At 38.0% G+C, this 71,888-nt stretch overlaps 5 protein-coding genes, 1 non-coding gene and 1 pseudogene across 7 annotated transcripts in view; 3 read left to right on the forward strand and 4 right to left on the reverse strand.

Annotated features, from left to right (window-relative positions):
* The first annotated feature begins 9,104 nt into the window (after positions 1-9,104).
* On the forward strand, positions 9,105-11,195 carry LOC143531710 (alpha-L-fucosidase 3-like). Its single transcript, XM_077026953.1, has 5 exons — positions 9,105-9,613; positions 9,725-9,937; positions 10,023-10,195; positions 10,279-10,549; positions 10,899-11,195. The coding sequence occupies exons 1-5, from the start codon at positions 9,382-9,384 to the stop codon at positions 11,159-11,161; spliced, it is 1,152 nt and encodes a 383-aa protein (XP_076883068.1). The 5' UTR covers positions 9,105-9,381; the 3' UTR covers positions 11,162-11,195.
* Positions 11,196-13,924: 2,729 nt separating this feature from the next.
* Positions 13,925-20,673, forward strand: LOC143531739 (GDSL esterase/lipase At3g26430-like; annotated as a pseudogene). Its single transcript, XR_013135070.1, has 5 exons — positions 13,925-14,188; positions 17,888-18,097; positions 18,189-18,358; positions 19,006-19,275; positions 19,994-20,673. The product of XR_013135070.1 is annotated as a GDSL esterase/lipase At3g26430-like (transcript).
* A 1,025-nt stretch (positions 20,674-21,698) lies between these two features.
* On the forward strand, positions 21,699-26,244 carry LOC143531737 (uncharacterized). Its single transcript, XM_077026981.1, has 15 exons — positions 21,699-21,922; positions 22,816-22,898; positions 22,998-23,097; positions 23,276-23,413; positions 23,491-23,595; positions 23,690-23,773; positions 23,847-23,962; positions 24,446-24,547; positions 24,628-24,744; positions 24,835-24,891; positions 25,366-25,432; positions 25,524-25,577; positions 25,667-25,741; positions 25,836-25,865; positions 25,954-26,244. The coding sequence occupies exons 2-15, from the start codon at positions 22,855-22,857 to the stop codon at positions 26,092-26,094; spliced, it is 1,230 nt and encodes a 409-aa protein (XP_076883096.1). The 5' UTR covers positions 21,699-21,922; positions 22,816-22,854; the 3' UTR covers positions 26,095-26,244.
* A 499-nt stretch (positions 26,245-26,743) lies between these two features.
* Positions 26,744-26,849, reverse strand: LOC143531776 (U6 spliceosomal RNA). The gene has a single exon (XR_013135081.1). It is a non-coding gene; the product is annotated as a U6 spliceosomal RNA (small nuclear RNA).
* Positions 26,850-27,231: 382 nt separating this feature from the next.
* On the reverse strand, positions 27,232-29,681 carry LOC143531738 (uncharacterized). Its single transcript, XM_077026982.1, has 2 exons — positions 29,322-29,681; positions 27,232-28,767 (listed from the first exon to the last, which is right to left on the reverse strand). Exons 1-2 carry the CDS (start codon positions 29,412-29,414, stop codon positions 27,667-27,669), a joined length of 1,194 nt encoding a protein of 397 aa, XP_076883097.1. The 5' UTR covers positions 29,415-29,681; the 3' UTR covers positions 27,232-27,666.
* Positions 29,682-64,695: 35,014 nt separating this feature from the next.
* LOC143531712 (putative glucose-6-phosphate 1-epimerase) lies at positions 64,696-67,796 on the reverse strand. The gene is made up of 10 exons (XM_077026954.1): positions 67,671-67,796; positions 67,363-67,518; positions 66,865-66,939; positions 66,105-66,152; positions 65,886-66,043; positions 65,663-65,794; positions 65,490-65,592; positions 65,317-65,416; positions 64,867-65,103; positions 64,696-64,779 (listed from the first exon to the last, which is right to left on the reverse strand). Exons 2-9 carry the CDS (start codon positions 67,444-67,446, stop codon positions 64,874-64,876), a joined length of 930 nt encoding a protein of 309 aa, XP_076883069.1. The 5' UTR covers positions 67,447-67,518; positions 67,671-67,796; the 3' UTR covers positions 64,696-64,779; positions 64,867-64,873.
* Positions 67,797-69,930: 2,134 nt separating this feature from the next.
* LOC143531740 (plant intracellular Ras-group-related LRR protein 3-like) overlaps positions 69,931-71,888 on the reverse strand; it is a 2,424-nt gene continuing 466 nt past the window's right edge. Inside the window, exons 2-3 of the mRNA XM_077026983.1 lie at positions 71,102-71,268; positions 69,931-70,625 (exon numbers count right to left, since the gene is read on the reverse strand). Coding sequence (XP_076883098.1) covers positions 70,007-70,625; positions 71,102-71,268 — 786 coding nt within the window. The 3' untranslated portion in view covers positions 69,931-70,006. The remainder of the gene's footprint in view (positions 70,626-71,101; positions 71,269-71,888) is intronic.

The raw sequence follows: 71,888 nt of genomic DNA on the forward strand, positions 1-71,888 counted from the left end.
AGGGTTTTGCCTTTACACTCTACCCGCATCCGTCTTACGGTTACTTGTTCGCCAAGGTAAGGGGGGTATTTTCCCGCCTACTTTATGATCTTTTTGAATTTTGAATTTTGAAATTCGAAAGGTTGGTGAGGATAAGAACAGTCCAAACATCTGAAACGTCGTGCGACGGTTTCTTCTGACTGTGTCAGGACGTGCAGGAAGTTATGGTGACGTGACAGTACATGGTCGTTTCAGACGCTTTTTCAGGCGCGTGGGCGCGATTTTTCGGGCGCGTGGCCGCGAAATTTCTGGCACGCGTACTTTTTACAGCTGTTGCCAGCTAGCTTTTTGCCACGCGTCATAGTTTCATTGCACCTTCGATTTCTCTCTCTTTCGCATTAAATTCACCGCATTAATTGCGATCACTATATAAAGGGGAAGAGGGTCATTTGTAATTCACATCTTCACTTCTCTTTCATCTCTAAGGCGATTTCTGGTGAATACTCTTATTCAGTTGAGCATTCCTCCGAAATCGTTTCTTCTTCCTTTGCAATATGTCTTCACATGATACTGAAGCTGTAGTCGATGATAAGAGTACTGCTGGCGAGTGCCAGTGTGCTCTGCCCGGCGATCAGTACCGGTATGTTGTTAGGAAGTTCATGCTCGATCCTCTCGAGCCTGAGTTTCCTGAACCCCATCAGACCGTGTACGATGCCCCCAGTGGCAAGATCGGGGTATATGCTTCATTCTTTGTCTATGGGAATCTTAGGTTCCCATTGACAAAGTTTGTTTACCGTGTCCTGGAGAGGCACGGTGTGCATTTGACCGAGTTGCACCCCATGGCGATCGCCAAGATTCGCCACTTCGAGTGGGTGTGCCGGATTTTGGGCATTGAGCCCTATGTGGACCGCCTGATGACCTTCTATACTTGGAGGTGCATCCAGGGGTGGTACACCCTGACAACCCGGATTAAGGGTTTGAAGATTTGCGCCACCGAGCGCAGTCTCCGATCGTGGAAGCGGGAATTCTTCTACATTTCTGCCCGCGCCGTCCCTATTGCCATGAAGTTTAAAAATGGCCAAGCCATTCCGAGCCACCACGCCACCAACTACCAGGAGGCGGAATGGTTTGCGAAGATATCCCGGGTCCAATCTCCGGTTTACCGGTTTGCGGAGTCCGGGATGGTGATGCTGGGGATGAGCCGGGTATGGAAGGAGGCGTCTCAGGTTCCCATCCTTCTCGAATACGGTTTGAACTCTACTCCTTATGGTATGTCTTAGTCTTTCTTGCTGATATGAGTTTGTCTTCTAACTGTTTCTTTTCTTTCAGAGGGGAACAATTTGGAGTCGCTCCTGTACCCGCGGGAAGCTGACGGTCCCGTGCGGGTGGGTACTCGTGCTCTTGACGAGAACGAGTTGCCCATCCTGGAGCAAACAGCGGATCGGTTTGTGGAGGTCTATCCGCTGGGCCACGAGATCCTGAGCCACCGGCGGCCAGGTAAGGCGTTATTCTCTCCTCCACCCCTCAGTGCTGTACCCGCTGCTGGGATTCCTTACATGCTGTCTTCTTCTGAGGAATCCGCAGATGGTCCTCCGTTAGTGCGGAAGAGGAGGGCTGCCGTCGGGAAAGGGAAGGAGAAGGTGGCCTCCACAGCTGATCCGGTGCTTCTATCTGACACCGAGTCAGATAGTGAAGAGTTGGCGGGGAACCCCGGTGGTGAGAAGACCACTGTTCCGGAGGCTACGACTGTTACCTCCGGAGAACCGATGACGACGACGGTGACCGGCATCAAGAGACCGGCTCCATCGGGTTCGTCCCCGCCCGTCCGTACGTTCAAGCTCAAGAAAACCCGTAAGTACAACTCTTAGGCTTTTATCTTCGTAGTTTAATCTTCCAAGTCTTTTAACACTTTTCTTCTTTACGCAGGTGTGGATGTTGGCGCATTCCAGGGTGAGGGGCCGAGTACTACCTCTCCGCCAATGACGGTAGGCTTGGTCAGCCTACCTGAGGCGTCGACCCAGGCGCCTGCGCCTGCTTCCGCTGGTTCAGTTGCTCATTCTGAGCCGACTGTTCCAGCCGAGATGACGTCACCGCCGGCTGTGAGTGCGATTTTTACAGCATCCTTCACAGAGCCGGCGGTTACTTTTGCCGCGGATTCTGCTGCGGCGGCTGCCACCATGCCCCCGCCACCGGCACCGACGGCCGGCCCATCAGGTACGCATGGGAGTACTCGCCAATTTTTGCCACCTTCCCATCTGCCTGACCTTTTGGATGGGTTTCCTTTGGGTTCAGGTGATGGGTTCGGCGGTTATCGGCCTGTTATAGACCCTACAGGTGCGTAGGGTTCCTTTGGCCCTTTTTCACTTTTATTTTTTATCATCTTTTCCTAACTGCTTTTTTGTTTTTTGCAGTGTCGGATTCCAATGAAGTGTATGTTCCGCGATGGAACATACGCCGAGTAACAACCCTTCGTACCCCTGTGGAGTGCGTGGAATGGGCTCGCCACGCTGCTCCCCATGGTGCGTTGGGGGAAGCCATGGCTAGCTACCAGGAGGGTAGGCTAACCAATGAGCTTCGGGTTCTCCAGGCCCGGATGCAGCCGCGCGTCGAGCTGCTTTGTCGTGAAAACGACAAGTTAAAAGCAGCTCGCGCCAAGGAAGTATCTCAAGCGCGTGCTCTTCGGGAGGAGAACCAAAAGTTGGCCGCAGCTGCTGCGGAGAAGGAGAAGGCCTTCAAGGCCCTCGAGGTTGAGGTTCAAGCGCGACTCGAGGCCCGCTCCAAGGCTGCCCAAGCTGTTAACAAACAGCTTCGGCTGGCTAAGGAGACTGCGAGGAACGCAACCGAGAGGGCCACCAAGGCTGAAGCCGTTGCTGAGCCTTTACGCGTGGAGAACGAGGAGCTCAAGGCCAAATTGGAGGCTCTCCAACGTGCTCATGATGCCTTGGCGATGGAGGATGCCAAGAAACTTCAAGAGATCCTGGACCAGAGGGGCGTGCTTGATCACACCGAGCGGAAGCTTAAGGGCGTCGAAGAGGCTGCCGCAAAGGAAGTGCTACTTGCCAAACTTAACAAAAGCGAAGCCGAACGCGCCTGTACCCAAGCTCAAGCCGCCCTTCAAGAAGCTCTGGTTGCCAAGGAATGGCTTCTTCGAGAAGCGTTGCCTCAGGTATGTTTAGCTTTACGTCTTCACGCTTTCCTTTGTAAATAGAAAATGTTTTAACACTTGTATTTTTTCTTGTAGGTTGTGCATCGGGTCTTTTCAGAGACATCTTATGATGATGCAATGAGCGCAGCCCTCAACGCTTCTCACGAGGATGGGGAACGAGCCGGCTTCCTGCTTGGTCTAGGGTTCGTTGAGAAAGGTGTCCCGCCTTCCAACTTCCCTTTGTACAATGTTGATACTGAAGCCATATATGACCAAGCAGTAAATCAATACGCCGCCTTCCCGCATCCAGTGGTGGAGAAGGTGAACCAAGTGGCTGCTGCTGATGATGGGTTAGCTATCCTTAAAGCTTTCCTCGAACCGCCCCGTTCTTCTGATGGAGCGGGTCCAAGTGGAAGCGGCCCTGAAGCTTGATCCTGAAGATCCCTTCCCATTGCTAGGATAGTCTTGTACAGATGTATTTATTTTCTTTTCGTAGGCGGGTAGTTACCCGGCCATTCTTGTAATAATTCGTTTGTGAAATATTAATCTTTTTGCGTATAAGATTGTTATTTCCTTCTTTGGGTTTATTGCTTTATAAACTTATGACTTGCATACTTAGTTTAAATTAGCAATTTTCCAAGTGTAGAATAAGTTAACCTTTTGAACGTGGTTGATTATGGGTTAAAGTTTTGCTTCCTCTTTCGTGATTGTGCGGGTAGAACCGTCACTTGCACTTAGTAGGATGGCTAAACTTTAACCTTCATCTGACCTGCGTGTAGGTTTTCCTCATCGTTTGAGGATAAGTTAACCTTTGAACGTGGTTGATAATAGGTGTGAAGTTTTGCTTCCTCTTTCGTGATTGTGCGGGTAGAACCGTCACTTGCACTTAGTAGGATGGCAAAACTTTACCCTTATCTGACCTGCGTGTAGGTTTTCCTCATCGTTTGAGGATAAGTTAACCTTTGAACGTGGTTGATAATAGGTGTGAAGTTTTGCTTCCTCTTTCGTGATTGTGCGGGTAAAACCGTCACTTGCACTTAGTAGGATGGCTAAACTTTAACCTTCATCTGACCTGCGTGTAGGTTTTCCTCATCGTTTGAGGATAAGTTAACCTTTGAACGTGGTTGATAATAGGTGTGAAGTTTTGCTTCCTCTTTCGTGATTGTGCGGGTAGAACCGTCACTTGCACTTAGTAGGATGGCAAAACTTTACCCTTATCTGACCTGCGTGTAGGTTTTCCTCATCGTTTGAGGATAAGTTAACATTTGAACGTGGTTGATAATAGGTGTGAAGTTTTGCTTCCTCTTTCGTGATTGTGCGGGTAAAACCGTCACTTGCACTTAGTAGGATGGCAAAACTTTACCCTTATCTGACCTGCGTGTAGGTTTTCCTCATCCTTTGAGGATAAGTAAACCTTTGAACGTGGTTGATAATAGGTGTGAAGTTTTGCTTCCTCTTTCGTGATTGTGCGGGTAATACCGTCACTTGCACTTAGTAGGATGGCAAAACTTTACCCTTATCTGACCTGCGTGTAGGTTTTCCTCATCCTTTTAAGAATTTTGTTTTGAACCGTTCGACGCGCGGTTGTCAATAGGTTAGTGTTCAGTTTCCTTTCATGATTCATGCGGATAGATCGGCACTTTCATTTAATGGGATAATTGAACTCATCCCCTTTAACTGACCTGCGTGAAGGTTCTGTCCTGTTATTGGGTTTGTGCGGGTAGGACCGCCTTCCCACGCAACGACTTCACGTAATGTGAATGCCGTTACCAGTGTTGCATAGTTTAACCGTTCGACGCGCGGTTGTTGATAGGTTATTGTTCAGTTTCCTCATTATGATTCGTGCGGATAGACCGGCACTTTCATTTTTGGGTGCTGAACCTTTTCCCTTCAACTGACCTGCGTGAAGGTTTTTTCACATTATTGGGTTTGTGCGGGTAGGACCGCCTTCCCACGCAACGACTTCACGTAATTATGCGGTGAAAGCCGGCATACTAGTGTTCAGAAAAGTAAAATCATCAGCTTCGATGTTCTAAAGAGAATCATTTCCATTAGAAGTGGCTCTTGGCCTTTTCTTTACAAATTGGAATTGATTTACATGCAAATTGTGTAAATGAGCTCCCTTCCATGTTGGGATGGGAGTGCCATCGAGCCGATACGCACCTGGTTCGGGATCTCGTTCTTTACGCAGCATGTAGTCTCGACATTGAAGCTGGAACTTTTATTCGTGTTTTCCCCAGCTGAGGTTCTATACGCACCCGCCTGCTCAGCCTTTATTGCGCCACGAGGTGCGCGAGCGTCCCATCTCTGACAAATGCTTCGACCATGTCTTTTACGTCTATGCATTCTTCAGTGTTGTGGCCTTTTGTCTTGTGAAAGTCACAGTATTTGCTCCGATCAGCATCATGACGATGTCGGATTATTGGAGGCTTTGGCCATGGGAGCTCTTCAGTAGCGAATATCTCAGTGACGCTCTTGGTGAGTGGCGTCCATCTGGAGTTCCGGTGCGGATGTATATTATCCCTTCCGCCCAATCGATGTTGCAAGCCGGATGAGGTGTCAAAGTTTACCCTTGACTGCCAAATGCCTAGCTTCCGCTTTTTATTTAATCGGGCGGTGAGGACGTTGTCTTCTCTCGTTTTCTGAGTGTAGAGGTTTGTGCTCTGGGGGAGATCTCTACCCAGTTGCTTCTCCGTTTCCGCATAGCGTTTTGCTGCTGTCATGATGGCATCCCATGTGGATGGCATGCCATCTTTACCCGTTAGGGTGCGGATGAGCTCTGGGTCATGCGCGCCCTGGATGAAGGCAGCGCGAACAAGATCTTCGCTGATATTGCCCAAACTTAGCTTCTTTGAGTTGAAGCGAGTGATGAAGTTTAGCAGAGATTCATCTTCTTCTCGTATGCATTTGAGGATTGTCCATTGCTCCTCGGTATACTTCCGTTGCTGGCTGAAGTGTTGGCTAAACTTCTGCTGGAAGTCTGCCCAGTCGTAGATGTGGTTGACCGGTAGACGATCAAACCAAGCTCTAGCAGCCTCAACAAGCGTCATTTGGAACATGTAGCACCAGGTGGGTTCCGTCCAATTGCTGACGGTTGCCCCCGCTATGAACCTGTTCAAATGATCGTCTGGATCAGATATACCGTCATATGTGCCTATGTTAGGCATTTGTTTGGCACCCTTTGGGGCGATTGCTTCCGCAATGTCCCTTGCAAACTTGGACGTTCCTGCATTTGCAATGTTTGGTCTGAACGTTTTGGAGAAGTCTCGTGGACTTCCACCTGTGCTTTTTGGTTTGAAAGCTTGTCCAAAATGCCTTTTCGGTTGGGATTCCATTTCCTTACGCTTCCCTTTTGCCCTATGGCGAGGGTTCGCGTCGGAGTCGGATTCCTCCGAGTCATCCTCCCAGTATTCGAATTCGTCGGCCTGTTGTATGGAACGCAAGCGTTCGTCCAACTCAGCCTGGAATTCCTTTTGTCGTGCCTCCGCCCATGCCTTAACTTCATCGAGAGTTTGGCGGGGGAGTCTTTGTTTCTCAAACTGGGTATCAGTGGATCCCAGTAGGCGATCATTTACTGCACTTGCCCCAGCTTGAGTAACTGGGGTAGTGTTCGTAAAATTTACTTCACTTGCCCCGGCTTGGGTAACCGGGGTAGTGTTTGTAAAAACTGTGTTACCGGTATTCACCCCAGTAGCTGGGGTTGTGGTTACCGGAATTTCTCTAACCATCTTTGTAGAAGTTTGAAAAAACAGGAGAAAAATAAAGTTCTAGCTTTATGCACGGATGGCGCCAATGAAGAAACACTAACCGGACCCCGGGCAGATTACTGGTAACCTGGGGGTTAGATAGATGTTTCCCACGAGGGGTTAGACCCTTGGAAGATGGTTCTTCTGATAACCTGCAAAACAGACACCGTGAGCTCGTCACTGAGAAGGGGGGGTTCCTCCTTGTGACCACCATCCGGCGTGAGAATCAGACTAGATTGCTCTTTAAATATAAAAGTATATTAAGAGATTGCTAGAGCAGATATCAGGTATAATATGATGATAATGTGGTAAGATATGATAAGATGAGATGGTCATACCATTTGTGGTATTTATAGCCGAAGGTAGGTTTCCAAAGAGGTATGGCCGGCTGCAACAGTGTTCCTGTTCCACCCACAGTAGCCTACGCACGTGCCCTGCTGGTAGTTGGTGGGTAGGTAGCGGCTGATGGCGACTAGGCCTGCTGTATACTATTCCTGTTCCACCAACTGACGGCTACGCACGTGGTATGGCAGTAGTTGGTGAGTAGGCAGCGGCTAATAGTGACATACAGTGCAGGAGCATGCTGCTCGCCATACTGTTGTCAATAAGCTGTCGTATCTTTAGTCAGATCTTTTTCCCATACCTCGTCAGGTACAGTACAGAAGATCTTCCTGTATCGTACGGACTGGCTTATTTGGGCGGGAGTATTCCCCCTCCCGCCTTTGTGCGGGATTGTTCCCGGCTTCGCTCATTCCTTCATGTGACACTGAGTGATTGAGAGCTAAGTGCCTTGTGCGTGTAGCCTTGCTGCGCGGGTGACCTTCCCTGATGGCTTGTATCCGAGGCTGCGGGAACAGGCGGAGTCCTTCACCATCGGAAGGCATTTCCTGCGGGACCAGCTTGCGTACTGCGCGTAAGGACGTCACGTCTCTGAGCATGGTTGGTCCTGCGGATCCAGTTGGTTTCTGCGCAGACGTCCCTCTTTTAGGTGAGTCTTGCGGGTCCAACTGGGCTTTGCTGGGACCTACCTCTTCAGTACCAAACTTAATGCTTTTTATACAACACACAATGCATCAAAAATATAAAAATTAAGGGTAATTAAGTCTTTTCATTCCTTTAAAACATACTTATAACTTTGGTCCCTCAACTTCACTGCTTTTTTTGTAAATTTAGATAATACTTACACATATGCCCCTAATTCAAAACCAACTACCTCTCGACTTTTTAATGGCTATATCTTTTCACACGTTAATATTTTTCTTAAAATAACTATATCATAAAAACGAGTATTTTATTCTCTTTAATTTGAGTATTGTATTGCTATAGTTTTTTAGTTTTAAAAGGTTAACATGTTACGTGATTACCGTGTAGAACTGGTAACAGGTCGAGTCGGGTGAGCTTGGGTCATTTGTAAAAGTGGATTAAGGTCAGAACAAGTCGATACAAGAAAAATGGTTAATTTGGTTCGGGTCCAAGTAGATAGGGGCCAGGTCAGACCGATGTCGAGTCGGAACGGGTTTAGCGCTAAAACGAGTTGGTTTACAAAAGTGATTTATTTGAAATTACTGTATATTTCGGGTTTGCTTCTTGGTTTTCGTCACCGGTTACACAGATGTCGTTGTTTACATGTATCGGGGCTAATAAGCACGTGTTCAGCACCACATAACACACATAACCAAATCTTGGTAAGTGCTCAACATAGCGCCCTGCACCGGTAATTGTTATGAATTACACGCGTGGTGTTGGTTAAGCATATTTTATTGTCAGTAACGTGCATTCTAGGCCGGTTACACGTGTTCAATATTCGATTACACGCAACTGGCTTTGCACGAGTTACGTGTCAAATTTCGAGCTACGTGCGCACTGTCATCAGATGACGTATGTACTGACACATACTATACGTTCAATGTCGAGTTGCGTGCACACCCCGCTGCATTGCGCGGACACTCAGCTAGTATAATAATAACGATCAGTAGTTACATTAAACAATGTATATTAATCATTAGTGATTGTAAAAGATAATTTTACACTTTAAAAAACATTATTAGTTAAAGTGATTGGTGTTTTGCTATATGAATAAAAACTTGTAAACTTTTAAAATAATAATATAAAAAATATTATTCATATACATGTTATTTATTTCTAAACTGAATAAGAAAAACCAAAACTTGATACCGTTTCGTTTACACCTACGATTGGGATACCAATAAATCAATAATATATGATCGTGACGGTTTTAGAGCCCATGATTTCCCTCAAAAAGACTAAAATACCCTCATCAACCTCATTTCTTTCCACATATTAACCATAACCAAAAACCTATTTTGGTCATTTACCACCACCCATATTGCATAGTACACCCCATGACCCATGTCACACATGTAACGGCCCATTTTAACCGACACATTATCCTCTATAACTTCTTCCTCTATATTATTATTATTATTGCCTTCATTTTTCAATATAGTCATATTCAATCTCTCATTGCTACCTTTATTATTATTACTAGTCATGGAGCTGATCAAAGTTGTTATAATGTTGTTGCTACTAAATCAAGTTGTGCACGCCCGTGTCAACAAACACCCGTGTCACTTTCCCGCAATTTTCAACTTCGGGGACTCGAACTCTGACACGGGTGGCTTGTCGGCCGCCTTTGGACAGGCCGGACCGCCTCATGGAGAGTCGTTTTTTCATGGTCCGGCCGGTCGGTATTGTGACGGCCGACTAGTTATAGACTTCATAGGTACTTATTATTTATTGTTATTGTTAATTTTTTATTATTTAACGGGTTAGCCCGTTATTTTGATTTATCATTTATCTTTTAAGTAATTATTTATTTTTGTTTCTTTTGTAGCACAAAGCTTTGGGTTGCCGTACCTGAGTGCATTCTTGGATGCACTCGGGTCTAACTTTACCCACGGTGCGAATTTTGCGACTGCGGGTTCCACCATTAGACCACAAAATACGACTCTTGCGCAAAGTGGGTTTAGCCCGTTTTCGTTAAATGTTCAGTGGTATCAATTTAATGATTTTCATAGGAGGGTCCGAAATTTTCTTACCGAGACAGGTGACATTTTTTTAATGTCACATATTAATAATTTATATCATATTGTATCGTGTTGTATTATATTAATGTGTGATATGTAATGTAGATGATCCGGTGTATAAAAAACTAATGCCAAAAATTAAAGATTGTTCACGGGCTCTTTACACGTTTGACATCGGGCAAAATGATTTAGTCGCAGGGTTGTTCCTAAACTTGACCGTCGATGAAGTTAGGGCGAGTGTGCCCGATATCATAGGTCAGTTCAAAACAGTCATTAAGGTGAGTGTTGTTTTTAGAACGTACTATCAATTTATAATTTAAATGTTACACCATTTTAATGAATATTTTTTGTTCTTGAATAGGATATACATGATCAAGGTGGAAGATCATTCTGGATACACAATACGGGTCCAATCGGATGTCTACCATACGTGTTGGACCGCCAACTAGTCACAGCCGGACAAATGGACAGGTTCGGGTGTATCGGCCCGTTTAATGACCTTGCGCAGTTTTTTAACCATCGGTTAAAACAAGCCGTTGATCAGTTACGAGAGGAGCTACCGAATGCTGCAATAACTTATGTTGATGTCTATACGGTTAAACATTCACTCATTACCAAAGCAACCCGTAACGGTTAGTTACTTTATTAAACAAATGAACATGAATAAGTTTTTTCTGTTCATTTAGTTAAAACAAACGAATATTAATAGACGTTTTGTTCATTTATTTATGTTCGTGAATGTCGGTTTATGTTTGTTTTAATTTTAATAAATACATATGTATTATATTTATAAGAATTTAAACATAAGTAGGTTATGTTTGTTCGTTCGGTAGAATTATGATGGATATTATAAATGAATAATATAAATTATACTCAGTTTAAATAAATTATACTCGTTTAAATTTGTTTATTTTTCGGTTATGCCTGTATACTGTTTGTTTGTTGTGTGCTTTAAAGAGTTGTACTTTTTATAAAATGTAGGATTTGAGCATCCGTTGAGGAGTTGTTGTGGTCATGGAGGAAAGTACAACTACAATATGCATGTTGGATGCGGTGGAAAAGTCAAAATCAACGGCAAAGATATCGTAGTTGGCAAAGCATGTGAAGATCCAACGGTAGCAATTATTTGGGATGGAGTGCACTTTACCCAAGCAGCCAATAAATGGATATTTGATCATATCGTAAACGGGTCGTTTTCGGATCCACCAACACCAATAAGTTTGGCTTGTCATAGGCAATACTAAGATGGGAATTTTGATTTGTTTTTTTGCTTGGAGAATTTTACTTAAATGGGAATTTTGATTTGTTTTTTTGCTTGGAGAATTTTACTTAATTGACTTTGGTATTGATGGTTTATTGTTAACATTTGGACAAGTTACTAAACAAATGGTTTTTATTTTGTTTTGATAGTGTTTTATAAAGTCTTTTATATGTATGTTTGGTCCATTTTAACAATTATAACAAATTCAAATCTTTATTATGTTTTAAAGATTTGTAGTTTTGTTTAAAACATATGATTTGGACATCCATTGAGGACTTGTTGTGGTCATAACTTCAGTATGCATATTGGTTGTGGTGGTCCGGTGGAAACATCAAAATCAAAGGGAAAGATGTCATAGTGGATTAGTGGGCGACGCGAAGCGTGCGAAGATCCAACGATGATATTAACTGGGATGGAGAACATTACACCCGAGCAGCCACTTAACCGATATTTGATCAAATTATAAACGGATCATTCTCCAACCCACCAATACCAATAAACCAAACTTATTGGCAAATTTATCGGTATTGTGGTGCAAACGAGTTGAGCCTATCTAGGTTCAAGCTCGACATGTGAGTAGTTTTTTAAAACTTGAGCTCAATCTAAGTTTAACTCGCTTATTGTTTATCAACTCTTGATGCCAGTTTCATGTTAAATCATACTTCTCAAACAAATACTAGTCTTCATACTTGCAACTTGAGTTACTTGACATCAATGCCTAACTCATGTTCACCTTGTGATGATTAAATGTGGGATTTAACCCTTAGGGGGTGTTTGGTACAGAGAATGGAAAATGAGAGAAAATAGAAATGGAAATGGAATTGTAGAGAAAGAGAATTGGTATGGAGAATGAGAATCATTTCTCTTGTTTGGTACACGAGAAAATAAACAGAGAACTCTACCATACCCAACCCCACCTCCACCCAACCTGACACCACTCACCACCACAGCCCCACACCACCACCACCACCACCACAGCCCTTTCTTCAACCACAGCCCACCACCACCGGCTGCCGCCACCAAATCCCCTTCTTCAACCACAGTACACAAGAAATTAAAAAGATTCAAATTTTTGGAACATAAGATATAGAAAAAGGAGGCTCAGATCTGTCATCACTGCCTCTTTGGAGATTTTGTGGTGGCGATGATGATGATGATAATCAGAAGCCACCTGCGACCACCGCCGATTTCCACCACCACTGTCACCCACCTGCGACCACAATCACCCGACCATCTGAAAACCCTAACCTACCACGAACCACCACTTGAAACCCTAATCTCCGTTCACCCGTACCACCTGCAGCCTACAACCGGTTACCATCTCTGTGTTCACCACTGCGAACGGCGGAGACGGGGTGGTGGTTGCAGACTTGGAGACGAGGTGGCAGTTGCAGACTTGGAGACGAGGTGGCGGCCGGATACGGGGTGGTGGCCGGAGACGGGGTGGTGGCCGGAGACGAGGTGGTGACATGCTATGAGGAGGCTGCTGAGAAATGGATTTCTCTTTGTTTTAAAGAGAAATGGAATTCTCTAGTTTTAGAGAAATAGAAAGAGAAATAGAAATGAAAAGTGGAAAACAAACAAAAGAAATATTTCTAATTCCATTTCTCCCCAATCAAATCCATCTACCAAACACCCCCTTAGTACCAAATAGGCAAATACTTGAACAAACGAGAAGGTACTTGGCAAATTTATAACCAAAAAAAGAGTATATTTTACATTTTAAATATTAAAATAAACCTTAATTTAAAATATTAATGCAAAAATATACATGGTTTTAATCAATATCATCACGATGCATTGAAGTGCAATATTGATGTGTGACTTTCTCAATATTATGTTATTGATTTACAAAAATGTGGTCTTATAAATAACTTTTTATTTGATTGACAAATAATTATAGTTAATAAAATTAATTATTAAAATTGTAACTGTATGTTATAAATAGCAAGAAATTAAAAAAAAATAGTTAAAGATTGAAAAATAAATAATATTAATGAATTACCATATATAGATAATTGAATTAATAGTTATATAATGTATGAGGATTAAGAATAAGCATATTTAAATAATTGAATTATTATTTAAATAATTTGTGAGGATTAACGTGACACATAAGCAAAAGTATTATTTTTTCATACAAATTATAGATATAAAAAAACCAAAGAAAAGGATGCAGAGTAGTTTTTAACACTTTTATGTATAATTTAGGTATAAAGTGCAAAATGGAGAATAAAATATGAATGCTTTAAGTTGAGTTTTTCTAGTGATGTAAATTAGTCATATGATTTTGTAATTGAATTAAAAAAAAATTCAAATACAAAATTTCGAGTTTGGTTAGAACTCAAATTTGCTTAGAAAACACGAGCTATAAGAAAAAATATAATATAATAAAAACAAAACTTTGAATTCGATTCAACCCAAATTTAAAACCAACTTGGATGATATTTTAATTCAAGAATCCAGAAAACGGATTCAAATTCTTAATTTAGACTCGATTTGCATAGATGTTCAAAAAACCCATAGCTCATGTCTCACTCGAAATAAAACTTGATTATTAAACAAGCCGAGCCGAGCTCGAGCATAAGGTGTTTTGGCTCGATGGCTTGTTGATTTAAATAATAATCTCAATTAAATCCGATTTAAATAATAATAACAAAGAGCCAAATACTGTTTATTAAATTAACTTGATAATAAAATATTAAAGAATTGGTAGCAATTATAACCTCCACTGTCCGCATGAGCTTTTAAACAGCGAATATCTCTCTCAACGACTCATGAAAAATGGTTTCAATTTGCATGTTATTGTTATTATTATTACTACTACCAGTTTCGATATTATCTTTACCGGACTGTAACTTTCCGGCTGTATTTAACTTCGGTGATTCAAATTCCGATACTGGCGGTTTATCGGCGGTCTTCGGACAGTTTCCTCCGCCTAACGGCGATACCTTCTTTCATTCTCCGGCCGGCCGCCACAGTGATGGCCGTCTTCTTATCGATTTCATAGGTACATTATTGTTATTACTTATTATTATTATTAGCTTTATTGGATTTTAATAATCTCGTAATAGCTATCGTCCGATAATAATCTCAACTGAGTTTATCGTCACCGGTTGTCCCAAAGTTAAAAAAATTAACTCCCGGTGATCCGTTAACAAAAAAAGGAAAGGTTAACGGCGTTAACTTTTTTCTAAATTTCAACAAGGACCACTTGAAGCCAATTTTTTTAAATTTGGGACAACCTGGGACGATAAACTCAGTTGAGATTATTATCGGCCGATAGCTTTTACGAGATTATTAAAATCCAATAGATGTTATTGTTATTGTTATTATTATTATTGGAACGACAACTTGGGTGGAAGCGACTCGGGAGCTACGCGAGCTAGGATCGATAAAATGTTTAAAATGAGTCGAGCTCGAGCCACAAATAAAACTTGTTTAGTTATTGAACCTGAACTTGAGCCTTGTATGGGAAGTTCGTTTAGGTTTGTGGAGTCTTAACGAGCATTGTGTAATTTTAAGTTTTACCTCGTTTGGATCTATATGAATTGATTTTATATTGCACGGACGAGCTCAAGTCGAACTTTGGCTTGTTTTAGGTACTCCACAAGCTCAAGTCGAGCTTAGGCTCGTTTAAAGTTTTTTCAATATAAACGAGCCGAGGCCTAGCTTTGAAAAATAACTCACGAGTCGAGTTCGAGATTTACGCACGAGGCTCAAAATGAGCCGGGCCTGATCGCAAGCTCTTATAAGTGAAAACAATCCGAGCTCAAGCCTACGCTATAACAGGCTCTACTCGACTCATTTACCCCCCTAAACCTGGTCCTTAATTTCACCATTCTTGTTTGGGTTAACCTTTATTTTTATTTTTTATTTTATTTTCTCCTTAAAATAATATATATATATATATATATATAACATTATTAAAAGTGGACCTTTTTCAACAACCTCCGTCAACGATTAGTTTAACTTTGAATATAAAACAAATTGCATTTTTATAATCAAGTGTGACAGTTTTTAAGTTTTAACTTTTATTTTCCAGATATTCTGCTCATAAAAACAAGACTTTTTTTTTTAGTTTCTTTTAATAAAATATGAATATTTTTAGTTGTTTTGGATTAACATAAATGAATCTTAGATGTAAGCGGAGTTACTTCTTCGTTAGAGTGAGATTTTCCTTAACAACGTAATAAAAGTTAACGGTGCCATTTGTCATTTGCAGTGATAAAGTTATTATGGATCAATAAATAATAGTTTGAATAATTATAATAATTTTCCGTTATTTATGATTTAATAATATGCATAAGGATTATCAAAAATGAAAAATGTATACATATAGGTTCCAAGTTTCAAACTGTCACACCCCGACCAAAGGCGGAGGAACATGCCGGAGTGCAACGTGATTGGACAAATACACAAGACACTATTAAAGTGACAATATTTAATCAGCTCATTAATTTCATTCAATCACCAAAGTAACACATATTGTTCATACAAATAACATCAAAACATAAGAAATAGATATTGTTCATTCTTCTAATAACCTAGCGGTATCAAAATAGAATGACGTATTCAAACTCCAACTCAAGTAATAATCAAACCTGTAACATGCATAAAATAACATTTGTCAACACGTATGTTGGTGAACAATTTCATAGTTTTGAGTATATATAATATGAGTGAAATCCACAAACTTATATGAGACTATAAATAAAAGCATCAATCATGGTATATAAAACATATGTAAATGAGGATCCTTTCTAATCGGTAAGAATACCGACATACTTGGATAATGAGGCCTTATTCTACTAGCGCAAGGCTAAGTAGTTAAGGGAACGTATGATCATACTTAATGAGGCTCAACAACAACATTAAAATAAACACTCGCGCACGTAAAGCATATGAGACATATAACACACAATAGAGCAAGTATTCTAGCATCATATACCCTAAAGTTTGTGGTTTGAGAAATGAGTATAATATAAATCATTTTTGTGTGAATAAGTATGCATGTTACCCCCAAAAGATAAAAGTGAAAACGGGGGATGAAATGTACTCACGTTAACTAAGTAACTTGAAAGATTGATTCGTGAATAATCGGAGATCGGGTTTAACGAGCAAGACCTAGATTAAACGGGTCTTAAGTTAGTAGGTAGTCTTGGAAGGGTTTAAAATAAAATATGACAAGTAAAGTAAATAAATGAAGTTTATGGTTTAAAAATGTAAATACTTGGGAAATTAAAGACATGTTCTGAAAGTAAGTTTACTCGAAACCGGGTCTTGGTATTTCATTCATAATTATTACTCAACCTATGTTAAGTAACTTATGTGGGTTATAATGCACTAATGCAAGACCCTTTGGGTATATGAACACCAAAACAAGGTTTTAATCGAGTGTTCGGATTTGTTAACTTGGGTCTAGATAATTAACTAAACTCAAAGTTAACTTTCCAAAATGTTTTGAGATAACTCAATAAAATCGAAAGACTTAACCAAGTATATAGTTCTATTATGAAGAACCTTAACGTCCGTTAAGTGTGTATTTGGTATCACCGGTCCAAGCTTGTTATAAGATCAAGTTGGATACCGACACACCAAGTAAGTTGATAAAATACTTAAAATTATTTTAAAATACATTCTTGAAGAAAAGATGAGTTTCGATGGCCAAAAACACACTTGTGTGTCTTAGGCAAGTGAACTCGGTTTAGTTCGGTTTTGGTTCGGTCCTTGACTCGGAATGATACCGAGGATGGTTGCCACATACCCAAATACTATAGAACTATCAAAATGGTTTTAGAAGTTACAAGGTTCAAATCTTTCATAAACATGTTTATTTAACTATTTTAAACAAAACTAGTAAACAAAACTATTTAAAACAAAAGCTAGTAAACAAGAGTTCGGTCTTGATTCGGGTCTAATCTCGGGATGAAACCGAGACTAGTGACTTCATAACCAATCCCATGAAACTCTTTAAACATGAATTAAAAGCTAAACTACTTACAATATGAACAAGACTAGGAAAGCATTAAAGGAAAATAGTATAAACAAGAACTACAAAGAGTTCTCCATGTAGCCTTGCCTTGTAGCATATCACCTCCCGAAGAAGATGAAAGCCGAAGGAAACAAGGGGTGCATATTATATATATGTTGTGCCACAAGATATGAATTAATAAGTAACAAACAAGAATTAAAGAAGGTTATTGCTTGATTATTAAGAAACTTAGAGGTTAGAGATATGAACTTTATTTGGGAGAGAAAGAAGATGAATGAGCAAAGAATAATGAAGAGGATGGGGTTGCTTATATAGAGAAGGAGTCAAACTTATTTTCCTTGTTTTATATCAATACTTGCATGTGTTTTTTTTTTTAAAAAAGGTTTAAATAATACAATCTAGTAACAAATCTAAAAGGCAAGAGATGATTATGAAACATAAAAATCCAACATTTTATATTAGTGAAAGATTTGGTTTACAAATCGGGTCGGGTTTTGATACAAATACAAATACAAATACAAAAAAGATCGAAAATGACGAATTTTACACAAACTAGACCGAACCGTTGGCCAATCAAGCCAGCTTAAGATGGTTTAGACGGTTCAGTAGGTTTCAATGATTATTAAACCTGTTACTCATCACACCTAGAAAGTGAATCAGGAATAATTATTTCTCTTAACAATTTTATTAAATGTTTTGTTTTCAAAATTTCAGCTGAAGGTTTAGGATTACCTTATCTTAGTCCGTTTCTGGACGCAGTAGGTACAAATTTTAGCCATGGAGCCAATTATGCAACATCAGGATCCACAGTCCGGCGTCAAAACACTACCATTTTCCAGAGCGGGTATAGCCCGATTTCCTTAGACGTTCAGTATGCTGAATTCTCTGATTTTATGAAGAGATCACAAATAATCCGTGATAAAGGTACGTTACAGAATTTGTTATATTAAAAACGTGACACTTATATAATATCTTGTACATCATACGTTAAATATGTTGCATGACCATGGTGCAGGCGATGTTTTTAAGAGCCTGTTACCAGAGAAGTACAAGTTTTCTAGCGCATTGTATACATTTGATATAGGCCAGAACGATCTCACCGCTGGTTACAAGCTTAATATGACTACTGAGCAAGTAAAGTTATATGTTCCCGACGTTATATCGCAGTTTACGACTGTCATCAAGGTGAGAGACAAGTTTTCCTTTGTTTGGATTTGTGTTCAAGTCACAATAAAAGAACTTTATTTGAATATTTGACCTATATTATAGCTACTTCTTTTAATCTAATTTGAGACATTTATACATTCATCTCACTAAAATTTATTTTTCAAAAAAGTAAACTGTTGATTAAGTCAACCTGTAGAAACCAAAGGTGTTAAAAACCATTGAAACTGTCCAAACTGAAGCAAGTTGGCCAGCTTGAGATTCAAACAGTTTGTTTTTCATGGTTTGATGGTTTAACTGTTCGGTTTGAACTTTAAAACTTCGAAACCATATTTTAACCTTTATTATTTCTATATATTTAGAATATGTAGTTATGCATACCATAGCATGAAGCATCTTTATTATTTTAAAATTTAATACAAACCAACGGTTCAAACAGCCAAAACCGAATGTTAAACTGTCAAAGCGGTAAAAACTAGCTGGTCCTACCAACCCACTCAACCGCCCCACTTAGCAGTCTGGCCTAGAATTTTCTTCAAAACTGACCGAACCTCACCATGACACCCTTAAATACTATCTTTTGCTGTCTGTTTTTATCAATAATTTGATTATGATTATTCTGTATCTAAATTTAGTTAATGTGTTGTTGTGTCACAATGCGTAAACAGAATGTGTATGCATTAGGTGGCAAAGCATTTTGGATACACAACACAGGACCAGTTGGTTGCTTGCCTTATATCATGGATACGCGCCCGATCACTGCAGCACAGGTGGATCCACACGGTTGTGCCGCCCCGTTTAACGGTGTTTCACAGTATTTTAACCAGAAACTCAAGGAAGCTGTAATACAACTCCGAAAAGAGCTTCATTCGGCCGCCATCACCTATGTTGATATCTATTCGTTAAATATTCACTTATCGCGCAAGCAAAAAAGCTCGGTAAGTCTTTGCTTAAACTAAGCTTGATAACAAGCTGAGCCGACCCCAAGCCCATCTAGGCTCGAGCTCGGCTTGTTTCAAGCTCTATTTCTAAAGGTATAGCTCGGACCGTTTAACTGACAAGAGCTAGAACTCGAGCTCTATTCTAAAGCTCGAGTTCGGCTCATTTATTATTTAAGCTCGAGCTCTATTCTAAAGCTCGAGTTCGGCTCATTTATTATTTAACTTATATACATTTATAATTATTTTATATGTATGTTTTAGTAATAATTTTTATGTATAACATAATATATATTGATGTTTAGTCATTTATTGTCAAAGTTTAATACATAATAGATATTATAAAAATATATATTTAATATATAAAATAAAAGTTATATCAATAATAGGCTTTTTTAGGTCTGTGGGTCAGCTTGAAGTCGATAAGTGAGCTTAGGCCCGAGCTCGCTTATTAAACAAGCTTTAAGCTTGAGCTTGGCTTGATTTGAGCTTTTAGCGAGCAATCTCAGGTAGCCCACGGTGGCTGTAATTTTTATTACATATCAGAACGGGCCTGGCTAACCTCAAAACGGGTCATGATAATTTTTCGTATGGTATAATAAAACGATTTAATACACCTTGAATGAATTTCAACCCGTTTGTCCAATTAGAATAAAAACATAACCCAAATCAATATATTCAAAACTAAACGGGCCAAACATGTCAACTCTGTTTTAAGGATTCGGTGATCCATTCTTGGTGTGTTGCGGGCACGGAGGAAAGTACAACTTCAACAATGCAAGGAGGTGTGGGACCACAGAAATGGTTAAAGGTAAAGAAATCTTGATTGCAAATTCTTGCAAAGATCCGTCATCACGGATCAGCTGGGACGGGATCCACTTCACTGAGGCTGCTAACAGATGGATGTACAGTCAGATTGCTGACGGGGCATTCTCGGATCCACCTGTTCCATTAAAAATGGCCTGTCACATAAATAAGTAAAGAGTTAATGGTTTTTGTAAGTTGAATGTTTTGGACCACAATACTTAAACCGAAACCAAATAACTGTGCTAACCATACAAATTGTGCGGTTATGTTGTGTGTTTGGTTTCGGTTATGATTTGCATTTGTTTTAACCAGATAAACTTGTCTGGTTATGTTGTGTGTTTGGTTTCGGTTATGATTTGGTTTCGGGCTAATCACACAAATTTGTGTGTTTGTTTTAACCGGGCTAACAAGATTATTAACCAGATATGTTGCAGTGGAGTGGTGATTTTCTGGTAAACAAGTGTTTCTTCCTTGATAATGATAGGATCTCTTTTAAATGCAACATATGATGTTGGACATGTCTTATATTTAACTATTTGATATCACATTTGATCCAAGTTGTAACTCATTTACAACTAACTTTGTGCTAATTTCAATCCAAAGAGTTGTGAGGATGCAACTTGAGATTGTTTTTTGTAAGTAGGTATCCATTTTTTTTCCATCTTTTCAATGATTAAAAATTTAAAATCTTGCAAAGATAGTTAAATTTTATTTGTGGACATACCACAACCCACCATTACCCCTACTGACCACAACCATCGCCGCTCACCACCAATTTTATTTTATTCCTTCGTCTTTTCTCAATGACGAATTGATATAACTCACCAAAACGTAAACACATGATAATTAATATTGAATAACTCTCAATATTATATAGAGAAAATATAACTCAAAAACCCCTATTACATATAACTCGTGTTTATCTAGATGAACCCTAACTCTCGGTTGTATCTCGTTTGTATCTCTAATTTCTAACCAAAACTCGGTTTATATAGACTAACATAACATTTTACACAAAACATTACCTATTATAATTACACAACAATTAAATAATTAAGAAACATAACCAACTATGACCGACTTGTCATTATTGATCCCTCAAGTTTACCGACTTGTAACTTGAAGTTCGAAATTACGTCCAACATTTTCTACCTATCTAACAATACAAAATAATAATTCATTTCATTACTAGTTGTTACTTGGTAACCAAACAACACAATTCTTATTTATTGCATTTCTCCGTTCATTTCATTCTATTAACACATACCAAACAATATTGATATTAATGTAATAATCTAATATAATAGTTTTGAATCAAAACAATCTATTTGATATAGTCAAGACTCAAGATTACATCATAACAAGTAGAGAGATAATATGAAGGCCCCACACATTTTAATTTGACAAAATCATAAACTCCAGGCAATATTAATCCACAAAGAAAGTTAATATTGGAAGGCCGAATAAGTTGTAAATATCTTAACGACAAATAGACTTTGATTAACAAGTCATCTAAATTATTGCATCCATATACTAGAGTGTGTGGAAAAAAGCCATATTGTCTTTATTATTATTATTATTATTATTATTATTATTATTATTATTAGCATTATTAGCAACTTGAAATCATTCACCACCACCAAGTCTGCATCCAAGTTATTCATCTTCACTTTAAACCCAGGATCATTGACACCCACAATCTCTATCTTTATATTATACTCTCCCAAGATCACATTTTTAAGACACCCTTTTGATTCAAGAATCTTTAAGATTAAAGCTCTTAAACCCACGTTGGATTCTTCGAAATATTTGTGGGTTTGTCTTCAAAACCAGTTTTCAGGTACTCTTTGATGATAAAGCTGATTGCTTTTGTGTGTTTCTTGATGTAAATTGTGTAAGAAAGGTTTTTGTGTGTTTTTTGGGGGTGATTATTTGAATTGAATGTAAGCAAATTGACTTTTTTTAGGGGGTTTGATCCAAGAATTAGGGTTTGTGATGTGTTTTTGTATTTGTGGTTGAATTATTTAGGGTTTTTGGGTTTGAGGGGTTTTTAATTTTGGCAATTTTTGGGTTTTGTGGAATATTTTGATCTTGATATGCAAATATGATTTTGGGGGCATTTTGTCTTGGGGGCATCTTATTTTGGTTTGTTTTTTGTGAGAAATTCGATTAAAGAAATTAATCCAAGATTGCAATTAGGTTTTTGTATTCTTTGTTATTAGGTTCATGGTGACTTTATGAGAGAATTGCAGCGAAAAAGCGGTTAACTTTGTTCCAAACTCTAGTTTGATCCGTCGTACCTAGTATAATTCCACTCATAGCGGAGCTATTAATAGAGTCTAGAGACGGTGTGATGGGGGGAAACCTTACCTATATCCTAGGGGATAGAGAGGCTGCTTCCACCGAGACCCCAACTCCGAAAACCTCTCTTTTTTTTGGTAGTATAGAGTATAAATAATTTAGATAACATAATATTTAACTAAAAGAACCAGATCAAACAACCATAGAAAAGTGTAATAATAATGGAAGGCGTAAATTTATTTTATCTGAATCTCTAATTTGATCCTACGAGTACCATTAGTTGTCTTTTTGTTGTTGATTTATTGTATTTGTATAATCTTCGGTCAAAACAGTTTTTTGAGTGTTGTTTAGCTATATACACAAATCTTGTTTTATGCTGATATGAGCCGTCTTTTTGTCATATCTTGATTAAAAGCTTGGGTTTTACCGTAGGATGCTAGCGGATTTTGGAGTTTAGTTTGTCTAGTTACCATGAAAATTGAAGAATATAAAAGAAGAGGAAGCTATATTTGCAGGTTTGTTTCTAACCACTACCCCCCCCCCCCCTCCTTGCTCTTTCAGTTTATGTTAAAGATGATCATGTGTTCCTTCTATGTTCTTGATGCAATTTTTAGAAAACCAAACGAATCTATGAGGGCTATTGTAACGATCATAGTCGGAATTGTTTTTGGCTTCTACATTGGAGTGTCTTTTCCTCCTTTTGCACCATCAAAGGTACACATTTCAACACTGTTAAGAACTGTTCACTTTTAGTAAACAATATAACATTTTTATTGTTTCCGGAACTCCGCATATAATGATAAATATGTTACATTCAATCTGGTTATCACCACTTTAACTTTCATTCAATCATTATGTTAATGCCATTGATTTCATGGTTCAATTTTGATAGTTCAAACTTGTACCTTCAATCGATACATTCCTTGGTGACAAATATTCGGGCCAATCTACACAAACAATACTAAATGTCATATCTGTCACGAGGGACAACGTCTCAACCGAAGCTCAAAAACTTGATGATCCTTCAGAGGTAAAAAAATTGTTAACTTAATATAAAAGTATAACCTATAAGATGAAGTCTACTATTAATTCATCAATGTTATGCAGATTTATGTCTCAACTAACCCTCGTGGTGCCGAAAGATTACCTCCGGCTATAATTGCTTCAGAATCAGACTTTTATCCTAGAAGATTACACGGAAGACCTAGTGAGGTCAGCAAATCTATGGTCAAAGTTTTCTGTTTTGGTTTGACTTTCTTGGAGACTTGTTAACGTTTCAAACATCTAATTGCATTTTGGTTTGCAGGACCTAACATTCAAACCAAAGTATCTTGTAACTTTCACTGTTGGCTATAATCAGAAAGAGAACATTGACCAAACAGTCAAAAAGGTAAGCCTGTTTATCTTTATCACTGGTCACTCTGCCGCCTTTATTACTGCATCTAATTGTGTTGGTTATACAGTTTTCAGACAACTTTACAATCCTTTTGTTCCACTATGATGGCCGAACTACTGAATGGGATGAATTTGAATGGTCAAAACGAGCTATTCACATAAGTGTTCCTAGGCAAACAAAATGGTAAAGAAACGAAATCAATTTATAGCTTTTTTATTTGTAGATTACGGTTAGGACTGTTCAAAAAGCTCACAGCTCGTGGCTCGCTCGAAAAAAACTTGCTTAAAATCGGCCCGTTCTAAATGAGCCAAGCCGGCTCATTTACAAACCTAGCCAAGCTCGAGCAACGTAAGCTTGGCTTGTTTGCTTGCGAAATTTTAATATATATAATTTATAAAATTTGTCGTTTATAATTTATGCATTATGTTTATGTTAAAAACAATACCTTTTTTCTTTTAATATATATATCATTATGTGTAAAGTATATAATAACATATTTAAAAATGAATGAGCTGGCTCTACAAGCCATTTTACGAGCTGAGCTCAAGCTCGTCATTCAGCTCGTTAAGATAAACAATCCCAGCCGGCTCAGCTCAGTTCACCTCGTTTACGGCCCTATTCCGATGGTATCTTTGCCGTATATTTATTTGACTATTTTTTTCAAAGGTGGTATGCAAAAAGATTTCTGCATCCTGACATTATTGCGCCCTACGAGTACATATTCATATGGGACGAAGATCTAGGAGTTGAGAATTTTGATGCTGAAGAGTGCGTGTCTACAAACCTTTTTGTTTAGTCAACTCTTTTACTTTTGACTTTTTCATGTATTATGATTGTTTATGTTTCAGATACATTAAACTTGTGAGGAAGCACAAATTGGAGATATCACAGCCTGGTTTGGATCCAAGTAGTAAGGGTATGACATGGCAGATGACCATGAGAAAAGAAGATCTTGAAGTTCATAAGTAAGTCAACACTTTGACCATTTGCTTACGTGTTAAAAATTAAACCTTTTTTATGTATCTAAATCTTTTTCATTTGTTACTATTTGTTAGAGAAGCCGAGGAGAAACCGGGATGGTGCAATGATCAACATTTGCCTCCATGCGCAGCGTATGAACAAATTAAATATTGTATATAGTTTTTGCTTACACGTTTTAACTTTCGGAGTCAAACGGGCTAAAATGGAATTTGATATTAGAGGTGACAATTAACCATTTTACATTAAAGATTTAGAAAAAAGTTCAACAGGGTCAAATGGTTTAAAAGTCACACAAAACGTATCAATGTGCTTGTAGCTTCCTTAATCATTTATTCAAAGAAATGAGAGTAATTTCAAGTTTTTGTAAACGCATATGTTGATCCTTGTTAAAATGACATATTTTGACCCGTCACACAACACGTCTTTTAACTTCCCATGGTCCTATCTTTACTAAAAGTTACAACATCTGACCGTGGCTTTAGTTTTATACAAGTGTTTCGCATGTGAAAGTTGAACTAAATGTCAAATGAAGAGTAAGCTGACCTTGGAATATTGGAGTATTAGCTAACACTTTTGACTTTACTAATTACCCGTTATGGGTACAGATTTGTGGAGATTATGGCCCCTGTATTTTCTCGAGAGGCTTGGCGTTGCGTGTGGCATTTAATTCAGGTATTGCACATGGTCATATACTATGATTGAATTACTAAAAGCCTTCCCTTTTATTCTAATAATTTAATGCTTCAATTGGTTATAAATGTAGAATGATTTGGTTCATGGATGGGGCCTCGACTTTGCCCTACGAAAATGTATCGAGGTAAAACATATTCTTTATATTGTTGCTCGTCTTTCAAGAAACCTCGAGATGTTAATTAGCGAATGTCCTTTTCATTTCCAATAATATAGCCCGCATATGAAAGGATTGGAGTTGTAGATGCACAATGGATTGTTCATCAAGGAATTCCGTCAATCGGAAACCAGGTAATTAGCATATTTCCCTAATTGCCCTTGTAAGATTTTTTTTTTTTTTTTTTTTGTGGGTCATCCTCTAATCTTTTCTTGTTTTGGTTTATAGGGCAATGAAGAGAATGGACAAACTCCAGGGGTACGACATGGATATCTTTTTCAATAACATGCACGCGTCGTTTTGTACAAACGTTGACTTTTTGGTGGTCAAATCTTTTTGTTGACAGGTGAGGGAGAGGTGCAAAAACGAGTGGAAAATGTTTCAAGATCGTGTATCGAAAGCAGAAAAGGATTATTACAAGTCGGTTGGCATTGGATCTACGAATGATCATGAAGCGAACTGGGTGACACCCGATAGAATTCAATAGCGTTTTAGAGAGTATTGATATGTTTATTTCTTATAGATCACGTAGTATATGATTTTTTAGTGGCAAGTTTTTTACTTTATACAAAGTTTGTGGGTTTGATGACAAGATGGTAAACCTTCTCTTAAGGGTAAATACGTAATTTACTAGGTTCGTGTTTTCGTTGATTGTAACCATCTTAATTAAATTAGACCAAGATCAATTAGTCTTTAGTACAATGATATTAATGGATTTTTATGCGTCAGGAAAAAGATCTTTATAGCTTGCCATGAGTGTGAATTTCGGTATTTTACGTGCACGCACGTATTTGTTTGTATGTTATGAGTGGGCGTGTCTCAATTTTTATCTTTTTCCGTATTTATATTTTTTCTTTTTCCTCTTAAAATTGAGTTATGTTGTTCATTTACGTTTATTCGTTTATGCTCACTCGCATATTCATTTGAATTTATTTATTAGTAATTAGTAATTCTAATTGACCCCTCATGCATCAACTGCATCAACCCAACGGAACCTATTTTAAATAGAAAATTGAGAAACGTACTTGATACATCGTATTTTACATATTTAATTGGGAGATACAAAGAATTGGGAAGAATGTTATGTAAATAACCGTCTTATGCAGTTGCTTATTTAATTAAATTTATTATTATTCTTTAATTTGAACCATTTCTCGATTTGTGTGTGTCATTCATGTATAAGGGTCATGTTAATCTTCTCTGTATTGTTTCAATTTTATCGGATCCTCGGGACACTTAAAATTAATTGTGTAAACCATAATGCATATGAAAATTAATTACAAAGATAAAAATAACTCTTTTTTATAATGTAATTTGTCTAATTTAGTTATCATGATTCAATTTAAATATTTAATTTTAAATTGTACTTTTAATTAGAATTTACAGCTACTAGAATTTGTTGTCCAGATATGTTGGCATGCTCCCTAGTGTTGTATAAAGTTTTCAAATTAGATTATTAAAATAAATTTTCATCAAGGAAAAAAAAGGAAAAAAAATCTTGATGCAAGGGTGAGGGTGCACATAACATGTCAATTTCATATTTGTTTTTAACAAATTTAGCAAGCTGTATAACATGTCAACCTCAAACAATAATCTTTGTCCTAACAATCATTCTATGTTCTGAAGTTCCAAAGTTATCTTATTAATATTCACAGCTGTATACAGAGAAACAGTTGACATTATATAAAAACAAACACCACCTCTACAAAGATATTATCATCAATAGACAAACCCTAAGTAAAGTTACAAATCATGAGTTAATTATGTAACATAATTTGAATTAACATATATTTAAAATCAAAGTGTGTCAAGATTCAAAACTTCCTAACACCGGATAGATGATAAAAATCTTGAAAACGTGTATCCCGATTTGAAAAAAACTCGAAAAGATTATGTACACTATCGCCCCAGATACCGTGAGATGAAAACCCGGGTCGGGTCGGGTCAACTATCTTTTGGTCAAACCCGATACGGGTTTTGTATGGAAACTTCAAAGATCCAAACTTTACACCAAAATGAGCATTCTTGATTCTTGTTTCTTGATATTGAATTTTGCATTTTATTCACTTTCTCTAATACAGTTTCCTGGTAAAAGAAACCTGTACTCGTCTGCGTTTTGTATAAGATGAACCGGAAGATGAACAGCCGAATATGAATGCGGGATGGGCCCCATCTTTGCGATAATTTCCTTAAACGTGTATTCTTCGGGTAACATATCGAACAAATCCGCACCTTTGCAAATCACCTTTTGCACCCTTTTCGGGTTCAAGAACTTGTTGAATCTCACTCTATCATAATGGCTATAAGCTTTCATCTTGAAAATAAATTCGCTGATGTGGCGGAAACAAAAGCTACAATGCCACCCTGCATCTGCCAACAGGACATCCGACTGGCGGTAATGCGCGTACCGCGTCTTTCCCGATTGATATCTATGAACCGACGCCCTCCAACTATTATTATCAAGAAAAAACTCAAACGAATATAAATAATTCTTTAACTGAAGATGAAGAATCGGGGGTATGTCATCACACCATCTTAAAAGATTAATAGTGTGTCTACTCGGTATCTCGTCAATATCCGACATGATTAACAAATCATCATCTAAAATCCCGGCTTTCTTTAAAAGATAATCCAATGCGAGTCTTTGATACGCTTCTTCAACAAACGGGTGATTCTCCCCTTTCCGAAATTTTCCAGGAATCTTCCCATAAGTCAACCTCGGCTCCACGAACTTGAACTTCTCACGTTGACTTTCAAAGACCAAAGGCTTCGGTAAACCCGTGAAAGTTGAGTTTGATTCAAGAAGTACAAACTCGGTAACATAAGGGTACAATTCATGCCATCTTATTGTTAAAAGGTCAACTTCATTGCTAAACAAAACAGCATCAAAAACGCGTCTAGGAAACTCACGGGTTCCCCAACCGTGAAGCTTGCAAAGATTTTGCATCGACACGTTTTCGTGATAATAATGAGGGATTTCTTCAAACGGTTTTGGTGGTGATTCCCATAACGGGCGAAGAAAGTATGAAACTTTTTGCCCGTGAATGTATAAACTGAGGATCATGGTTGGGACCAAAAAGGTAAGAAAAAAGAGTGTTTTTAAATCTAGCCCACGAAGAACGTAACGAATTCTTGACATTGTTGAGCATTTTCCGGAATCCTGCACAATTTGATTTACAAAATGACTGTCATTTGGGCTTTTAAATTTGTTCAGGTCATGATAGCTGCACAGAATATGCAAGAAAATTAAAAACCCCTAATTTTGTTATAAATTTGATTCTTAGACAAAACTTATTTAAGGCATAAGATCACTAAGACATAAAGAACCCTAATTTTGACCAAATTAGAGCCCAAAGATCACTAATTTCGACTAAATTAAGCATAAAGAATCCTAATTTCGCCCAAAATAAAACATAAAGATCACTAATTTCTACCAAATAGAGCATAAAGGACCCTAACTTCGCCCAAATTAGAGCATGAAGAACCCTAATTTCGCCCAAATTAAGCATAAAGAACCTTAATTTCGCCCAAATTAGAGCATAAGCAACCTTAATTTCAACCAAATTAAGCATAAAGAACCCTAACTTGGCCCAAATTAGAACACAAAGAACCCAAATTTCGCCCAAATCATGGCATAAAAAACCCTAATTTCCAGTTTCAGTTGTAAGAAAAACAATATCAAAAGGGTTTTTTTTTCTATTTAATTGAATTTACCTGATCGCAAATATCATCAGACTTTTTAGAACAAGAACGAGATCCACCTTCTGCCAATTGATAAAACAATTTTGATAAATTAATTATCCACATTTTCACCAGATCCAATTCAATCAAACAAGATGAAGGATTTTAATATAATATGCTGTCTGTCTTGAGGTCTTCTTCAACTCTATATCTATATGTATATGTGTGTGGAAGCTGTTTTTCTTGTATACAAATCTTGTATTTGGTTGTATATATTTTTTAAGGTTTGGAAACTTTGGAATTCAATTCAATTATTTTTGGTTTTGATTTTTTTTCTTTTTTTGTTTTCGAGTAAATGACGTGGCAAATTTCAACTTTTTCTAGATTTAAGAAACTTTCATTTAATTACGGTATGTTCTATTTGGAAGAAACGTAACTCTTTGGTGCATTAGGGTATTTCAGTGTAGATTCGTAGCGTGTTAGAAGAGATTACAGTGTTCGGGTTTTTATGGATAAAAAATAGATATAAAAGAAATGGGATCTCATGGGACAATTAGTGTAGTTTTCGTTAGTAATAGAAGCTTGCGTATAATTTTTTTGTTGGTTGGGCGTGGACTGTAATGATTCATGTTACGTGTTTTGGTGTTTGTGTTTGGTGGTTTATAGCGGCTGTTAGAGTTTTTACTACATAATTTTTGTTGATCGTTTAAAAAATTAAAGATACCGTCAATAATGTATTTTTATCCATACGTGAATGCGAAATTACTTAATTACCCTTAAGAAACCCACTCAACCCACCCCCATGATGACTTTGCAAGCAGTAGAGACAATATCTTTAATTTCTCAAATCCAACGGAAGAAAAGTGAAATTTTTATGCACCACAAAACGATAGGTGTAGTTTAGTTATTTTGTTTTACTTTTTGTGTGCTTTAATACTTATAATAATCTAAATTCAAAATAACATTTATATGTTTTTCTATAAATTATGATATAGCTTATCTGGGTTTTTATATTCTATTACTATTTATCGTTACATATGTAAGTTTGTTATGCGATAGCTTGGAACCATTGTGGTCCAGTGTTTGGGACTTCATATTCGTATGTGACTAAGATGTCTGGGTGAAATTAACCAAAGAAGCGTGCCGTTTAAGAAAATGTGTCATTCGGATAATTAGCTAAATGAGTCAACTAGTCAAGGACTATATTGGTATTTTACTTTATTTAAACTGTATCTTAATCCCACAGATTATGTTTTCCATTTGAGAAAAAAATGGAAAAGATTATATTAATCTCTTGCAAAAATGAAATATTCCACTGTATTTATGCCAATCTTAATATTAAAATATTATACCTTTAATTAAAAATATTATACCTTTTAAGTCTTTGGTACAAAGTCCAAACCAAGTAACTAGTCTAAAGATTAAGGATGAAATGTTTGTTTTAATTTCACTTTTTAATTACAAGATATTTTTATTAAGAAGTATGTTAGCTTTAAAAGATATGGATATTACTTTATATTTCAAAATATATAATGATTGAACTTACTTATTTTATTTATGAATAAAATAAAAGGAAATGAAGAATCTTATGAACATGAGAGGGTGTATAATTTTATCCATTCTAATATTTATAATTTATAGAATATTAAGGAAGAAAAATAATGGGTAAATCTTTATTTAAGAGAGTTGAATTGCATCATATGAATAAAGATTTCATGCTTTTCCAAATTCAATATCTCTTTAATTTTTTTTCCTATTTTATATTTAAGCTATACGAATATTGATTTATATTCCAAAAATATCATGATTGGTCTTACTTTTATATGATAGAAAGTTTTAATTGGTTAACAAATTTACAAGTTTGAATTTACTATGAGAAAATATTATCTTGGATTAGAATCAACGAAAGAATATTTATAATTCAAGTAGGAAGTTAACTCATTTATATTAAGCTTGTAATAAAAACCTAAGTGGAGTCAATTAATTAATCAACTAGTGTTAAGCTGAATTGGTGTGAAGGTGTTGCCAGATTTCCATACGCTGATTACTAACATCAAGTAAAAGATTCTCAATATAATAAAAACGGGAAAAAGTTCATACCATTTATCATTTCATTCTAGAGTTTTCACTTGATTCTAAAATATTGATACATTACATTAACAAAACATCCAAAATCTAGCATAAAAAATAAAAAAAGTTTAATTACAACCATCATCAAATGCGAAAGTGTACACAATAGTCAAAACCACACATTTAATTTACTCTAAAAGAGAAAAATCATAGTTGTCAAAACTCCAAATTTCTTGATATGAAACATGGTTTCAAGTTTCAAACTTTATTCGGGCCATCAAGATTTATTCATCTACACATAATAGTAAAGAAACAAAACACAATCTTCTTCTTCATTTTTCTCCAAACATCAGTGTTTTGACTTCTTCGACACTTGGGACTGAAGAAAGGCCTATAAACGTTTGAGGCTCAGATAACCGTTAAAGTTGCAGCAAACGTTACCATTCCAAATAACAAATCATCATCATAGCCTAGAAATAAGATTCAAGTGACCGGAAAACAAAGGCAGCCAAAACAACCGACAATAAAACATTGAACCATAACATATGAGCTCAAAGGTTATGGCTGCAATGCTAAAATTCATTTATCACTGCCCACATATGAAGTAAACAACATAACAGCTACATAGAATAGCAATTAAAACATCACCAACAGTGGCTTTTATAGGATCCTATAAATAGTTTAAAACTTTGTAGCCATTCAACGATTATACTATAAATAATCAATAGCCACTGTAAGTTCAGGCTCAGAAAAGGAGGCAATATATTAGGTTGCTTGTGTGAAGCCATCTCAGTTGCCAATCTAAGACGGTCATCATCATTGCCAAACCTCAGTTTTATCGATGTAAACATTACTCCCAGGACATCATTGCCTCGCACATTCAAGTAACGAAGCTTTTAATAATGGAGCCTCATGTGACAATCATAGGCTCCAAGCACCTCACGTCAAAGACTTACATATATTCATAATACCAAAACAGTGATGATAACTACAGTCAAATCAATTTTTGGCAAGTAATTCACAAATTTACAAATCATAGAAAAAACCTCCAAATTAGATGCATGCTCTATTGATTTCTATAAACGATTTAAGAAAAAAAAAATGTAAAAAATCATCTCACGGTTCGTGTCTAATGCAAGAGTCCGCGATCCACTGAAGTTTGCTTCAAGCCACCGCGGAAATAGAAACGGCCGGTGGTCAAACCCACCGATCTCCACCACTGTCGTAGCCTAGGGTTCCAAAATGGAAGCCGACAGCAATCAAGGCATTGTCGTCGCCTAGGGTTTCCAAAATTGAACTCGGCAACAGACAAATCGGAGACAGTTCTATATAGTTTGAAGATCTGCAATCTGTAAATATAATATTGTTTGTTTTATAAACTGGATATCGTCCGCATAAGCTGAAAATTAGTTACTTATCATATATATTACAGTAGATAAAAGTCATTTAACGTTTGTAGACTGCTAAAATAATTGGTAGCGGTATACGAACTATGAAAGTGGGTGATGGTAGACGATTGTGGTGAACGGTGGGTGGTGGTGGTGATGGACGGTTGTGGTGGTGGGTGGTGGACGTTGATGGTGGCCGACAATGGGTGGGTGGTGGTGATGAACGGTGGTGGTGGCGGCGGACGGTGGATGGTGGTGGCGGTAGCGGGTGGTGGTGGATGGTGGTGGCAGGTAGTGTTGGCGATGGACAATGGGTGGTGGTGGTGGATGGTGATGGTAGTGGACAGTGGTTGTGGCTGACGGGGGTGGTGGTGGTGATGGACGGTGGTGGTGCTGGGTGGTTAACGGTGGTGGTGGTGGGTGGGTGGTGGTGGCGGCGAACGGTGGGTGGGTGGTGGTGGCGGCGAACGGTGGGTGGTGGTGGGTGGCTAAATCGTTTCGAACGATTTACCCAACGAGTTATTTCAGTAAATAATATCATCACCTTTCCAATTAATCCTTGATAGTTGAGACAATGAAATGTATTTGGTGGAGGCTTTTAGGAAATAAGTTTATGATATATAGGTATAAAGATGGTTTAAATATTTATTTCATTTTCTTTTAATATTGTTTTCTTTTGCTTAGTGTGTTTTTTTCAAGACTTGTTTTCTCTAATTTGTAAAAATGTCTCCTTCATTTCATGTTTTAAGATCTTTGTGTTTATATATAATTGTAATTTCTTGTGAAGTTGAAGCTTCTGAGTTTGTATATATAGTATTAGTGGATGAGTAGATTCTGATATTAGATTTTGGTGTCTTGAGTTAATTCATTTTTTTGTATATTGTAATTTATTTGTATTGAATGTCTTTAACTGTTTGGCGTGAAGTTCATTTACGTTTATTCGTTTATGTGGTTATTTTAATGATTAGTTAATATACATTATTTAAATTAGGATTTATTATTTTATATAATGGTGTGCAAAATTTGTAAATAAAAACACAATCTTCTTATATAACAGGCAAAACTATATAATCTAATGTTATAGTTCGAACTACTATTTACCCTCTAGTAAACTGTAAACCTATGAACCCATTGTAACGTGTGTGGTTCTAGTTGAGTTTTTATTACCTGAAGAAACGTGGATCGGCTCACTGGTAGACGATCAACTTTCCTCGGGTATGAGTATGCTATTTCACCGATGGTTCTCCGGAGTATGAGTTCTTCCACCTACAAAACGAGCAGCACCGTGAACTTACCCCTCAGAAAGGGACAGAGGGGTCCTCTTTGGGGTAACCCTCCGGTGTGAGAATAAGAGATTGTAGGAGAAGATAATAATAATCTGAGAGTGAGTAAGGAATTGGAATGTATTTTCTTGCTTACCTCCCCTTGTGGAGGTGGTGTGGTATTTATAGTGTTAGGGTTTCCAATGATTGGGCTCAGATCCCATTAGGGCCTTTTTGGCCTCCTCCTATTGCTTTGCGCCACGTGTCCTTAGGACACCTGGTGCTTTTTCATTGATTATTCTCTGACCCAGGCATTTTACCTGACCCATGTGCAATCACGTGGTAGCACATGGGTTTTGCTGAGTTGTCCACCTTTCATTGGCAGCTGTCAACATCAGCATATTCTTATTCCTTAAAGGATACCTTCTGGAAGGTTGTCTGACGAGCACAATCAAGGTTGTCCTTATCCTGATTTGGATAAGGACGAGGTTGATTATGTGCACGTGTGATATGCGCCTATCCTGAGGATGCGCGAAGTCTTCTCTTTATTCTCACGCGCAGATGTTTCATGCGCAGATGTGATATGCGCAAGCATATGTAATATGCGCCACGCGTAGATGTGATATGCGTGAGCATATATGATGCGTGAGCATGCGATATGCGCCACGCGCAGATGCGCCACGCGCAGATGTGATATGCGTGAGCATATATGGTGCGCGAGCATGTGATACGCGTGAGCATATGTGATGCGTGAGCATATATGATATGCGTGAGTATATGTGATGCGTGAGCATATGTGATATGCGCCGTGCGCATAGGTTTTGGCTTTGTGCCTTCATGATATCTTGATTTCAAGCCTCTTGTCTATATATTGTGGGTTGACCCGCCCCGCTCGATGTTAAGGCGGGTACATACTTCTTCAAGCCCCCCCAGTCTAATGTGTGTATTGTCTCGCGCGAGTGAGGTAAGATAGATATTAGACTTAATAGTTCTCTTTTAATAGGGTTTTGTCTTTTCCTTTTTTATTTCTCATCGTTGCGCGAAATTCTATCCTTGTGGTTGAAATGAATCGTCCATGTACGCGGTTGGTTGGTGCTGACATGCGTCAGAGATGGAGACGTGTCAGACTTTTCGTGTGCTCGAGGTGCTACAGTTGCCTTTCATGTCCCCTCACACAGTGTCAGGAACACGTGTCGCACTCGTGTTGGCCTGCACCTGCGAGTGGGGGCGCGTGAACTCTGATCAGTACCTGTTTCGTTCCCTTTCATGTCCCCTCACACAGTCAGGAACACGTATCGCGCTCGCGTTGGCCTGCACCTGCGAGTGGGGGCGCGTGAACTCTGATCAGTACTTGTTTCTCTCTCTCCTGGGCCTATAAAAGCAAGCCTTTTGAATTGTTATTCTTCATCTTCATTGTTATTTCAGAGCTTTTTCTTTCCTTCCATTTTTATTCCGATTAAGAGCTTGTCTTTTGCTTCCAGATTTTCGTTCTTGAAGTAACCTCTGTTTGATTCACAGTTGTATGTCTGATAACCCAGACGCCACAATTTCCCCCAGCAGACGCCGTGTAAAATCATTAGTTGTAACACCCCAACCCGGAACAGGCTAACGTGTTACTATTACAGATATCAAATCAACGCCACAATCCAAAATACAACAAAAATTAATGCAACCTATGTCATACTATTAAACAAAATGAATTAACTTTTAGAAGCTTGAACTTCATTTTGTTCTCTCATCACTAAATTCCCCGAATCCCGGATTACCTGAAAACAAAATAAGAAAAACAAAACAAGAAAACACGGCTGAGCCAAAAATTGCCCAGTAACGGAAAGAACAATAGTATAGGTAAGGACAGACGTAAGAGAATAAATATACGAACTTCAATTCAAACTCGAAACCAACCCTTTTTACCGAAACATATACTTTATAAAATTCGGATGTATGATCCGACACTTGGCCAGAACATGGTCAAACGCATGCGGAAATATATCAGAACTATAACAAAAACACCCAGAGCCAGAAACATATAACTTGTAACATATAATGTGTGACGTGTAACATATAACGTGTAACATTTAACTGAACTAGGATCTATAAAAAAATGCGAAACATAATCCGATACACGATCGGGACGTAATCTGAATATACTCAAATTTAATCAAATGCATATACACATATCAAAACAGACCAGAAATATAGCGAAACAAAATATAATTACTAAAATACACGACGATGATGTTAAAATAAATAGGTCGTGTAATACGGAAGCACCCAGAGCCTAAACAGAGGGGTACACAGCTAGCTAGTCCATGCACCAAGGAGACGGTGTGGGTGGCGTGCACACATTGTTCCATCTCAAACAGAAGTCAGGAGTCAGGAGTCAGGAGTCGGAGCTAAGATCGATCTATACGCCTCTAAGTGGCCAAGGTACTACATGAGTACTTTCAGAGACGCGGTGAACTTTGATTACGCACTGTCACGATAAGTGCCATGTCAGGAGTCAGGAGTCAGGAGTCGGAGCTAAGATCGATCTATACGCCTCTAAGTGGCCCTAATACTTCAAAAGTACTAGTTAGAGACGCCGCGAACTTTGATTACGCACTGTCACGATAAGTGCCATGTCGTTGACGCCCCAACGACAAGTCAGAAATTGCTCAGGTAACAGAGTACAAAAACTAAAAACATATAACTAAAATATATTATATAAAATAAATGAACTCAAAATATAATTGGCGCGTAACAAAAATCCGTACTACAAAGTAACGGAATTAAACGAAAACGGAAACCGTACTACGAAGTAACGGAATATAATTAATACTACGAGTGAAAGAGACCAGAAACTGTACTATGAAGTAACAAGAAACAGAATCCGTACTACAAAGTAACGGAATAGATTCAATACTATAAGTAACCGAAAACAGAAACCGTAATGAAGTAACGGAATGTAATTTATACTATGAGTGACAGAAACCAGAAACCGTACAACAAAGTAACGGACTATAATTAATACTAAGAGTAATAAAAACAGAATCCGTACTACAAACTAACGGACTATAATTAATACTAAAAATAGTAAAAACAGGAAACCGTACTACCAAGTAACAGAATATAATTAATACTAAGAGTAACAAAAACAGAAACCGTACCTTATAAGTGAATGACAATAACCATAAGAAGATTTAAACTTGATTAAACGTCGCGAGATCCTACAATAATTTTAAAGAACGAAACTTGGATTATTCACTCATTGGGGTATGTTTAGTTTTCTAGAATTGTTGGTGACGTTCACTAATTTATAAAATGTGCACACATATATCATTTATGAATAATTTGCACTATAATTTATGTATTATCAATCTGTGTTGTAACGCTATTTATTTAAGGCTCTATTTAAATACTTTCATAGATTATGTAGAACATCAACCTGTAGTTAATTAACCTTCATCCCGTTTCAAGTATAAAATATCATATTTATATTTTCATGAACTGTTTAAAAACGTTTTAAATTTTGCACTTAGGAACATGACTTGGAAAATAAGAAAATATGGTGAAGCAGGCTGGCCAAACACTCTACGGCCCACCCACAACCCAATTCCAAAAACATGTTTTGGTTTGCAAAAGGGATTGTTTTGTTTCAAGAATGCGTGACCAGTGAATTAACCATGGAGTTATTTTATTTTATTGTTTTTTTTTCTTTTAGATATTTAAACATATGTTACACTTGGATATCTTAACCTATTAATTATTCAGAATTAAGATAACTTGTCGCTCAAATCAATAGAAACTAAACGCAGAACATAAACTGATCGCGTGTTAGGCTGTTACCTGGTTGTCGGGCAGAAAGTTAACAGAAGATGAATATAGACGGCTGCGATTCCGGTAAGTAGAGAAGCGTCGAGGGAGGTAATGGTTGTCCCCGGCAACCCAGAGTGGTGGCGGCGGCTTCCCGCAGCAGCGGCGACGGTTCACTCGGAGAAGGGGCGGCGACGGCGGTACGTGGAGGCTGCACGTAGTGGTTGTAACATACGGCGGAAGCGAGAGACACAGCGACTGATCGAGTGTCGGCTTTCCGGCGAGTTACAGGGAAGTGGTGGCGTCGGTGAATATCTGTGGCGGTTGTCTCCGAAAACGATCGTTAGCGGTCGCGGTGGTTTCCGTCAGAAAGTTTCCGGCAAAGGTGTCGCGTTTCCTGACGAACCAAGTAGTGGCAGTGGTGATGGCGAAACTCGGAAGAGCAGGAAATGCGGTGTTGGCGTCAACCAAAGGCGACTGCTACGATGGCGGAGGTGATGACGGCAACCGGCGGGGTTGTGGTGTTGTACAGAGAGAGATTAAGATTTAAAGTTTGATGAATCCATATCATTGGAACTTTATCGTTTATATATATTAAACAAGTTATAAACACAATCAAATTCCTAAATAAGTTGATTGTTTGTTGCTCACGTTTGAATTTGAAACAAGTTGATCTAGATGATGATTGGAATATAAAATAATAAACATATGCTCAGTCATGAGTTTGAAATCATCTAGGTTTCAATTTTAAATTATTATTATTATTATTATTATTATTCCCATTATTATTATTATTATATCATATTTTGTAAACTAAAATTTACGGGTATTACAACTCTTCCATCCTAAAAAAAACATTTCGTCCTCGAAATTGTAAGACGGTGACACATACTTTCGGATATCACGGAAACGAAACAAACCTAAACTTTATATATTTTCTTATATCCATTACTAATATTTATTATTTTAAATATTTTAAATATGCGGATATTACAATTCTACCTCCCTAAATAAAATTTCGTCCTCGAAATTTCTAGTTATCCATGCGCAATCAAACTTTAACGTAACGGATAAGAAACATAACTTCAAGCGGTAATGATACCAAACAAAACTTAAATGGTAAACTAAAATATTTAACTGAGAATACTTAATCATATTACTGAAATGAAACAGAAAATTTTTCTCTAAATACATATAATTGGGTGTATCACAAAAATGTCAAACGAAGACATCTAAATGAATCCTATAACTAGTAACCGAGACAAAACAACTAACTGAAACAGGTGACTATAAGTAGAACTTAAAAACGGTAACAAATTTGATCCTTCATAATTTTAAAAACTCAAAACATATCAAATTCAAAAATCAAATTTTATAAGTTTACATATTTTTTTTTTAATCATATACAAATAAATAAATAGATAAATTAATAAACACATAACACTAGCACAATAAAGTGAAAAATCTTATGACGAGGTCATATCGGATGGAGTATTAGAGGAACAAAATCTGCATAAAAGAATTTTTGTAGCACACCTGCGTACCTGTAAATTCACGATTACGTTCGCGACCATAATCGTCAATTTACCTTACGACTGTGTCCTAACAAGCCTTCCATTATGCATTTTAAAAACATGGCTTGGCTTATAACAAAAGAGTAATGTGATGACAAAATAATTAAGAAATGATGTTTATTCAAATGCATAATTATCGCGGAAAACGTCTAGAGGCGTGCGTGGTAGTAAAGTCTGAATCAAGCGTAGAGGGTACGTAAGTCAAAGTCGTGATCCTTTTAGTTGTGTAGCGTTGTCTTCGAAAGTCATTTCCATATTTGTATAGTGTAAGCATGAACAATTTATTCAACTAAATGAAATCCGGAAAGTCAGAGATTGACGTAGGTGCCTAGAAAGGACTCTAAAAATAGACCGAAAATCACAAAATGATCGGCACGAAGATTGATATGAAATATTAATCCTAACCCAACGTCTACCCATTATCTCACAAGTCTGATTTTAAGGTTTGAGTTTTCTACAGGAAAGAGCCTTAGCTCTGATACCATAACTGTAACACCCCAACCCGGAACAGGCTAACGTGTTACTATTACAGATATCAAATCAACGCCACAATCCAAAATACAACAAAAATTAATGCAACCTATGTCATACTATTAAACAAAATGAATTAACTTTTAGAAGCTTGAACTTCATTTTGTTCTCTCATCACTAAATTCCCCGAATCCCGGATTACCTGAAAACAAAATAAGAAAAACAAAACAAGAAAACACGGCTGAGCCAAAAATTGCCCAGTAACGGAAAGAACAATAGTATAGGTAAGGACAGACGTAAGAGAATAAATATACGAACTTCAATTCAAACTCGAAACCAACCCTTTTTACCGGAACATATACTTTATAAAATTCGGATGTATGATCCGACACTTGGCCAGAACATGGTCAAACGCATGCGGAAATATATCAGAACTATAACAAAAACACCCAGAGCCAGAAACATATAACTTGTAACATATAATGTGTGACGTGTAACATATAACGTGTAACATTTAACTGAACTAGGATCTATAAAAAAATGCGAAACATAATCCGATACACGATCGGGACGTAATCTGAATATACTCAAATTTAATCAAATGCATATACACATATCAAAACAGACCAGAAATATAGCGAAACAAAATATAATTACTAAAATACACGACGATGATTTTAAAATAAATAGGTCGTGTAATACGGAAGCACCCAGAGCCTATACAGAGGGGTACACAGCTAGCTAGTCCATGCACCAAGGAGACGGTGTGGGTGGCGTGCACACATTGTTCCATCTCAAACAGAAGTCAGGAGTCAGGAGTCAGGAGTCGGAGCTAAGATCGATCTATACGCCTCTAAGTGGCCAAGGTACTACATGAGTACTTTCAGAGACGCCGTGAACTTTGATTACGCACTGTCACGATAAGTGCCATGTCAGGAGTCAGGAGTCAGGAGTCGGAGCTAAGATCGATCTATACGCCTCTAAGTGGCCCTAATACTTCAAAAGTACTAGTTAGAGACGCCGCGAACTTTGATTACGCACTGTCACGATAAGTGCCATGTCGTTGACGCCCCAACGACAAGTCAGAAATTGCTCAGGTAACAGAGTACAAAAACTAAAAACATATAACTAAAATATATTATATAAAATAAATGAACTCAAAATATAATTGGCGCGTAACAAAAATCCGTACTACAAAGTAACGGAATTAAACGAAAACGGAAACCGTACTACGAAGTAACGGAATATAATTAATACTACGAGTGAAAGAGACCAGAAACTGTACTATGAAGTAACAAGAAACAGAATCCGTACTACAAAGTAACGGAATAGATTCAATACTATAAGTAACCGAAAACAGAAACCGTAATGAAGTAACGGAATGTAATTTATACTATGAGTGACAGAAACCAGAAACCGTACAACAAAGTAACGGACTATAATTAATACTAAGAGTAATAAAAACAGAATCCGTACTACAAACTAACGGACTATAATTAATACTAAAAATAGTAAAAACAGGAAACCGTACTACCAAGTAACAGAATATAATTAATACTAAGAGTAACAAAAACAGAAACCGTACCTTATAAGTGAATGACAATAACCGTAAGAAGATTTAAACTTGATTAAACGTCGCGAGATCCTACAATAATTTTAAAGAACGAAACTTGGATTATTCACTCATTGGGGTATGTTTAGTTTTCTAGAATTGTTGGTGACGTTCACTAATTTATAAAATGTGCACACATATATCATTTATGAATAATTTGCACTATAATTTATGTATTATCAATCTGTGTTGTAACGCTATTTATTTAAGGCTCTATTTAAATACTTTCATAGATTATGTAGAACATCAACCTGTAGTTAATTAACCTTCATCCCGTTTCAAGTATAAAATATCATATTTATATTTTCATGAACTGTTTAAAAACGTTTTAAATTTTGCACTTAGGAACATGACTTGGAAAATAAGAAAATATGGTGAAGCAGGCTGGCCAAACACTCTACGGCCCACCCACAACCCAATTCCAAAAACATGTTTTGGTTTGCAAAAGGGATTGTTTTGTTTCAAGAATGCGTGACCAGTGAATTAACCATGGAGTTATTTTATTTTATTGTTTTTTTTTCTTTTAGATATTTAAACATATGTTACACTTGGATATCTTAACCTATTAATTATTCAGAATTAAGATAACTTGTCGCTCAAATCAATAGAAACTAAACGCAGAACATAAACTGATCGCGTGTTAGGCTGTTACCTGGTTGTCGGGCAGAAAGTTAACAGAAGATGAATATAGACGGCTGCGATTCCGGTAAGTAGAGAAGCGTCGAGGGAGGTAATGGTTGTCCCCGGCAACCCAGAGTGGTGGCGGCGGCTTCCCGCAGCAGCGGCGACGGTTCACTCGGAGAAGGGGCGGCGACGGCGGTACGTGGAGGCTGCACGTAGTGGTTGTAACATACGGCGGAAGCGAGAGACACAGCGACTGATCGAGTGTCGGCTTTCCGGCGAGTTACAGGGAAGTGGTGGCGTCGGTGAATATCTGTGGCGGTTGTCTCCGAAAACGATCGTTAGCGGTCGCGGTGGTTTCCGTCAGAAAGTTTCCGGCAAAGGTGTCGCGTTTACTGACGAACCAAGTAGTGGCAGTGGTGATGGCGAAACTCGGAAGAGCAGGAAATGCGGTGTTGGCGTCAACCAAAGGCGACTGCTACGATGGCGGAGGTGATGACGGCAACCGGCGGGGTTGTGGTGTTGTACAGAGAGAGATTAAGATTTAAAGTTTGATGAATCCATATCATTGGAACTTTATCGTTTATATATATTAAACAAGTTATAAACACAATCAAATTCCTAAATAAGTTGATTGTTTGTTGCTCACGTTTGAATTTGAAACAAGTTGATCTAGATGATGATTGGAATATAAAATAATAAACATATGCTCAGTCATGAGTTTGAAATCATCTAGGTTTCAATTTTAAATTATTATTATTATTATTATTTTTATTCCCATTATTATTATTATTATATCATATTTTGTAAACTAAAATTTACGGGTATTACAACTCTTCCATCCTAAAAAAAACATTTCGTCCTCGAAATTGTAAGACGGTGACACATACTTTCGGATATCACGGAAACGAAACAAACCTAAACTTTATATATTTTCTTATATCCATTACTAATATTTATTATTTTAAATATTTTAAATATGCGGATATTACATTAGTCATGTCCACTTTGAAGAAGACCGGCAAGGGAAAACGGGCTGCTGAGGCCTCGTCGGAGGAGGTGGGGAAGGACAAGACAGTGAAGAGGTGGGATGAGATTCCCTGCAAGTTGAGACAGTCTGATTTCGACAGTCTCATCGCCTCTCAGGGTTTTCTCCCTGAGTACGGCTGTATGCTCCCGGCGGCCGGGCAAACGGCGGCAGATCCGCCCACCGGCTATATCTCCTTATACTGCCATTTTTTCACTCACTGCAACCTTCGTCTCCCGATGACAAGGTTTATGGGTGCGCTGCTTAAATTTCATGGGATTCACATATCCCAAGTCCATCCTTTTGGACTTGTGCGCATGACTCACTTTGAGTTCATGTGCAAAGCTCAGCGCGAGGAGCCAACCCCTCGGCGCTTTCAATTTTTTTATAAGCCAAAAATCCAAGATTCTTGGTTCTCATTCGTTCCTCGCAGTCAGAAGGTCAAGTGCTGCACTGTTTCCTTCAAGAGCCTTCATGACTGGTCTGAGAAATTTTTCTATATTAAGGCTGGTGTGATTCTCATCCGCATGACCATGTGCGCGATCACTTCTGCGCCCGCGGATGTGAATGTTCTTAAGAACCCAACTGGCGCATGGGTTAATAAGTTGACTGCTGAACCATCCCCCGCCAAGAATATTTGCGAGGAGGCGCTGGTGGGGGTTGGCATGAGCAGGAGGTGGGCCGACAGCGCGACTGAGCCTGCTATCCAAGTTAATGGATTATGTGAGTTATTAGCTCATTGCATTATTTCTGCGCGAATATAATTCGTTTTGCTGATATCATTTGTCTTGTTTTATGCAGTAAGCAAGGAGTACGTCCACGCCGCCTATGATGAGCATATGGAGGGTGGCTCTGTCGCGCTGGGCGCTGGGGAAGTTGGCTTCCCCGATCGCTTCGCTGATATGTTCATCCCTGTTGATTTGGGATTTTGCTTTGACAGCGATGCGCCTGGTAGGCCTTTGTACTTATGCTTATGCCTTTAGAATACCAAATTTGGTTAACATTTATGTTGCACGTATTGTAGATGCGCTCGAGAACTATGAGCTGGAGCTCGCGGAAGAAGAGGTGGAGGAGGAAGCTGAGGTGCCACAACTCAAGCGTAAAGCTAAAGGGAAAACTGGCGCAGGGGCCAGTAAAAAACATAAGAAAAATGATGCCCCTGTTGCTCAGGATCCTCATACTCAGGCGAAGGGACTTAAGAAAACCAAGGGGTTTACCTCCAAGGTTTCCTTGTCTTCTTTGCCTCAAGGTGTGGGCAGTCCTCCTGTCCACACGAGGTATGGTGCCGCCACCTCCTCTCTTCGCGCGGCGGAAAAGGGAAGCGGCGCTGCGCCTGCTGTTTCCTCTTCAAGAGGTATACTTTGTTTATACTTTATGGTTTTATGAGCGTGATTCCGATAGAGTTATTAATAAATCTTTGCTCACTCAAATGTTTGTAGAGCCGGCGACCTTGGTGGATCAACCTCAGGCGCAACAAGGTACCGAGGCTGCGCCGAAGGTTGCTTTGAAGTCCCCTGTTTTGCCCTCAAAAAGGGGGAAAATGGACTTCATGGCGATGTTTAACTCGCGAACGGCGGTGCGCCAAGGTATATATTGCGCTTTTATTTTCTGACTTTTTTCTTTTTAGATCAAGTCTTGAATCATTTCTCTTTGTTGGTTTTTTCTTAGGCATTATAGCTGGCACACAAGCTGCTGGCGGCACTGCTGGCGCCGGCGCCAGCGCCGTTGGTTCTGCTCCTGCTCTTGCAAGCACTGAATCTCCCCTCATTGGGATTACTAAGGAGCAGGAGGCTGTTTTACGCGCTGATCTCGCGGCGTCGAGACCTCCCTCACCTCCTCCTGCGCGCAGCCCTCCTCGCGAGACTGGTTTTGATTTTTCCAGGTCGCAGGAGAAAAGGCCTGTTACAGAGGAAGATGAGGAGGCCCATTTTAAAGACTCCGATGGCGGCCGCGCAAGCCCTGTAGCGCCACGAGATTTCGTGGCGCAGTCTTCTCATGGGGCTGGCGCTGACTTTTCTGCTTGCTCCCCGCAGGTATAAGTTCGTTTTGCTCCGCTGCGCGGACTTCCATATTAGTGTTTAGATGACTAGAACGTTGCCTTGTGTTTGCAGGAAGCCGATCACATATACCGCCCGAGATGGAATATTACTGAGGATAGCTCATTTCAGTCCATGGGGGTGTGTGAAGACTTCTGGGCTCACTCCGTGCCTCCAGCTGAAAGGAGGTTTCAGGAGGAGCGCGCCCGCGTGGACTTGCTCAACGACCATCTTTTCGCTGGGTCAGCGTTCTTTGCTGCCTCCCAAGAGCTTCGCTATGATTATGTAAAGGTGCGTGATGCTCTTGCGGAGGCCAAGCAAGAGGCTAAGGTATCTGCTTGGAATCTTTCTGACGCTCGAGAAAGAGCTGAGAAACTCCAAGCAGAACTCAGCGAGAACCGAGCAAGTGCCAACGCTGCCTTCGTGAAGCGCGGGCATGAGCTGCAGGCTGCGCGGGAGAAGCTGCAGGCAACAGAGGCGGACGCGGCCAAGTATGCGCGGCGATGTGCGCGACTTGGAGCTGGATGCAGAGGCGCGTGACCAAGCGCTTGTGCAGTTTATCACTGACAAATCTTCATTAGAGAGTGAGGTTGCGCGCCTGAAGAAGGAGCTTGAGGCCGCGCGGGCAGAGAAGGATGAAGCCCTAGCGACGGCAGCGTCTAGCCAAGAAGCGCTCGATGCTGCGCGAGCGGAAAGGAAAGAGGCCTTGGCGGCAGCAGCGTCCGACAGAGAGGAGCTGAAACAGACCAAGGAAACTGTTGAGTTGTTAAACTCTCAGATTCCTGCTCTTGAGACGTCTGTTTCTTCCCTCGCGCAGGATCGCCAATGGCTAGTCTCACAGGGTATGACTCGTTGCGCTTATGCGATGAAATACTCAAACGAGTTTCAGACCCTTGTGATGGATTGCAACGCTGCCTCGCGCTTGGTGGGTCGAGCTGAAGGGTTTAAGGATGGCTGTGAATATAGCATGCTGAAGAAGAACCCATCCGACTACCCTTATCAGCTCGACGTTGTCTGCGCGGACATGGCCGAGGTGGGGGAGAAGTATTTGAATACTCTCATTCCCATCCTTGAGCAGGTATTTTAACCTTAATGAGTTTACCTTGACTTATTTTCCTAGTCTTTTTGTACTCACACTTTTCCTTATGCTTTGCAGATAGCCTTGCTTGCTGATCAGCCCGATCTCGGTGCTCTAAAGAAATTACTTGACGAGTGTGAAGGGGCTGGTGGCGGCGATGATGGCGCGGGTAATGCTGCCTCTGCTAGCGGCTCTGGCGTGGCCAAAGGACCCGCTCCTGACACTATTGTGATAGAAGACGACTCCATTCAAGACGAACAGCTTGACTATGGCAAGTTTGGAGATGACGAGAAGCGGGCTGCGCCAGATGCTGAGGGAGGTAATGATGAGGGCGATGAAGAGGCTGACGTCGACATAGAGACTTGAGAAGCCCTTCATGTTTTTTTTTTATTTGCAGTTTGTATCTCATCATTTTGTAAATTTGTAACCTTCTATGTTTTGGAATGAAATTTTGTTTTTCCCTTATTCGCATCTTGCGCATTCCCCATTCATCTCTTTATATTGCATGTTTGCTTGTTGAATATAAGATATGCTTGCACGTTGAAATAAGAACAAGGTTGTAAGGAAATTATTTTACTTAATCCTTGTCATATTTTAAGTGATTTTGCAATATCCTGACTATGTTGACACGTGCCTTGGCGTTTCATTATTCCTCTTTTGCGCGACGTTATCGCGCATTTATTATAGGGAATTATGAGTTTTTTAGCCTTTACGTGTCAGTATGTGTTACTCTGATATCCATTACAATTCCATGCGCGACCTCGACCTGAGACCTTAACAACTATGTTTTGGCATGTGCTTTGCCTTAGTTGTGCTTAGGTATTTTTATGGTCTAGCTGCGCAGCATGTAGGATGGATCTTGTGAGTGATTTGAGCTAAGGCTCGTATTATTGGGCTAAGGCCCTGAGCTAAGGCTCATATTATTGGGCTAAGGCCCTGACGTTTTAGAGTTAAAACTCGTTAACGCGTTTGAGCTTGAAGCTCGCGCATGTATGTTTTACTTCGTTTTATTTTTGTTTTGATGTCAATACAATGTTGTCATATTGCTCAAAATTAATAAAGGGAAGTGTGAAACATGTATGCAAAAGGTAATAGAACACACATTAAGAGAAGATAGCGCGTATCATTATTCATAATGGCTTAAAAAGCCTTGATTACAAACTTGACAATTTTTACATGAAACATTTTCTAAGCTGTGCTGCGTTCCATGCGCGCGGGATCTTCTTTCCATTCAAATCTTTTAAAGCGTATGCGCCTTTTCCCAATTCTTCCGAGACTTGATAAGGTCCCTCCCAATTGGGGGACATTTTTCCCGGGGGTATCGCGCGGCTAGCTTCATTGTTTCGAAGGACAAAATCATTCTTCTTGAAGTGGCATTCTTTCACGCGCTGATTGTAATACTTTTCTAGTTTTTTCTTGTATTTGGCTTCACTGATGATAGCCGCTTCTCTGCGCCCTTCAAGTAAGTTGAGATTCAACCTTCTTTCGCGCTCGTTATCAATCTTACTCATCATGAGCACTCTATGGGATGGGCATCCAATTTCTGCTGGAATCATAGCCTCCGTTCCATAGGTTAGGCTGAACGGGGATTCGCCATTGCTGGTTTTGCTTAATGTCCTGTGCGCCCACAGGACATTAGGTAGCTCCTCGACCCATGAATGGGATTCTCCCTCCAACCTTTTCTTCAGCCCATTTAGCAAGCTTTGGTTCGCGAGCTCCACTTGGCCATTCCCCTGAGGGTGGTATACTGAAAGGAAGATTTGGTTGATGCGCAATTCCTTGAGCCAGCTGGATATCTTCCTGTCGGTGAATTGTTTGCCATTGTCGCTCACAATTTCCATGGGCAGGCCAAAACGGCATATGATGTGGCTCCAGATAAATTGTTTCATCGCCTCGGCTGTGATTTTTGCTAGTGGCTTGGCTTCAACCCATTTTGTGAAATAGTCTACTGCCACTACCAAAAATTTTGCTCGCCTTTGCGCTTGCGGTAGGGGACCCACAATATCGATTGCCCATTTGTGGAAAGGCCATGCGGAGGTCACCGGAATCAAATTGTTCTTTGGCCGCATGGTGTTTGGCGCATAGCTCTGACACGCTTTGCATTTTTGGATCTCTTTTAACGCGTCCAAGTACATGCCTGGCCAATAGTAACCTGCGCTCATTGCCTTGGCAACCACCATGCGCGGGCCAGCATGTATTCCACAGATTCCTTCGTGTATATCTCTGATCACATAGCTTGCTTCCTCAGCATCTAGGCATTTCATGAGCGGTCCAAGATAAGAGCGTCGATATAATGTACCATCAAGCAGTTCATAGTTCTGCGACTTGTGTCTTATCTTCCTCGCCTGTGTGCGATCGTCCGGTACCTTTCCCTCCTTCAAGAATTCCATTATTGGAGTTATCCATGATGAAGGGGTTGTATGAATTACAAGGACAGACTTCGCTCCCACCGACGGGTTGCTCATTACTTCTACCCTGACATCTTTGCCAAAGTGATCGAAGCTGGTTGATGCCATCTTACTCAGCGCGTCAGCAGACTTGTTTTCACTGCGCGGAATATGTATGATTCTGAAGAAGTCAAATTGCTCGATGAGCTTTTTCGCCTGCTCTAGATACAGAGGCATGGTGTTCTCCTTGGCATCATAAAGGCCATTGACCTGTGCTGCTACCAAGTATGAATCAACATGGGCCTCTAGCTTTTTAACTCCGAACTTGTGCGCGATGCGCAGACCAGCCAGCAGGGCTTCATACTCAGCTTTGTTGGTGCTCTTGAAATCCAACTTGATTGCGTAAGTATACTCATGACTTTCTGGATCCACCAGCTTGAGGCCTGCGCCGGACCCTTCATTGTTTGAAGCTCCATCAGTGAATAATCTCCAAACATTCTCTTCATTATTGGCTCGCGGAGGGTCTACCTCGCGCTGAGCCTCTTCAATTTTTCCTTCAGGGATTTCTGCGATGAAATCAGCTAAGACTTGTCCCTTTATTGCTGGACGGGGCTTATAGGCGATCGTGTGCTCTCCTAATTCCAGCGCCCATTTTGTCAGCCTTCCTGAGAGCGCGGGACGCCGCAAGACTTGCTGGATGTTGTAACCAGTCAGAACTTCAATAGGATGACCATTGAAATATCTATGAAGCTTGCGCGACGCTTGTTAGTGACAAAACTAACTTTTCCATGATCGAGTAGCACGTCTCAGGATCTGTCAGCACCCGACTCACATTATAGATTGGTGTTTGGATTCCCTTGCGATCCACCAACAACACTGCGCCGATGGCGCGCTCTCCTGCTGACATGTACAATGTTAGAGTTTCGCCAGGAAGTGGAGCTGTGAGCGCAGGCAGATTTATCAGACATTCTTTTATCTCACTGAAAGCTTGGTCGGCCTTAGGCGTCCACTTGAATTGGCTTTTCTTTAGGCAATTTCTCAATGTGTTAACGAATGGGGTAGATTTGCTTGCATGGTTCGCTAGGAACCTGTTGATTGATACCAATCTACCATTCAACTTTTGAACTTCTTTTATGGTGGATGGTGAGGGCATGTCAAGGATAGCCTCCACCTTCTCTGGGTTCACCTTGAAACCATCCTTGGTGACCATTACACCGAGAAATTTCCCTTCTTCTACGCCAAATGTGCATTTGCTCGGGTTGAGCTTCATGTTTACTTCCTTTAGGCGCCAAAGGGTTTCTTCGATGTCTTTGAGCATTTGTTTTTCCTCCCTGCTTTTGATCACCAAATCATCCACGTAGACTTCTAGGTTTCTTCCAATTTGCTCGTTGAAAACCGCGTCCATGAGTCTTTGGTATGTGGCTCCCGCATTCTTCAAACCAAAGGGCATTTTTGTGTAACAAAAAACATCCTTGTCGGTTCTGAAGGCAGTCTTGTCCTCGTCTTGTGGTGCCATTTGAATTTGGTGATAGCCCTTATAGGCATCCAGAAAACATTTGAGCTTAAATGGCGCCACAGAGTCCACCTTCGCGTCAATGTTTGGGAGGGGGTAACAATCTTTTGGACATGCTTTGTTGAGGTCTTTGAAGTCAATGAACATCCTCCATGACCCGTTGCTCTTCTTTACCATCACAGGATTGGCTACCCATGTCTGGTATCGTATTGGGCGGATGATGTTTGCGCGCAGTAGATCCTCTACTTGCTCATTCATGGCCTTTGCCTTCTCATCCCCCATGATTCTCTTCTTTTGAGCAATTGGCTCTACGGACTTGAACGTGTTGAGAGAATGTTGCGCCAGGTCTCGCGGAACCCCAGTCATATCCGAATGTTGCCACGCGAAGATCGACATATACGTTGTGAGCAATCTTTTCATTCTCAACCTTGTGTCGTCTGATATCGTAGCTCCAATTGTGATTGTTTGCTCTGGGAATTTTGGGTTGAGAATCCATTCCTCTGGCGCGTTGTTTGCCATTGGAAGTTTCATTCTCCCTTCCCGCGGAATACTTGTCACTGCGCACAAATGATCTCGGTATACAAATGTTACACCTGTTGGTGTTGGGAACCCCAACGCGCCGTGCGCTGGCGACGGTATGGCGTTGAATTGGGCAATCGTTCCTCTACCCAAGATCATATTGTGGCATGAAGTGGTGGGCAAGACCAAGAAGTTGACAATTTCAGCTCGCTTGTGTTTCTCATCCCCCATAGTTAGTTCAAATTGTATCTCACCTAAGGGGTGAATGATTTCATTTAAAACACCCGAGATTGGTGCATTCACAATTTCGAGCCTTGCTTGGTCTGCTGGATCCAACTTCCTGAAACATTGCTCATACATGATGTCTGATTCACTGCCAGTGTCCACCAGGACTTTTGACACTTCATAATGAGCAATGTGTGTAGTGATGACTAGAGGACTACTGATAGAAGGGCATCCCCTGATTCTTGGGAAGATTACTTGTTGCTCGCGCCAATCTCCTTGGACTTGCGCGGTTCTCTTTCTCGATCTTTGCCCTTGCCTTCCTCCCTCGGCTACACAGATTCTTTTGAACTTTTTGCTGGCTGAGGCTCCATCTGGTTGTTCATTCTCTGGTCTTGGGTTTTTCACCAGGTGAGCCAACTTGCCTGATTTCACATCTCTTTCAATCGCATCCTTCAAATGGTGGCATGCATCGGTGTTGTGCCCTGTGGACTTGTGAAACTCACAATAATTGCCACTGTTTGGTGGTCCCTTATAGTGTAGTGGCTTGGGGCTTTTAAACTGGACATTCTCTGTGCTTAACACTTGTGAAGGCGTTTTAGTGAGGGGAGTCCATATTCTTGGTAGAGGTCTGTTAGGCTCTCTGCCCCCCTCCCTCTTGTCACCCTCTCCGCGATTACGACTGTCTTTTTGGGGCTGGGGTGAGCTTGGTTGCGCCTGCTTTTCTGCGGGAGAAAAACTGGTTTGTTGCAACCTGGACCATACAGAGTTTTGTTTGCCCCTCCTTTCGTTGTTGCGCGGTGCTTCTGCTTGGTGCTCTCTTTCTCTTGCTCTATCTTGGGCAATTTGTTTTTCATTTCGCGCGAAGACTCGCGATGCTTCCATTAGCTTGGCCCAAGTGGTTGGCATGCCATCTCTGCTCACGAGAGCTCTGCGGAGTTGATCACTGCGCGCACCTTGTATAAAGGCCACGCGCAAGAGTTGCTCAGTGATACCTCCAATTGCAAGAGATTCCTGATTGAAACGAGTTATGTAGTCTTCAATCGTTTCATCATTCCTGCGCACGCAGTGCATGATGTCATCAGGGTCGCGCGTGTGTCTGCGCTGCTGTACGAAGTGAGCTTGGAACTTCTCCAATAGCTCTTCGAACCCATCGATTTGCCCAGTCGGCAAGCTTTCGAACCAGACACGCGCCGCGCCCGTGAGGCAGCGAGCAAACATGTGACACCATGTTGGCATCGTCCAGCTTTCTAGGTTTCCAGTGTTATAAAAACCTTGTAAGAAATCGTCTGGATCTGTTGTGCCATCGTACTTGCCCAACCCACTTGGCATCTTGGTTTTGTGTTGAATGGGAGCCTTCGCGATGCGCTCAGTGAATTTTGAATGCTTCACCAAGATGGCTGGCCTGTACGGTGTGGTTACGTCCACTTGCCCTCTCGCTGGTGGGTTGTACGGTGTGTACAGATCCAGATCGGCTTTGGCTCCAGGCGCCATGTTCATGTGCGCGCGGAGCTGTGGGCCTCCTGCATGAGTATCTCGCGTCTTCCTCATGCTGTGCACTTCTTCATCACTAAAATCAGCGTGTTCAGTGTGAACAGAGTGACCATCTTCCGGCGCGCGCGCCCCTTTTGTTGTTCCTTGAATGATTTGCTTATCAAACCCGAGCCTTTGTGTTAGGTCGGCTAACTTTTTGTGTTTGACCAGCTCATTGTATTTGTCCATTAAACGCCGTTGTTCGTTTATGAGCCATTCTTTAGGGTCATTTGTTTCATCTTCTGGACCCATTGGTCCTTTTTGTTTCGCGCCGGTCAAATTTTGGAACGTGAGATCGTCTGGAGGAGTTTCAGTCTGGCTATGAGGAGTTGTGATGAAGGGATGGTTACTGGTGGTGCGCGCAGAATCACGCGGCACCCTCAGAAACTGCTGTCCCTCATTAACATCCTCACGCTCAATATCATCCAGAACTTGATCGCTGTTTCGAACACCAGAAACCATGGTGAAGTTTTTCAGAGAGAACTGATGAGATTTTGTTGCCATTGTAACAGGTGATGGCGCCAATGAAGAAACGTGGATCGGCTCACTGGTAGACGATCAACTTTCCTCGGGTATGAGTATGCTATTTCACCGATGGTTCTCCGGAGTATGAGTTCTTCCACCTACAAAACGAGCAGCACCGTGAACTTACCCCTCAGAAAGGGACAGAGGGGTCCTCTTTGGGGTAACCCTCCGGTGTGAGAATAAGAGATTGTAGGAGAAGATAATAATAATCTGAGTGTGAGTAAGGAATTGGAATGTATTTTCTTGCTTACCTCCCATTGTGGAGGTGGTGTGGTATTTATAGTGTTAGGGTTTCCAATGATTGGGCTCAGATCCCATTAGGGCCTTTTTGGCCTCCTCCTATTGCTTTGCGCCACGTGTCCTTAGGACACCTGGTGCTTTTTCATTGATTATTCTCTGACCCAGGCATTTTACCTGACCCATGTGCAATCACGTGGTAGCACATGGGTTTTGCTGAGTTGTCCACCTTTCATTGGCAGCTGTCAACATCAGCATATTCTTATTCCTTAAAGGATACATTCTGGAAGGTTGTCTGACGAGCACAATCAAGGTTGTCCTTATCCTGATTTGGATAAGGACGAGGTTGATTATGTGCACGTGTGATATGTGCCTATCATGAGGATGCGCGAAGTCTTCTCTTTATTCTCACGCGCAGATGTTTCATGCGCAGATGTGATATGCGCAAGCATATGTAATATGCGCCACGCGCAGATGTGATATGCGTGAGCATATATGATGCGTGAGCATGCGATATGCGCCACGCGCAGATGCGCCACGCGCAGATGTGATATGCGTGAGCATATATGGTGCGCGAGCATGTGATACGCGTGAGCATATGTGATGCGTGAGCATATATGATATGCGTGAGCATATGTGATGCGTGAGCATATGTGATATGCGCCGTGCGCATAGGTTTTGGCTTTGTGCCTTCATGATATCTTGATTTCAAGCCTCTTGTCTATATCTTGTGGGTTGACCCGCCCCGCTCGATATTAAGGCGGATACATACCTCTTCATTACCTTAGTCGAATAATCGTGAAGGTGATTTCCCCTCAATTAGGGATTAAGGATATATAAACTTATCTATTTAATTCTCTTATACCTTTTCTTTTAATAAACGTTGAAAGTAAAATAGAATCCGTCCAAAACATACATTGGTCGTACACTGTAAAAGGAAAATATAACAGGAATCCGTTGTACGTTTTAACTTTAAAAGGGGAATCTTTTTTAGTAAAAGCTAAAAGTAAAGCAAAACCTGACCAAAAACGTAAATGTACGCTTTATACAGTGTACCTTGTAACAATAAAGTGCTACAAGAATTTTTCTTACATAAACATCTTTGATAACCACGGTAAGGTATTAAGCATGTAAAAACCTAATTATGTGTCCCTCATCCATAGTAATCTAAATTGGCTCAAGTAAAAAAAAAGGTATAAATTGTATGAGCTTATGTGTTAATTAATTTAGTTGAAATATGTCTTTCGAGTTTGGTCAGCCAATTACTAGTAAACTGTAAACATATTCGCACGTTGTGACGGAATTTTACATCAACCGAAACATTAAAAATGAACACTAATATTGGTTTCGATAATATCGGCAACGGTAATTTATTAAGGAAGTGATATATATTAAGATGATATGGGTGCTACAAAAAGTTTATTATGTAAATAGCTCAAAAGATGTAGAGTGTCCATTTGAAATTATGAATTAAATCAAAAAAAAAATGTATATTCTAAAAGTACATTGATGCATTAATGACTTGTATATTATAATACACACGTCGGTTTTGTATAAAATTTAATTACATTAAAACGTTGATAAAAACTAATTTTGTACTCATCGTGTGGTGATAATGCATTAACGTACAACGCACGCAACGGGTACAAAACTAGTGTTTATTAATACATAAAGTATTCATACTCAAACCGGTTTTGACTTCTTTTTTTGTTTTTTCTCCAAGATTGTATAATACATAAAATATTCATACAAAACCCATACCTATCATCAAAAACTCATTTCAAACCCTATCAAACAAACATCACCTGTTGATCTCCATCAACATTTCTCCTCTGTGTGATTTTGTGTGTATCCGAAGATGAAGAAGCCGGTGGTGGTGGTGGAGGAGTTCGTTTGGTTGGTCAGAATCAGCACTAAGTTTTTAGTTTATACCTTCCTACAAGTGGACTATACTACCTTCATAATCCGGTATACACACATCTATTAAGTATATATATTTTTTTCTTTTTTGTTGGTCTTATTACATTTACATGATTGAATACCTGCAATACATTATCAGTTAAAATATATTAACAATAACTACCATTAACTCTTTGACTAGGCCAAGAGTTACCCAAAATTAGGGCTGTAAACAAACTGAACCGACTTTTTCCATGTTCGTGTTGTTTTAGAAAAGAAATCAGATGACTTGTTAATTATCACTTTCTTTTTGGCTCATTGTTGTTTGTTAGTTTAACTTAAACAGAAAAAAAACAAACACAAATCACTTAAACAAATGGATTTTCTTGTTCGTGTAAGGTAAACCGGCTGCCAAGTTGTTTCAAAAGTTTACATTTTTTTGTGAGGTAATAAGCAGCAAACACAAACGAAATTGGGACTATTTTCTGGTTTATTACTAAAAACTTCAAATGGTTATAATAGAAAACTAACGTGGGAGTTGAAATTGCATAATAAAAACATATTGGTCCTAAACTTAAATGGAAAACAATGATATCCACATACATGATCTTTTGAAGAAGTGGAGGCTTTGATGAGGATTATCCACAACATAATTATGGTAGCCTTGTTATATTTTTAAGAATGTTATTGTGAATAAAATGTTTCGGGTCTATCTTGCCAAATTTGTACATAAAAATGACGTGTTTTTCCATGTTAATGGTTTATTTTGCAGGAGCTAAGAGACAACAGCAGGGTCTGATGTGGTGTTTGCCCACCGGTGCCTAAACGATGGTCCCACAACAGAAATCATCTCTTTTCTAAGCGTCTGGGGATAAAAAAATTTTCTTGGCAATTATTCTATAATATAAGTTTTTCTTTAGGGCTGTTGACAAAACAGACATGAATGAACGCTCATCAACAAGAGAGTTTATAAAACAACCCTCCAAAACCTTATCAAGAAACGACACCCACAAGGGACTCCAGTTAATCCGTGTGATTATGCGCTTGTAAAATGCCATGGGTTTTCTATATGAAAAATATATAATAACCGCCCACTCGATTGAACCATTCTTCATGTGATACTCCTGGTGAACCGTACGGTGAGCAATCTTCTCAAGCAAGCTGAAAGATAGTTTAGTCTCCCTAAAAAAATCAAATCACAAGAGACTGATCTTCGCTAGTCCAACGGAAAAACTTGATTCATATAAGGATTACTCACTCATAGAAAGCATTCCAACAGCTTCTTATCGTTGGGCTTAAGGTTAACATAGTGACAGTCTAAAATAGACTTGTAAACCTCAAAAATGTGCAGTAGAGATGTGCCTTGACGAAACAGTGATGAGATTGACCTTGAATCTCTATACAGGTTTTCAAGAGTTTCGAACACATTCATTCTCACAGAGAACACCTAACACTGCCGATATGACATCATAGAAGACACCAATTTCTTGATGTCAACATGTAGTGGCTTCTCGCCCCTACAGCGCCCCTTTTGGCCGGTCTAGTCGTCATACTTTTTGACTAACTTGTAAAGAGTTTAATCTTTTATTCGCTACATCCTAACCCCAAAATAGTATAACACAAAAGCAACACAACCGTCATTTTTGATTTGGATCTTCTTTGTAGAATCTTTGATGCATTTGAAAACATCCGAGACATATTCCATCCATGGAATCCAGTAATATACATTTACAAAAAAAAAAACGTGTAACTGTTTAACATCATTATTATTTGATATTTTTAATATATAAGATGTGAGTGTAAATATGATTGGTTAGATTAAAGTTGTGACCACACATTTAAGCCCCTTGTCTATTAACACATTAACACAAAAGGGGCAACCTGCCCTTAGACGCCTCACTTCTTCATCAAGAATTGGTTTGGCTGGCGTGAAGAGAGCCTTAGCCCGCTACTATCAACTTTTTTAGCTCTATAACCAAAATTTCAATTAATCGGAAGAAAGATTTCAAATTTGAGTTCAGCCCGTTTATTATTTATTAACTCTTTACATATTTATATTTTGTTACAAATATAAATATGTTTAATGTATTTATAACTTTATATGTCATAATCTATATATATATTAAAGCAATAGGCTTTATCTCAACTTCCAACCTTCCTATTGGTTGTTGCCTAGACTTTTCATGTATATCTACCACCTCTCTAATTTTCATGTTAATAAAATAAATAAAAAATAAACTAAAATAAGATACAATTAATTCTATTTAATGATTCTCTTTAAATCTTTAAATTATTCTCTTTAATTTAATTATGTTTAATAATCGTTTTTGTTATAATTGTTATTATTTATCAATCCATGATCAATCAATCAATCAATCATACCCAGTAAAATCCCATCGACAGCAGAGCTATAGGTAGGGTCTGGGGAGGGTGGGATGTAGGCACACCGTACCTCTATCCAAAGGAATAAAGAGGTGGCTTCCAGAGAGACCCTCGGCTCTAAGAACATGTGTATGAAGCAAAAAAAGGAAATCAAAGTTTAACAGTTATATAAAAAACTACTACTAATTATAATAATATTAATAAAAAGGTCACAGTTTAACCGCAATATAAAAGCTAATAATAATAATAATAAAGTATGTAAGGGAAATACCATTATGGTATGTGACCTAAATAAGTTAAGTCTAAGCCCTAAGGTATTCAATTCTCTCTAAAAATCCTTAACTTTAATTCTACTTCTCCACGAATTCCTATCCTCAACCATGTCCTCAGAGAGGTTTAGGTCTGTAAAATCATGCCTAATCCTCTCATCCCAAGATGGTAAAAATGAAGATATTTATCAATCCATGATATAATTGTTATTATTTATCAATCAACGAGTTTTATTACTTATGTTATTTTTATTATTCTGTATACTATAATATAACTTAGCCTAGCACCTCAAATCAATTTTCCTCTTTAACTCTTCCATTCTTATTGACGGTTCCTTCCTGTTCCACATATGACTACATTCAATTCATTTATCTGTGAAATTTACTTTTCACCGTCGATGAAGATGTTCACCATCAACGTTACCTCCGGTCAGTTTAATCATCACGCTTCCTACCAGGTTTAATTTATTTTAAATAATTAATTGATATTTCATCCTTAATCAAAATTCAACCATATGAAGTAAAAATTCAGATCCATAATCAATAATTGTACATATCTGTAAATTAGGGATAGATGAATAAATTTTATTAACGAAAACTTTAGTTACGGAATTTCTATATTTTAATATGTTATTATATATTATATATCATTTGATTAAGGTTTTTATTAAGCATCCTTAAGAGTTACTATAAATACGGATTTTGAGCCATTTACTAATTAATAATTAGTCAATCAAGGATTTTAATATATGAGGGTCATTCTAATTTTCAGTATATGTTAATTTATAATTTATAATATTACCACTTACCATATGTTATATCAATTAATGAGTTGTTAAATTGTTGTTTAATGATGTTTAATTATATTATAGATACCGATTTGAACCCATTGGTGTAACATCCTAAAATTTTAATGATGAATAAAGGAAGTTATGTTTAGTGATTTCGCGTAATTAATTAATATCGGGTAAGGAGCGGGTCTTGGACTTGGATTAATTGAGATGGGTTAAATGAGAATGGGATTTCAGGGATATAAATACCCCCAAAATCCCAAAATATCTTCATTTTTACCATACTCTCTAACACTTCCAAAACACACACACCACACACCTCAACCGCCGGCGGCCGGAAGAGAGAGGCGAGATCCGAGAGTGTGAGAGAGAGACTAGTTGTGATTAAGCAAATAAACAAGACCCAAACAAGCTCAAAAATGTATGATTCTTGATCTTTGAAGTTTAAAGATCCGAGCTTTTAGTGTATAAACGACCGAAAATGGTCGGGAAGCGTAGTGGGTGATGTTGAACCGTAACAAGGGTGTTAAAATCGCTCGAAATGTTGGACAGAAACCGAAACTGCGGCTATCTGGGCAACTTCGCCTTCATCTGGGCAACTTCGCCTTCAAAGCGATGAACTTCGCCTAAAGCCAAGTTCGCCTGATGGCAACTTCGCCTAAAGCTAAGTTCGCATGATGACAACTTCGCCTAGAGTTAAGTTCGCCTGAGGCTTAACTTCGCCTAAAGCTAAGTTCGCCTGATGACAACTTCGCCTAGAGCTAAGTTCGCCTAAGGTTTAACTTCGCCTAAAGCTAAGTTCGCCTAAGGTTTAACTTCGCCTAAAGCCAAGTTCGATTAGAAAATAAATTAAAAACCTAATGAAAAATGTGTTAAGACAGTTAATGGAAATAAAATTTTTCCAAGCTGACCTGGCAGCTCGACCCCAGCCAGGGGCTCTGCCCCTTGGACCCTGCTAGGGGCTGCCGCCCCTAGACCCCGCTGCCAGGGGCGCTGCCCCCGGACCCCCGTTCGTTGTGGGTCATATAAAGATAGAAATACATTATGAGAAGTGATAGTTAATTGATACGTATACTTGTTATACAGTCAGCCGTGCACAACTGAAGAAAGGAACTACGATTAACGGTGAACGTAACCGTGTTCAGGTGAGTTCTAGCCCCATTTATGTGTTATGTTTTCGGGGCTGTGTGCATACTCGATATGTTTGTTAATACGCTTATCCTAAGAGAGAAGTGTATGCCTTATGTGAATGATATGATATGTAGGAATGATTGCTTGATGGTACGTGAACGATCTTCGGATATTGCACGTACTGTCAGGTTGTAACGCTATGTGTAAGTTAAGTATGGTATGTATGCTTATGTGTATGAACGTGATAAAGTTAATAAAAGAAGGAAATGACGGTTGCATGGTTGTATGGTTACGAAAAGGGTACCGAGCCCTAATAATACTCGAGGTATGATGTATGGTTGTATGGTAACGAAGAGGGAATCGAACCCTACTAATATTCGAGAACTAGAGAACCGAACCTTACTAATATTCGAGGAAAGAGGGAAACCGAGCCCTAATAATACTCGTGGAAAGAGGGAAACCGAGCCCTAATAATACTCGATGAAAGAGGGTACCAAGCCCTAATAATACTCGAGGAAGGAGGGTACCGAGCCCTAATAATACTCGAGGAAGGAGGGTACCGAGCCCTAATAATACTCGAGGAATGTAGGGCGTAATGCTCTTTTTAACGTAAGATATGAAGGTAAGTTAATACAAAAGAAAGAATGAAAGTATGAAAGAATGAAAGTATGATAGTATGAAAGAATGAAAGTATGAAAGTATGAAAGTATGAATGAAAGAATATAAGTTTATGTGTATTGTATAGTGTATGATTAACTAGAACTCGCTCAGCGTAGCTGACTTTTAGTATGCACGCAGGTGAGTAGGATGAGGCAGCTCGCTTGAGGAGACACGTGGCATTGAATAAGAGCCTGGCATCTGAAGACTTATGATGTTTTAATTTTAATGCTTTAATGTTGAAAGACAAAGGATGTTTTGAGACAAGTTATGAATTATGTAATGTTTTATGAAAGTTTTATATTCCGCGTAAATGTTTTAATTAACTCTGATATTTAGAACTGTGTTTATGAGTAAATCCAACACGAAAGTAGGGCTACCGGTAACGGGGCCTTACAATTGGGTAATTTAAAATTAGTCAATCAAGGATTCAAAATTAGTCAATCAGATTTTGACCGATTCGCTAATTATTTCGGGAGATATATTAATATGTTATTATATATATATATATATATATATATATCATTTGATTAAGGTTTTGATTAAACATCCTTAAGGGTTACTATAAATACGGATTTTGACCCATTTACTAATTCATAATTAGTCAATCAAGGATTTTAATATATGAGGGTCATTCTAATTTTAAGTATATGTTAATTTATAATTTATAATTATAATTTATAATATTACCACCTACCATATGTGAACCCATTGGGCAAATTAAAATTAGTCAATCAAGGATTCAAAATTAGTTAATCGGATTTTGACCGATTCACTAATTATTTGGGAAGATTTGATAATCAATTCAAGATATACGATAATTATTTAAGGGAATTAAATTGATGATTAATTATATTGATGTAAATAAATAAATTAGTAACTTATTTTCTTAATAAGTTTATTCATTATGTTTAAATATAGTCTAGATTTAAGTATTTAAAGATTTAAACACATGAATTGAATTATTTTGTAGTTATTTGTATTTATAATATACTTTAATAACATTACATTTTATTAATTCAAATTTTCAAAATCCGTTAATGCTCATCCCATATTTTTAGTCCATGATTTGAAAGCTAATTCAAATTCCCTAAATTTATGTTTTTAATTAATTCTATATATACATTCCTTTTTTATTCAAATCTTCCAAAATTTAATCCTTTACACCATCGCACCCCATGACTTATATAAATACCTCACTTTCACACCCCATGACTTACACTATCACACCAAATATAGCTTAAACGACTTATTTTTTGTCTCTAAGGTTTATATTTTATGTTGTTTATATCACCCATTTTGTTTTTTAGTTTTTTTGTTAAAAGTATTATTGTTCATCAACAAATGTTTTATTTATTTTTATATTTTCACCACCGGAAAGATGGAGCCAACAAACATCACAAAGTTGAACCAATTAGATGTTCTTAACAATGACTGTATTCTCAAGCTTCGTATTCTGAAACTTTGGCGTCTCAAGGATAATTCAAAGCCCGGAGAAGATTGGTCCATTGAAATGATCGTGCAAGATGAAATGGCAGTGTTACACATTCATTAATTTTACTATATTTTTCATACAATTTTCTACTAATGTTAATAATAATGTTTCAGGGTAATAGAATGCAAGCATATATAAGGAAGCCAAGCATCCCGAAGCATGATGCATGGGTTGGTGAGAATTGATCTTTGATAGTGAAGAAGGCTTCTTTTGGATCCAATATGTCGACTTACAAATACATTGACTGTCCACACAAGCTTTGTTTCACAGCCGAAACTCATCTGTCAAATTCCTTCGAATTTGAAGGTCACTTGTATGGATTGAAGTTTGTTAGTTTTGATGACATAAAAGCCAAAAACTTTTCCCATAATGGAACTATTGGTTAGTTGTGGCTTGAGTCATTATGTGGAGTTTGTGACTTGCTACTATCGCATTATTATTTATAGTTTTGTTTTTAGGTCTTACAAAATTTTATTATATTTTAGTTTTTTTTTAATGGCCAACAAGTTATATTGTAGTTTTTAAACTTTCAATCGATTATTCAAAGTATTACCATAATTATATTGTTATTTATCGGTATATAGATGTATAATTAATATAACTATGACAAACATTTAATAGTTGATTTGACTAAAAATAATGATTTCCTTAATTACATATCAATATCAATATTTGAATAATTGTATTTTAATACGTTTATAAACTTCTTATATAATATAATTGTTACGAGATGTTAATACTTTCAAACAAATTAAACTTAATCAAATTACTAAGTCACTTTAAGATTTCTCAAATTTTGACACATATATATTTTTATTTATAATTTTATTTTTACTTTGTGATTGATTTTTTCTTTTTTATGGTAATGTTGTCAACAAGTGGATTCATAAACATTCAACTTAGTACCTTTATATTATTTTCTGCGATTGTATTTAAATGTGATAGCTAAAACAATAAGAGTTTAAGGATCATAACAATACTTGCATTCTTATTTGATCATTCTCAAAGAAAGTTGAGTAGTTCAGTAAATGAAATAGTTTCATAAGATTATAATTATTAGGTATGACTTTTACACATTCAATTTTTGGATACATTTCAAAAACATAACATTTATATAAAATTATCCGTTCATATAAATAAAAAATTTACAATATATTAACATATATTTATAATTGACGTTTCTTATATAATTTTCTCCTGTTTAGCACACGGGTCACTAATCTATAACCTATTAAAGCATCTATTTTCGAACGTTTTTCTTAATTTTACAAGGTTTTTGGGCATGCAACATATGAATTAAATAGATTTTGCATCTTTTTTTAATGTATTATTTTGGTTCATGGTTTAAATTAAAAAGATGATTGAACTTATAATTTTACTCTTATAAATACCTTATAATTCATATAGAATGTATTTTTTCTTAGAAATACAACTTTTTACAATTCATTATAGTGTATAACATATGCATATATATGACATATTATATATTTTCCACCTGTGTGGTAAACAGTTCTTTGATTTACTAACCGTGTTGAACATTTCTATTTTTATTTTAAGATAATTTATTTTTTACAACCAAATCTTAGTCTTTGTAAATTTATATTTTAAATCCATGAAAACGTTTATTTTCCTAAATATTTTTTTATACACACAAAATGTAATATAATAATAATATCGGTATGAATGTTTTATTTTTCAAATAAATCACACCAAATTTTGGTTAGCCACTTTGAATTAATAGTGCATAAATATATAAAACCTTATTAAAAAAGTCATAAATAAATATTATTATATGAAATAACTGGATTTGCGTATTATATATCATAATTGTCATGACTCAAGGGGGATCATTAAAACATCATTTATTATTTTTAATATTTTTTTATGAACAATCTAAATTATGAGTAATTTAATTAAATTATTTTTAACACATAACCATTTTCTTACGCAACGACACAAAATTAAGTTCGGAAATAAAGAAATAATGAATTACTTGAAGACAATGTTGGATTCTCAAAATCCTTTGGTTCAAGGATACTGGATGGTAAGTGATTGTTTTAAAAACGATCCCGATATGGATTTAAAGTTGTGCATTATTGGAAAAAGGCAAAAAGATGCAATGACTTACAACCTGCCAAAAACTTCTAAGTTGCAGCGTTAATCGTTGATGATATTAGTGACACGATAAATAAGCGCGATATAATTGTAACAACTCAAAGCAAATCTCTAGCAAAAGTTGGAATATATACGAGAGACCCGTTTTACAAAAGGTCAACTATATGTTGTTTTTTCAAGAATGAAGAGTAGAGATTGTATTAAAATGCATATTTTGGATAAACAATGTAAAGTTACAAACAAGACAACAAATATGGTTTATAAAAAAATATTTAGCAGCTTATGAATTTGTAATTTTTAAAGTTTTAAATTATGTTTCCAAACAATGTATTATAAATCTTTTGTTTTAGTAAGTTTATGTTTTTAAGTACTTTGTTTATATAGGAATATGAATTGCAAATATATCAAATAATTCTCCACATAAACATATGAAACAAACTTTTATCATCTTATATATGTCTTTTGTTGACGATTTTCTGGATTTCTACCTGTGTACGTCCACCCGTGTCGTACACAAGTCAATAACCTAGTTTGTAATATTACATTATTTATTTATATTAAAAGCTATCAAATTTCTATAAATAGTACTATACAGTCTCAAATCAGCACGTGAGAGGAAATCAAATCAAACTCACTAACCAATTCACTAAGGTGGTCCAAACATCCAACCAAACTAAACATCACACTATTTTTTATCTGATAAATCATCTTTTGATAAATGAATTATACAAAAACATTTATATGCAACTAACTGAAATACATGCACATTATTTGTAACACATGGTGCAATTTATTAAGAACATCAAAGCATATGAACAACAAATTATACAAATACTAATCACCTACTTGATGCATAACTTGAAAGCCCGAGATTTACATAACCTGAAAATATAACAAAACAAAAGGGTTGACCTTTTGACTCTTTAAAAAGAAAAATACTTCAATAAGCAATAATAGCTTGAAGGGTACCTTATATCTACTTTGATGGTTTGGCATAAAATGCTACAGTTTTAGCATCCAACTGACCACTACAATAACTTGAAGAGATTACTGAAAGCTCTTGATATCCTTTCCATTCTTCCAACGGTTTTAAACTTATCGGTTTTTCAAGAACACCGGAGGCTACTGATAACATCGTCTTGTAATCTTTGTCTGCAAACCCGGAAACCGTTGCTTTTGTTGCATTGTCCCATGGAGTCCACAATTCTGTGGTTTATAATAATCAAGAAATTAAAGAATATAAATATATTGAACGACAATAAACAAGTTGGAGTGGTCAATACAAAGCCCGATTATTTTCATGTCATGTCAGAAATTGTCACCCCTGATTAATATGCATTTTAACATGCATGACTCTCGAAGTTAAAGATTCGAAAAACAAAATTAGAAATATAGTTTTATATTATTGTTAAAGAATACCAGCATCCGGGAGGCCTTCATTACGAATCACAATCGTCCTCTTCTTTTGATGGTCTATAATGGCTATATTACCCGGTGTTCTTGTATAAACCCGATCGACCTATCAAAGAACTCCATATTAACAAAAATAAATTAATCACAATTGTATACAAATATTTTATGTAAACATTGACCTCTCCATCAAAGGTGATGGCATCTGGTTGCTCGGTGAACCGTTTCCCCTGCTGCAAATTATCAAGAAAATCAAGCGTCTCTAATCCTTCTACTCTGACTTCACTAAAAACACAAGCCCAAATCACATAAGAGAGAAAAACTATTAAAGTTCAAAACTTTTCACTAAACCAACCTTATATCGGATACTAGAAAGTGATTTTGTAAAGAAAATGTGAACTGGAAGGATGTGGTATCGGTATTCTTGATACGAGACGTTATGGTCATCTTGTCGGGACCCAAGGAAACACGAAGGCGTAATTCAAAGCTGCATAACAATATAAGCATCCCAATATTCAAGTTAAATGATTAAAATGGAAAAAAGTAAACCATATATACTTTAATTGACATGTTATTACCTACGTGGCCACGTGTTCAAATTATTTGGTGATGTTTTTAAGGTTAGATCCACGGAAGATGGGTTCCCGGTTGGTGATAAACGCAACGGGATGTTATCTAATGACTTTACATGGTTCTTTGATGAACAAAGCTCTTTTGTTATCCCCATATTACCTAACTGCAAGGATTACATGTCAACAATATTTTGACCATGTTTTCGAAAAAATATTATGGTGTACCTGTGGAAAGCTAAGTGATATCCCTCCTTTAGGAGACCTTCCGAAAGCCTATGAAGCATGACATAATGCATTTGTTAAAGATGGAAATCCCAATAATATATGTGTGTTGTACATGGATATTACTGCAATAGAAGTTGAATATGTATGTATGTATGCGTATTAATATAAGGTATATTGGTTTTTATTAGTCCCAACTATCGCCTTTTGGTCGCGGTTGGTTCCAACTTTTAACGTATTTGTTCCCAACGGTCCGTGACTAACAGAATACTAACGTCGTTAGTTGCAGGTCGCTGGAAAAACATTTTTGGCCGGAAATGCCACATTTTTTCCCGAAAACACCGCCACCACCACCAACTGACTCACCATCAACCAACCACCACCACTTGAGCACCACCAACTGATTCCGACGATGGTTCTAGGTTCCGGCGACCTCAATAATTGGGGCTTTTACTAGAAAAATATTCCTAAATGTCCGATACAAAGTTACAAAGATGTTTGGGACGAAAATGTTGAGTTTTCCGGAAATAAATGTGGTTTTATCTGGCCAAAAACGTTTTTACGACGACCTGCAACTAACGGCGTTAGCAGTTAGTCGCGGACCGTTGGGAACAAATACGTTAAAAGTTGGGACCGTCAGGAGCCAATTCGTTAATGGGACCGACAACGACCAAAAGATAATAGTTGGGATTAATAAAAACCAATATACCTTAATATAACTGTGTTGGTGTGTGTATTATGTATAAATTGTCAAAATGCTGACCTTTTTGCTCATAAAAAGCAATTCTTCGCCTTGATTGGTCTTCCATGACACCACTTTCCCACCATAAAGAAGCACCTGCAAATATAAGGGCCCAAATTTCACTTTTAATTGTCTCCAATATTTCAAAATTTGTCAGTTTTATTTCTTTTCGAAGTAAAATATTCTGAAATACGGGAACTTCAATATTAACGAGCTATCTTATATAGAAATTTAAGTATTTTAAGCATAAATTTTGATCAAACAGTCGGAATCTGTAGCGTCATGTATAAACAACTCATTGTATGCATCGAAAGATAATCTAAAGTGCATATAACAATTTCCTCTCTAAAACGCGTATTAATTTATCTGATTATTTAGGGTCATTTCACATGTAAATCCTTAAACAATCAGAATTTGCATGTCACATAATAACTTTCAAAACTTAATACCAAACACTAATTAAAACATAAACATAAGAAACTTAAGTGTGTGTTAATGATAGAGATTTAAGGATAATACCTCAGCAGAAGAACCACCAGGTTCAAAAAGCAAGACTCTAGGCAAACTTTTGTAATCATTAAACACATAATCATTTCTTTCCATTTGATTAAATGTACCAAACCACCACCACAATCTTATTCTCTTCACTAATGGGTTCTCTTTTGTCCACTCCAGCTACATATACATTCAAACACAACAAAAACTTTAATACATCAGAACCTTCCCACTTTGACCATAAAAAGTCAAACTTGATCATTAACACTTCCAAATGTTCATAATTCATAAAACCCAGCTTATAAATAAGCCAAGAAAGATAAAGTTGATACCTTTACTTATGAAATTCTTGACCTTGATTGATTTTGATGGGCACCCAATTGAAATAAGAGCTTTTGTAATGATACCCATTTGGGAAATAAGAAGAAAGATGAAAAATTGGGTAATAGTTAACAGAATAATGAAGGAAAGGAGGTCCATTGTAGGTGCTTGCTTTCTTTTCAATTAGGAATCTTGTTTTTGGTTGCTTCATTCTAGTAGGGGTGTACACAAAACCGAAAAAACCGAACCGAAACCGTAAAAACCAGAAAAAATCGAACCGAATTAGAAACCGACGGTTCGGTTTTGAACTTTAGCGAAAACTGTAATATTGGTTTTGTATTTTGTTAAGAATCGAAAAAACCAAACCGAACCAAACTAACAAAAAAAAATCAAAATAACCATAATATTTTAACCATAACCATTAAAACAAAATATGCCGATGACTATTTGTTTAGTTTTAACATATGGTTAATAACAAATATTTTTGATTTATACATGTGGTTAATAACTAATAATACTGGCATTTTTATTTTTGATTTAAATGTATCTTATATTAGCTTTTAATATTTGAGTTCCAAATATTCAATGCTCTATTAATTATTAGTCTAAAGAAAAAAAATATCATGTCCAATTTCAATATCTTGGGTCAAGTTTTTTTGCCCAAAAAGGTTATGCTCGATTAGCAAAACCGAAAAAACCGTATCCAAAATTGAAATGAACCCAAAAACCTAAAACTGGAAACCGAAAAAACCGAAACCGAACAATTTTAAAAAATCATAAAACCGAAAGTTTGGGTTTTGGTTCGGTTTTAGTCAAAAAGCGCACCGAACCGCACCACGCACACCCCTACATTATAGTTTAAACTATTGTTACTTGTTGTAAAACTAGCTGGTGTCGGTTGGTCAGAGGGTGGTAGTGAAGTTTTTCAGATATATTTTGTTATAATAGCTGTAACTTTTAATAAAATGTATAAAATGATGAAAATAGGCATAACTATGATAACATAATACTAAATGTATATATCTTGGAAGGTTACTGAAGTAATTTCAAATACTAAAAACATGTAGCTTTTTTTAAACGCTACTAGTTGAAGTTTCCCAATATGAGTTTTTTCTCCTAACCTAAAAGCTTCAAGCTACTTCAATCAAACAAGGTTTTTTATTAAGTAATAGATTTTTCCTAAAAGCTTGAAGATTCTAAAAGCTCTCTACCAAACATGCTCGATGTGTTGTCGTTGTGCTAGTTGGACGCTGAGTGAACACTCGTTGAAGCCATTGTTGACGCTGAGTGGACACCAGTTGAAGCCATTGTTCTTTTTACAATAATAAAAAAAATATTAAACATCTTAAAAAAAATGGAAAGATAGTCCTTTCTTTTCAATTGGGAATCTTGTTTGTTTGGCTACTTTGCTTCATTCATCCATTTTGTTTAATTGGTCGGTAGGAAACCTTTAATCGAAGCCGTCAAGTTATTAATCACCCTTGGATTAGAATCCTAAACAATATATAGAATTGGACCCATATTCATGAGTTATCAAAATGTTCAATCAAAAGATGTTTAACGAAATTCCTATATATATGTTTTGGATGTTGTGTGTTTTTGGATATACAAACAATGTGTCAAGTCACAACATGAGTTGCCATACATTATTATTATTATTATTATTATTATTATTATTATTATTATTATTATTATTATGTTTAAGACTGTTAATATATTTGAGACGTTATTATGTAAATAAAGAATTTGTAACGTCGATAAAACTATTGAGTGAACGTTAAGTTCATTGTCTCTCATTTGGTTATAGTTGTAGTCGGTTTTGGAAGATACATGTTATAACGGTGTAACGATTCCTCTGTGCTTGTTGGGCCGGAGCTTGCTAATAAAAGGAGTCTAGTGTGACATGTCTAAACGTTTGATGATTGTATTTGCTTGTTCGTGTGGAATGTTTGGGTTAGCTGGTTGACACCCTACTAGTCGAGAGTTGTGGTCGATCCCCTGATAAGTCATGGCAGAACGAAACCAATAACCCTCATCAACAAAATTCTAGCATCCATGATTCACTATAAATGGAACAAAAATTTTTATATCCATCGTTCGCCACACTAATACAATAGTTCATTCGAGTTATTACATTTATGTGTTGAGTTGTTCAACATCCTACACGTGTCGCTAATCACCCGAAACACTCTATAGGGACGAAATTGCTTTAGATACAACGATTACTCGCCTTGAAGTAACAAGTAGTAGCAATAAGATTTTAATTTTTAAACAACATTATTTCTTATCATATATTTATGCAACATAAGTTGACAACATACACACGTTCACTTCAAATATTACAAACTTACAACAACTGATCCAAATATGCATCTTTAGAACCAGAAGACTTACCTTGACCAAAATATGAACTAACCATATTACTTCCCCAAGTCAACCATCCACCCTGATTCCCATCATTCCCTTCAACCAACCGCCTCTGTTCTTCCGCAGCAATATTCTCAACCCGCCACTTAACCATAAAACGTTTAACAGCCTCGGTTCCTTCAACCACAATCTCCATAGGAGGAACTATAAGCGGACACTGATCCACGTTTAGTTTAGTCAACTTCTGAAGTTGACCAAATGATTCAGGTAGAACCTGGATTTGGTTGTTACTAATATCAAGCTCTTTAAGGTTTGCAAGATCAGTTATCGTGTCGGGTAGTTCGGTCAAGTTGCTGAAGTTACTACTCAAGTTCAAAGTTTTGAGATTTGTTAACTTTCCTATGGAAGATGGAATGCCATGAAGCTTATTGAAATGAGCATCTAGGTGGCTTAAAGACTCGAGTTCACTAATGGTCGTTGGAAGGAAACGAAGCTCGTTGAGGCTGATTGAGAGTGTTTTAAGGTTTGCTAGTCCGAAACCGAAGTTTGTTGGCAAGAGCTTTATGTTGTTGAAGCTTGCATGTAGTTCTACCAATGACCTGTTGATAAAAAAATAATGTTGACATATGAGTATATAAAGTTATAAGTATAGTTGGTGTAAACAAACCGAGCTGCTTGTGAGCTACTAGAGATCGGCCCGTTAAAAACATAAATAGAGCTGAGCTTAAACAAGCTCGAGCCCAATCTAGAGAATTTGTTGAGGCTCAAATATTAAATAATTAATAAACGAGCATAAGCCGGCTCGCGTGCCTAAACGAGATTTTTATTTATAAAACTTTTCATTATTATATTTATAAAATAACTATTATTATATACAAAATTATGATAAAAATAATTTATATATAATATAAATATATATGTAAATAATTATAACGCTATAAATAAAATAGTTAAATAAATAATAAACAAGTTGAGCCCGAGCTTTGAAGATAAAGCTTTAAACGGGCCGAGCTTAGGCCTTTGCAAGCTCGGGCTTGGCTTGTTTACACCACTATAAAGAGTTTTGAAGTATTACTTGCAAAAGGCGATGCTTTCAGGAAGGGTATTAAGTTTGTTGCTGGAAACATTCAAGATTTTGAGAGTGGTCAACAAACCGACGGAATCCGGTAAGGATTCTAAAAGATTTGATGAAACATCAAGTTCCTCTAGTTTCACTAACCCTGCAATTGAATCAGGAAGCACCTGTTTTACAACAAAAATAAAACCAAGTGAATAGCAGTGTTGTAGAACTCGCTAGGAGCTGGTCACTCGATGAGGGTACCGCCTAGCGATTAATATGGATTGGATTAATAAGTATTAGTTTTCAAATACTTCGAAGGTTTTTACCAACTTTGACCAAATTTTAACAGATTTTGAATAATTTGGGCCAAGTTAGATGAAATTGAATCGGTAGCATACCGATTAGCGATTAATCTCCAATTAATCGGTGACTAATCATGATTTTTACACCATAAGCAAAATATTGTATAAAATCAACCTAATTGCAAACAAAACTACCAAAATTTTGAAGAATTCAGATCGACCCAGAAGTTGAAAACTAATCACTGACAACTAGTGGTGCAAGCAAGCCGAGCTGCTCGAGATTGTATCAATTAAAAGGTCGAACGAGCCGAGCCCGAGCATCAAACAAAGCCTGCTTATTTATCGAGCCCAGGCTCAAGCCTTGTGTATTTTAAGTTTTGACTATTTTCGGCTACTATCTATTAATATCTCACTGCACAGCCCGACAGCCGAGCTCTGGTCGAGCTTTGGCTCGTTTAAGGTACTGCATACGAGCTTGAGCTGAGCTGAGCTTGGGCTCG

This window comes from Bidens hawaiensis, unplaced genomic scaffold (genome assembly GCF_021521415.1).
Source record: "Bidens hawaiensis isolate Kalapana, Puna unplaced genomic scaffold, B.hawaiensis_p1.1 tig00009224_1, whole genome shotgun sequence".
NCBI lineage: Eukaryota > Viridiplantae > Streptophyta > Magnoliopsida > Asterales > Asteraceae > Bidens > Bidens hawaiensis.

Excerpts from the sequence above, each read along its gene's own strand:
- LOC143531737 (XM_077026981.1), top strand. The coding sequence starts at position 22,855 with ATGAAAATTGAAGAATATAAAAGAAGAGGAAGCTATATTTGCAG. Across the intron at positions 23,098-23,275 it reads CTCCTTTTGCACCATCAAAG|TTCAAACTTGTACCTTCAAT; the intron begins GTACACATTTCA and ends CAATTTTGATAG. Across the intron at positions 23,414-23,490 it reads AACTTGATGATCCTTCAGAG|ATTTATGTCTCAACTAACCC; the intron begins GTAAAAAAATTG and ends AATGTTATGCAG.
- LOC143531710 (XM_077026953.1), top strand. The coding sequence starts at position 9,382 with ATGGAGCTGATCAAAGTTGTTATAATGTTGTTGCTACTAAATCAAGTT. Across the intron at positions 9,938-10,022 it reads AAATTTTCTTACCGAGACAG|ATGATCCGGTGTATAAAAAA; the intron begins GTGACATTTTTT and ends TATGTAATGTAG. Across the intron at positions 10,196-10,278 it reads AGTTCAAAACAGTCATTAAG|GATATACATGATCAAGGTGG; the intron begins GTGAGTGTTGTT and ends GTTCTTGAATAG.
- LOC143531712 (XM_077026954.1), bottom strand. The coding sequence starts at position 67,446 with ATGGAAAGAAATGATTATGTGTTTAATGATTACAAAAGTTTGCCTAGA. Across the intron at positions 65,593-65,662 it reads TTTCTAGTATCCGATATAAG|TGAAGTCAGAGTAGAAGGAT; the intron begins GTTGGTTTAGTG and ends TTGTGTTTTTAG. Across the intron at positions 65,417-65,489 it reads CCATCACCTTTGATGGAGAG|GTCGATCGGGTTTATACAAG; the intron begins GTCAATGTTTAC and ends GTTCTTTGATAG.
- LOC143531738 (XM_077026982.1), bottom strand. The coding sequence starts at position 29,414 with ATGTGGATAATTAATTTATCAAAATTGTTTTATCAATTGGCAGAAGGT. Across the intron at positions 28,768-29,321 it reads CTGATGATATTTGCGATCAG|GATTCCGGAAAATGCTCAAC; the intron begins GTAAATTCAATT and ends CAAATTGTGCAG.